General features: G+C 37.2%; 5 protein-coding genes across 5 annotated transcripts; 1 reads left to right on the top strand and 4 right to left on the bottom strand.

Annotated features, from left to right (window-relative positions):
* Positions 1–6,111: 6,111 nt before the first annotated feature.
* LOC311276923 (hydroperoxide isomerase ALOXE3) lies at positions 6,112–16,175 on the bottom strand. Its single transcript, XM_084386946.1, has 15 exons — positions 16,103–16,175; positions 13,862–14,042; positions 12,424–12,637; positions 12,252–12,333; positions 11,030–11,122; positions 10,801–10,916; positions 10,538–10,710; positions 10,303–10,446; positions 9,973–10,176; positions 8,584–8,670; positions 8,302–8,471; positions 8,100–8,221; positions 7,166–7,266; positions 6,896–7,066; positions 6,112–6,788 (listed from the first exon to the last, which is right to left on the bottom strand). The coding sequence occupies exons 2-15, from the start codon at positions 13,997–13,999 to the stop codon at positions 6,609–6,611; spliced, it is 1,995 nt and encodes a 664-aa protein (XP_084243072.1). The 5' UTR covers positions 14,000–14,042; positions 16,103–16,175; the 3' UTR covers positions 6,112–6,608.
* A 4,453-nt stretch (positions 16,176–20,628) lies between these two features.
* tpst1l (tyrosylprotein sulfotransferase 1, like) lies at positions 20,629–27,544 on the bottom strand. Its single transcript, XM_084386570.1, has 3 exons — positions 27,255–27,544; positions 24,147–25,274; positions 20,629–21,707 (listed from the first exon to the last, which is right to left on the bottom strand). The coding sequence occupies exons 2-3, from the start codon at positions 24,980–24,982 to the stop codon at positions 21,485–21,487; spliced, it is 1,059 nt and encodes a 352-aa protein (XP_084242696.1). The 5' UTR covers positions 24,983–25,274; positions 27,255–27,544; the 3' UTR covers positions 20,629–21,484.
* Positions 27,545–27,805: 261 nt separating this feature from the next.
* crcp (calcitonin gene-related peptide-receptor component protein) lies at positions 27,806–33,244 on the bottom strand. The gene is made up of 6 exons (XM_084386571.1): positions 33,154–33,244; positions 31,838–31,874; positions 31,606–31,704; positions 31,392–31,486; positions 31,088–31,145; positions 27,806–28,574 (listed from the first exon to the last, which is right to left on the bottom strand). Exons 1-6 carry the CDS (start codon positions 33,159–33,161, stop codon positions 28,437–28,439), a joined length of 435 nt encoding a protein of 144 aa, XP_084242697.1. The 5' UTR covers positions 33,162–33,244; the 3' UTR covers positions 27,806–28,436.
* Positions 33,245–33,651: 407 nt separating this feature from the next.
* Positions 33,652–42,651, top strand: asl (argininosuccinate lyase). Its single transcript, XM_084386443.1, has 16 exons — positions 33,652–33,889; positions 34,001–34,195; positions 35,719–35,802; positions 35,882–35,938; positions 36,023–36,120; positions 36,217–36,294; positions 36,658–36,735; positions 37,194–37,246; positions 37,445–37,507; positions 37,883–37,997; positions 40,198–40,282; positions 41,297–41,356; positions 41,432–41,515; positions 41,743–41,823; positions 41,915–42,021; positions 42,117–42,651. The coding sequence occupies exons 1-16, from the start codon at positions 33,875–33,877 to the stop codon at positions 42,259–42,261; spliced, it is 1,398 nt and encodes a 465-aa protein (XP_084242569.1). The 5' UTR covers positions 33,652–33,874; the 3' UTR covers positions 42,262–42,651.
* A 458-nt stretch (positions 42,652–43,109) lies between these two features.
* ca4c (carbonic anhydrase IV c) lies at positions 43,110–51,683 on the bottom strand (the record flags this gene model as incomplete). Its single annotated transcript, XM_084388001.1, has 8 exons — positions 51,618–51,683; positions 48,347–48,391; positions 48,062–48,226; positions 46,259–46,404; positions 46,055–46,147; positions 44,684–44,750; positions 44,408–44,568; positions 43,110–43,304 (listed from the first exon to the last, which is right to left on the bottom strand). The coding sequence occupies exons 1-8, from the start codon at positions 51,670–51,672 to the stop codon at positions 43,110–43,112; spliced, it is 927 nt and encodes a 308-aa protein (XP_084244127.1). The 5' UTR covers positions 51,673–51,683.
* Positions 51,684–64,837: the final 13,154 nt, after the last annotated feature.

Raw genomic sequence — 64,837 nt, 5'->3', positions numbered from 1 at the left:
TAGATAATGCCTATGAATAATACTTTTCATTATATTAATGTCCAAATATTGCTTCTCAGATCATTTTCAGGCTGTAAAACTGAAGTAATTTCAAGGGCTGAAAATTAGTGGTGGGGGAAAAAATTGTTTTTGCCTGCCGTGTCTCGCCTTAAAGGGATACTCCACTTTTTTCGGAAATATGCTCATTTTACATCTCCCCCAGAGTTAAACAGTTGAGTTTTACCGTTTTAGAATCCATTCAGCCGAACTCCGGGTCTGACGGTACCACTTTTAGCATAGCTTAGCACAGATCATTGATTCTGATGAGTCCAGTAGCATTTCTTTCAAAATGACCAAAGAGTTTCAATATTTTTCCTATTTAAAACTTGACTCTTCTGTAGTTAAACCGTGTACTAAGATCGACGGAAAATGAAAAGTTGCGATTTTCTAAGCCTATATGACTAGGAACTACTCTCATTCCGGCGTAATAATCAAGGAACTGTGCGGCCGTTCCATGGGTGCAGCAGGCGTAGTGATATGACGCAGCGCCTGAAAATAGGTCTAATAGGTTAGACAAACTTAGTCCCGGTCACGTTGGAAGAAGTTACCGAGCTGGGGACTATTTTCAGGCGCTGCGTCATATCATTACGCCTGCTGCACCCATGGTACGGCCGCACAGTTCCTTGATTATTACGCTGGAATGAGAGTAGTTCCTAGCCATATAGGCTTAGAAAATCGCAACTTTTCATTTTCCGTCGATCTTAGTACACGGTTTAACTACAGAAGAGTCAAGTTTTAAATAGGAAAAATATTGAAACTCTTTGGTCATTTTGAAAGAAATGCTACTGGACTCATCAGAATCAATGATCTGTGCTAAGCTATGCTAAAAGTGGTACCGTCAGACCCGGAGTTCGGCTGAATGGATTCTAAAACGGTAAAACTCATCTGTTTAACTCTGGGGGAGTTGTAAAATGAGCATATTTCCGAAAAAAGTGGAGTATCCCTTTAAGTATATCAATACAATTCTATTAAAATGTGAATACATTTTAATAAAAATTTTCACTAAGATTTTAAAATTAATTTTCTCATTTTCTCTTAAAAAGACTCAACATGTACATATTATTAAATTACATTATGGCAAACGTACAAAAATAAACCTGCCTGTCATATTCAATGCAGGACAGCACTTCACTGCAAGTATTAAAAGATTAATAAAACAACTACTGCCTACACTGTAATTTTGTCACTTTCTTCCAGGGATTTTAATATGGTGTATAAAAAAATAAATAAAAAAACGAATAGGCCCATACCAAATTCATGGCTATCTTTATCATAGAAAGAAAAAGTTTTGGTCTCCCCGTCGGGGAATCGAACCCCGGTCTCCCGCGTGACAGGCGGGGATACTTACCACTATACTAACGAGGAGCTCCATGGTGCCTCATAGCTGAATAAGCCTGAAATACACAGTAATAACACGGTAATAATCATTACAATAGCAGCTGTATTTTGAGAAATATAATACAAGGATGTATCAACTTTATTATTTTATCTGTGCTATTTTAATTAATCCTACTGACCTGGAACTCTCAAAAGAACATGAAAGGCTTCTCTATCTGGCGGAGCTCAGGAGTTCACTGTGTAAATGGAACAAAAACAGCTAAATAAACAGCCATTGCATTTGAGCACATAGGAAATTAATGGGAATTAGTTATTTTATTACTCTCTTCACTGTTTGATAGCTTTAACAAAGGATATACAAATGTGTATAGAGACATTACAGAAACAGACACGTTACATTATTGTGACAGGTATAATCACTTTGTTTTATACATACTTACATTTTTGTGCTGTATATTCCTTAATATCCACTTAATATTGTATATTTTACGCGTACACAGATTTCTGAGGCAATCTGAGTCTGTTTATAAAATTGTATGTATTTGGCCATATTTATTCTGATGTTAGAAAAAGTTGTTTAAAAAGTGCATTGAAAGTCTATGTTGTAGTAATATATTATTATTACAGTATTATTACACGTTAATAATATCATATTAACAAGGTAAAAATCTTTGCATCTCCCCGTCGGGGAATCGAACCCCGGTCTCCCGCGTGACAGGCGGGGATACTTACCACTATACTAACGAGGAGTGGCTTAGTGGTCACATGCTTCAGGCTGTGCAAGAACCATGACATAACTGAATCTGAGTCTTTATGGAGTTAATGGACAATTAGAAGGATAGTAATTACCTGTCCTGCACTGCACAAAGAAACTGAAGAGTAAATGGTGGTCTTCTGATGTCATTTCCTGTACAAAAAACAAACATTTATGAGCTGCAGCCACTGTTTGTCGAATTCTGATAGCCTAACTGACTGTTTCTCAGTTAGAAAAGGTAAAGAAAAGACTAGGAATGAATTGCGTTCAAATATGAGCCATGCCAAGCTGAGTTACAACTAGGCTAGGCCTATATGAGGATATATTACACTGAAAAAGAATAAGCAACCTGGCTCATTAAAGGGTAACTAAACCCTAAACCAACTTTTTTTAGTTAATGATCTGTAAGAATGGGGCTTTATTAGTGCTGTTCATTGATTCGAGTAACTTTTTTGACATTTGGGTATAAAGTGTTTTAATTCTACAATATATGGTGTAAAAACGTCTGAGTGCTGCCCTCTCCAGGTTGAACGGTGGCTACTGCAGTTGAATTTTCCTATTGGATGTTTGCGGTACTACGTGACGTAAGCGGTACTACGTGACTTAAGCAGGTTCCAGCTCACCACGCCCTTGGTATGAGCTAGCGTAGATTTATCTGTATTTAGTACAGTGGTCAAGGGGTACCGTATGTGTAGTGTTGCTGGTTGCAACAGCACTGCTGGACTGCATAGCTTTCCAGCAGACTTGGAAATTAGGCGTCAGTGGTTGCATGCACTTGGCCTGGAAGACCGTGAGTGTGAAACCTGCATTTAAGCGGGATTGCTTAAATGCAGCGGGATTGCTTAAATAATATTGCTTAAACGCAATAGAGGTGGAAATGGGCTTCTCCAAACAGCTCGCGCTGAACAGCAACGCAGTGCCAAACGCTGCTCCTCCTGCATGGACTCCACCACCGCAGCGGCGTCTTGATGTGAGTGATCATATGTATTTTAATCACAATTTATGGTTAAGCTAAAGTTAATCCTCTGGGGTCGACAAACGCTCCGGCGCATTTTGCTGGATTTTTTCACATAACGGCAAAATATGAATATTCCTATAGAGAGCGCGCGCTATTGACATCAACTCGATAAAACTCATCAGATGCATGTACTTTACGTCGTCTTGCGACCCTGTGAGTCACTCTCCATTTTAGAGTCTGACAGCAGGTCTCAGGTGCACGCCCCCCCCCGCTCACGGTTCGTCCCCTCTATCTCCGCTGGGGTCTGCCCACTTTTCTAGCATTTTTCAAATATTGCCAGTGGGTGGAGTCAGGCTCTGACCAGGGGTTTAGTTACCCTTTAAGTCAAAACGTTTCATTAATATGGCACACAACATTTTTTTAAGAAAGCACAGAATTTGTGTTTCCACAAGTACAGACATAAAATAAAACATTATTTGAAAAGTACAAAAAAGTAATACAAAAACAAAAAATGTCCCCGTTTTTTATTCATGGACAAAAAAAGTGAGATTTCAATGATAATTTTGACCTCTGAACTAGAAAATGTCGGCAATTTCCATTTCAGAAATCTGGTCCGCTTAATATATAATATTTTAGACAAAATGGAATTATAATAATAAATGCATTTTGTTCTTGTTTTATACAGTCTTTCTTCACTCTATGGCTTTGTTACATGTTTCTAAAACAATTGTTGGACTAGTGCGCCGCCCAGTGGTCAGTCAGTGCTTTGAAAAAGTGTAACGTTATTTATTTATTTAAACAGTAGTTTTTGATGCATTATAAAATGGCGTTTTATGATTTTAAACAGGGTCTGCTAAGTTTACGGGATGTCATACAGTGTGTCTCACACTCATTAGTGTGATGACAACAATTAACTGTTATAAAGGATAGTTCTAAAGTCGTCTTGAGAGGATGAAATACTTAAAAAGTTACTAAGAAACGTTAGCCCTCGCGCCATCTAAATGTGCGCTACAGGTTTCAAATTTGACAGAAAACAGCTTAACCTTTCATTAAAAATGAAAAGAAAAACATCTTACCTTATTATAGCAGCGATGGCAACAAAATGACTTCATATGACCTGCACACGCTCAAAATGAATTATATTGTGGATTTGAACAAGATTAGCTCTAAATTGGAAACCTGTGCATTTACTACATGCTTAAAAATGTTTCGATGTAAACATGCTAGCTCAAGAATGTCGATTTTTCTTCAAGTTTTAGATGTACGTATGTACAGGTGTCAACAGTTGGATGACCGTTGGAAGCGTGACGCAGGAAAAAGAACGAAGTGATTCAAATAGAAGTGTGTTTTTGCGCCACGCCACTAGTGGCACCAAACGGAACTACACACTGACTGTTTCCACACAGGTCTCCTGAAGACACCCCTTCTGCCACCGCAATATTTATATATATTTCAACTTCTCAAGCCTGTACTATACATCCCAATGAATATGTTTCTTCATTTTCTGACACTATTTTGTACCAGGGGTTGTTTTTCATTAAAATGAACAGATTTGTAGATTATTTTTTTTTTGAGGTCATACCGTATATTAAAAACAAAACAAAAAAACAACAACATAACTTTTCATTTATTTTGTTAATTTTTAAATGCAATTTATGCATAGATTTTATTTGGTCTCATCCCCAGGCGTTTAATCTTAAAAGTACCAGCCTATTCAGTTAAGAACATGTTTGAGATTAAATACAAGACAGACAATGTGTGAAAAAAAAAAAAAAGATAAATCCTACCTGTGAACAGAATACCTTTTTTTATGTGCATCATTTCCAACAATTTTGTAAATTTGTCCAATTAAGGACCAATGTGAAAATATGATTTAATGCTTTAAAAATTATTAAATGAAATATAATTATATTGTAAAAAATACAAAAATTGGAAACTTTATTTTACAGTGTTGCATTTACTTACCATAGCAATAACAGCAAATTATGCATAATTACATGCAACTAACCCTAACTAAATCCTAATCCTACCCTAACCCTATAGTAAGTACAATAGTACATGTAGTTAATTATTATTACTCAGTACTTAAATATATAATAACACTGTAACAATGACACCTTACAATAAACTGTAACTAGGGAAAGTAAAGTGTCCATCATATTCACACTTTAGAATCTCGCCAGAAGAAGTAGGTCATCCGGATAGTTTTTGCCTACTCTTTTATGAGTACTGTGAATTTGGACAAACTTCTTTTGTCACATATTGTTTTGTGCCTACTAGTAGGGAAGTATGTCATTTCGGATGCAGCCGATGTGACTGCAAGCAGATTGAGTTAAGGACCTATCAGCCTGTGCCATCTAGTTTCATGACAGAACTTTTTATTTCCATTAATGCCGGGAGTGATAGCTGCACATTTTGTTTTTAGGGTGTTGTATAACAAATTTATTTAATGTTTAATTTAGGTTCCAACATTAAAAGTTAAGACTTTGATTTTACTAGGGTCAGTTTCTAGCTAGAGACTCCGGCCAGTCCTGTTTTCTCTATTGTGTTTTAAATGAGTCAGATCACTGAGATTCTCACTTTTCGGAGCCCAAATGGCTTTCGGAGCCCCTGGCCCAGACGTTGAATCGTTAGGTTGATTGGATTAGCTGTAGGGGAGACTTTCACCTTTTGTCTTTAATGGCTCTGGGATGGCTCTTGGAACCGGAGTTCCTGGCCATTCAATTGGACTGGTAGCGCTCTTAGAGTAGGGTGTGTTCCTACTTCATTTGCATGCTTGGTTCAGAGTCTCCGCCTCTATGTAATCCCTCCCCCTTGGAATGTATATAACTACAATGCATACTGTATTAGATTTAGACTGTTGGAAGAACTGCAGCAACCGCAAAGCGAAGTTCTCAATAAAGAATAACTTCTGTTTGAATGCGATCCCAACGTCTCCTGGTCTTCGATTCTGAGTTTCCTACAAATGGTAAACTGATTAATTTTAGGTTAATCAATGACAAACAGACTAAAACCTTCTTTTGACATAACCTTACTTTTTATTTGTATTTTCTTTGAAAAATGAATGATGCATATATTCTTCATTGGAACATGTAATAAACACAGCACAGTTGATTCTTAATCAATAGTAGCCTACTGTTGAAAGCAAGCCCAAAATATCAAACATCAAACTTTTAAAGCTGTAAATGTAAGTATAGCTGAAATTAAGACAAAACTTCTACCTGACTTAGTTGCATACATATACCCCCGGTTTCACAGACAAGGCTCAAGTCAGTCCCAGACTAAAATACATATTTGAGCTGTTTTATCTGAAAGAAACTTGCACTAACATAATTTAAAATGTCCACAGTCATTGTTTTGTCTCAAGATGCACACCAGTAATGTTTTTTTTCTAAGGCACATTTATAAAACCCACTTAAAAGTCCTAATTAAACTAAGGCCTAATCCTGGCTTAATCTAAACCCTGTCTGTGAAATCAGGCCATACAAAGCAGACACAATTTTCAGCTGGACAGTGAACTCAAATAGTCACACTGTTCTCAATGTAGTCTGGAGACAGGTAAGGATAGGGCAACACCAGACGGCTGTTTCTGTCTGCGATGTCTTCTGCTATCATCTTCAGCTCTCTCTGGACTTCCTCCACAAGTTTGACGGTTGCACCACTGCGGAAGTACCACTCATTATAATGGCACAATGGTACCTATAGAGGAAGTAAGTGGCTAGATGAATAACACATCTGCATCCTACAATAAATATACAGTATAAAGTTCATGCAGCAATACTCTGGAGGACAGTGTTAACACTCACAAAGTCAATGGCAGGCTGAGACAGTAGAGATAGGACACTAAGGACGTGGCAAGAGGAGTTCATCTCCGGAAGGAAGGAGAAAAGATCTTCCTCAGACACTGAGTTTTTGGTCTGAGAAGGGGGGCGCGACATGGCCGCTGGACTGTTCGGTATCCAAATGTTAAAATCCAACTAAATGTGATGAATGAATTTAGTAAATCTGCATTAGCTAAGTTGACATAATATGCTGTTTCGGAGAACATCTGTTCATTTATTAATAACTGAACATACCTGAGAGAAGTTCACAGCTGCATGAAGTGCTGAGCAGGAGAAGATCACCATGGTTACAAACTTGCACATTTCAGATGCGGTCTGAAATGACTGTGGAACTCCTAGAGATGATATGAAGGCAAAGCAAAGATCATTTTATGCATTTTACATCACTATGAAGAATATATGGAGCAGATGCATAGTAAAACTTTGTCTTCAGTAAACTCCCTGTCAACTTGTTGGACTTCAACTTTGACTCCTGGTCTTCACTGAGCATATTGGTCTCTTTATGTGGTCTAAGGCCCTGTTTACACCTGGTATTAAGATGCGTTTTGGTTGATCGGTTCACAAGTAAACAAGGGAGACACATACCCGTTTATACCTGGTGTTTTAATCCGTCTCTTTGGTCCCCTTTCAACTACTTCTGTCCTGATTTCTTTGAGGGGAGGGTCTATGTATGTGTTTTTTCATATCTTTCGATCTAATGGACAAAATAAGCTTGCGAAAATCACATATGAATGCAACCGGAGACAATGGAAAAACATACGGAGAGCAGCAGCACGGAGAGAACGCTGTGAGTGCGTGTTAGAAAAAGGGAATGGCGAGAGAACATTGTGCTAGGTACATTTTTTGTCATCAAACCAAACTCAGGTCTCCAGCCGACAAAGTTTAAATCCCGTCTGGCTAGTGCACTTCCCGTAATGTTGACGCATTGGGTCAGTAAGCGTCTTTTGTGGCAGTTCGAACACATTCGACCACATGATTTTACACTACAAAAGCAATCCGGTCAAATGCGTTTTCGACTACCCCTGGAAGTGGTCCAAAGTGGACAAGCTCAAAATGTTTTAGACCCTGTTTACACCTGTATTTAGGGTCGTACACTTGTGATCCGATCGACTAAAACGCATCTTAATACCAGGTGTAAACAGGGCCTATCTGTCATTCCCCTACAAACCTATGTGAGTGAGGCCAAGGAATCCCTCTGTGAAGATCTCTCTAATCCAGTTTTGAAGTTCACAGTCATGCTGGACGTCCTCATCATTAGAGTAATACAAACGAATGCAGCCTGCAACAAATCTGAATGGGAAATGCAAATCATGTGCTTACTTCAAACCTAAAGACACAGATTCAGAAAATGCTGGATGCTGATGATGTACCTGTGTAGAGCGTCCCAGACCCTGAGAGCATCTTGAGCGTAATAGCAGATAGGTAGTGCATCCAGTCCTCTCCCTTTTACGTCATCTGGCACACACATTGAGCTGTAGGTGAGGCGTTGTGTTGCTCGAGCCATCAGCAGCGGAATTGCCTCCAGGCCACACGCTATTGACTATAGAGAACAGAAACATAAACTGTATAAAATTAAACTAAATCAGGAGTTAAAATAGATTCTCTCTGTCACTCCCTTCACAGAGTATACAGTAGATAATAAACACACCAACCTTGTCAAAAACACCTTTTGTGGCCAGAAGAGTGGCTCTAGCCTGAATGTTAATCTGAAGTGTGCTGCGGATATGAGGCATCAGGAGCTGAAAAATAAAAGCACAATTTATAGGTTTAGTTAAAGAAATCAAACTTTCACTCTTAAGTCCATTCATGGTGAGGCCCAACTATTTAAAGCATCAAAATGATCAATTAACCACAAAAGCCTGGAACGGCAGGCTAAAACAAAATGGGTAAAATGAATTTTATTTCAGTGCCTAATGAATTGTCTATATCGTACATGTCTGTAAAGAGAAGAAAAGTAAATTATTTTTCTGATTGTTTTTTTATTTTTATGGAAGAATATTCCAAGAATATTCTACCACATAAGAAAGAAATATGATTTGGTAAATCATAATTATGACATAAAAAGTCACAATTATAAGATATTAAGCCATAATTAAGAGATAAAAAGTCAAAATGATGACATAAGTTGAAATGATGGCAAAAAGTCATTATATGGAAGCCCATAAAAAACATGCTTTGAATAACCATAATGAAAAAAATGATGTGTTGAATTTACTTAAAATATTCATGAGCCATTTTTGCCACAATTTTTAAGTAAATCCAACTTGGATCAATTTTATTAAAAATGAACAAGAAAACCTTTGTTATACTTAAATATATGAGTTCACTCATCATACTTTACTTAAAAAATATTGAACAGAATAGAATCTACTAAGTAATTGCAAGTTGTATTAACTCAACATTAAAAAATTTTTTATTAATTGAGTTGATCCAACATAAAAATGAGCTATTGAATAAAACTGTGGAGATACTATGTCAATATTATGACATAGTAAGTCATAATTATGAAATACAAATTTCTAAAGCACAATTATGAGACAAAGTCTAAACTGGCAGGTCTCTAAAAAGTCTAAATCATGATATAAAATATCATAATCATTACATTAAAAAGTCAATGATATAAGTCAACGTTTACTTTTCGTGTCATGACTTTATGAATAATTTTGATTTAATATGTCATAATTATAATTTACCAAAGCATGATATTTGTTTAGTATATAGAGGAAATGGGCTTCCATAAAACTATACAATTAAAAGTTTACAAAATAATACTTTTTTTGTTAAATTATGGCTTTCATCTCATAATTTTGACTTTTTATGCAATAATTATGACTTTTATGTCATAATTACAATTTACCAATGCATTTCCTTCTTATGTGGCAGATATCTGTGTAGAATAACTGAAACACATTTTTCACACAGCATGAAAAATAAATAGGAAATGATTTCACCTTTGCCTTAAGGGCTTCTGTAAATAACTTCTGCAGAGAAGATGAATTAATTTGTTCTGTATTTTTGGCCTGAGCATTGTCTGTTTCTACCTGATGTAGAGGATGAATCTCCGGCAGCTGTCTGAGCGTAGCGGTACAGCACACCTCTCCTAAAAGATGAGTGCGCAAGAAATGGGAAAGTAGTTGATGGACCAGAAAATCTGAATTACGGACCCACATCTTTGCTAACAACCAATCCGGTGCAGCATCGGAGGGCAAGAAAACAGGATTCTGTGGACCAGGAACCTGTTGAAGCTGAAATATAAGTATAGTTTAAGATTTCAGCTTTAATTTGGTCAATAAAACTCATCCAAAAGGAATTTTGTGTAACTAATCACAGATTGCAGACTATTACAATAACAAGTCGTTATAAAACCATACTTGTATGGCAATGGGCTTCAGTTCTCCATGTCTGTTGTAATGCAGCAAACATAAGGGAGCAGACAAGTATGTCTGTTTCTCATTGATAATATTAGCAGGCAGCTGATCAAGCACTTCATAATCCAGAAGATACACATGTCCTCTCTGTGGAAAATATAAGTTGTAAACAATGACAATTATGTTACAAAGTGATGAATACAAATGCCCTAAAAGTCACACTTGCACACAAACACACCTCCATCTCCTGCTCCAATGATGAGTCCTCTGGTAGAAAAGGTCTGACCATCTCTGAAGTGACAGACAGGTTAGGTGGCAGGTTATGGATCTGTCTGATATACAAAGGATTGCAGCCATTTAGGCACTGATATCCAAAGAATGCATCCTCATGCCAGTGATCCTGAACATATCCTACAAGAAAAATGCACAGCAAAAAATCATATATATATATATAGTTGTATTACTGTAATTTGTAAAATGCAATTTATTTGTTTGGCATACTGGCAACGGTGTTCTCTCTTCCATTGAAAAGGAAGAATGTTTCAAGTTCCTGTAGGTTGCTCCAAGATGTTCTTCTTTCAATAAAACCCTTCATGTAGTGCACATTGTTAACTGGGCTGACAGACAAACAAAGTGAAAATATCCCACTTTGAATATCAGGTCAGGTGACATAAGATTGAATTAATATCAAACTAGTTTGAATTGAATCTTTAATACAGTGAAACCATACCGTTGACGGATGTAACTCAAATTTAGTCCTCCTAGAGCTGTCACACTGGGCATGTTTACACAGTGAGGACCACCTTCAACAAATGTGCCCCACCTATAGATAAAAAAACAACTTATTTTTAAACTAATAAAAAAGATGGAAGGACAAGTAGAGCTGAATCTAGATTCAAACACCCACACGTTCACACGATAAATGACAGCTGTTTCCTTTTGTCTGTTAAACCTTTGATAAAATCACACCAGAACATTCAAATTTGCACTGCTGCTGACCCAGAGAGAGCAGTTATCATGTATAGGTATCAAACAGCTTCACAAACAGTCTTTTCAACCACACAGTATTGTTATTTCAGTGTTGCAAATATTCAAATTATCAACAACAAAAAATATATATAAATGAAGAGTTCAGATGCAAAAGCCTCTAAGTGCCATCTGAAATTTTCTTCTAGAATGATCATTTTTATCAAGCTCGTATATTTAAGTTCAATAATTTCACTTAAATGGCAATGCAAATTACCTATTAATTGTCATTTAAGTGAAATGACTTAAATATACAAGCTTTATAAAAATTATAATTCTAGAAGAAAATTTCAGATGGCACTTAGAGGCTTTTGCATCTGAACTCTTCAATATAGTTCGGATATAAACGATGTCTATGGAAGCTATCATAATTGAGCATATCACCTTCTGAAAGTAACGTGGTGCTTCAAATAATAATTGTATCGATTACATTGTTACACCAGTAGGTGGCGATAATGCATTTGCCATTGAATCATTCGGTCAAGAGATTCGTTCAAAATGGTTGAGGCTGAATCCGAAATCACCCCCTAAACCCTCATTCACTATTCCCTACGTTAGTCCACTAATACTGTTCACTTGAAAAAGTGAATTAAAAGGAGTGAGCGAATTCGGAGAGCCGTTGAGCATACACCGGTTGTACACTGGTTATTGCAGTGCGAAACAAGATTCTGGTTATTTCATCCAGTAATGAAACAAGCTAAGTATTTATGAGTGAGTCATTGAATCATTCACTCAACGCGATTTTTTAAAATTATTTATTCATATTAAATAAACATTTTAAATAGACTGCAGCAATTAATTTCTCAGAACCTCTGGTAAATTACATGTTATTTTGTTTAGTTGTCTATTCAGAATTGTGGGAGAATCGTGATTCTCAATTTATCCAGAATCGTGCAGCTCTAATTGATGAGTAAAACATATTTTACCTGATAAACTGTTGTTTATGTTGGAGATCCCTCTCCCTGTGATCGATTAGGATTGCTATTGTTTCCTCCTTTTTCAGACAGGCTAAAGGAATTTTGAGAAAGATTGAGAGAATTTGATATAAAGTAAAGAAAATAATTTAAGAAAGAAAGAAAATAAACAGACACAGCCCACCTTTCTCGTTCCGAAGCTCAACGCAACCATCTGCTGTCCGGATCCATTTATGGCAAGGAAAAACCTCCATCTCAGGATCCTCAGAACTCCGTCTCACCTGCACATCCCGACAGTGCCAGTCCAGGTCCGGAAAGCCAGGCTGAGCCTCAAGACGGAGTTTCAACAGAACCACTACACCAACTTCCTCTTTAGGCTTGATGACAACTGTACAAGCCTGTCTCGAAAAGAAAAACAGCACATTTGTTCATGCTAGATTAATTTACTATGGGATCACAGTATTAAAGACTGCTGCCATAGTGAATGACTCTGTTACTGTAACAGTCATTTGATATATTACATGCTAGGCATATCTAGTTGGGTTTAGTGTGGGTTAAAGTGCCTTAGCAGGTATAAAGTGAACTGGAGCTGTTAGATACTATATTTTTTAGATTATTTATATTTATGCATTTAGCAGTTGCTTTTATCCAAACCGGCTTACAAAAGAGGAACAAAAGCAATTTGTCAAAGAGCCAATAATATTTGTAGTGGAAAGTTTATTAGAGAATTAGATAAGAAAGCAAACCGCAGAAGAGGAGAAATAAAATGAATGTTTTTTTGTGTGTGTGTGTGTGTGTGTGCGCTTGCAAGCGTGTGTAAGCGCATTGGTTTAAGGGTGTTAGGTAGTGAAGTGCTTGCTGAACATTGTTACAAGTTTGGGGTAAGTGCGATTTAAAAAAAGAAAAGAAACTAAAGCTTTTATTTATCAAGTAGCAGTAAAAATGTGATTTCTATTTCAAATGAATGCTGTTCTTTTGAACCATCTATACATCAAAAAATCCTGAAAAATGTCTCAGAGTCTCAGGGTTTATTTCCAGAAAATATTAACTGTTCAATTCAATTCAAATTTTTTTTTTTTTCAATAAGCAAATCAGCATATTAGAATGATTTCTGAAGGATCATGTGACACTGAAGACTGGAGTAATGATGCTGATAATTCAGCTTTGCATCACAGGAATAAATAACATTTAAAAATATTCTAACAGAAAACAGTTAGGCTAATTTAAATTGTAGTAATATTTCACGATTTTGAATTTGTTATCATATTTAAAAATACATATCAAACTTTTCAACAGTACATAATCTAACATAATTATTTAATGTTTATTGTGTTATAATATCTTGTGCATATACAACTACTTATGTATTTGAAATGAATGAGACTTTTAGTTTTTGACATAAATAGGCACAATGTTAACATGGTTCAAAAAGTATATACCTCCATGAAAGTAAAAGCCAAATGATGTCCCTTAATAAAAAAGTTAATTTCTGAAACTGTATGGGCTTATGTTCTTATGGTTTCATTGTATTTGCAAACTGTTAAACCTGTTCTGTTAACTTCCTTAATTTCATCTGTGTTCAGAGCCATGTGATGTCTTCTCAAAAAAGGTGCATGTCTTACTGAGTTTGGCAAGAGACGCTGGTCCACTTTTACCAGAGGGCTCTCGCACAGAGTACCAACCAACGAGATCCAAACGCTGCCGTACGTTCCTGAGAGAGAAGATGCTGAGGTTCGAATGGTCACATGAAAGCCATCCATTTCTCAGCATATAGGCTAGTTCCAAAGAATTAAAAGGTGTGGCCTATGAATGGAAATCATGTGTGAGTCGAAAACAGCCAGACCTTTACAGTACACACACACTCACAAGAGTTCAAGACTGCTGAAATGAATGCATGGACTCCATGAAATCACAAGGACTCAAGATTACTTTGTAGTTCATTTAAAATAAATATTAGAAAGGAAAATAGCAAAATAATGTGCAAATGAAGAAGGAAACACAAACAAATTGGAAGCAGAAGCAGTGGGGTGAATGGAAAAAAAAAAATAGGAAAATGACTTTTGGATGTATAAAGAATATTCAAATGTTATCCAATGATAAGAAGGTAAATTTCCAACTAGCAGCGAGTTTGATATAAGAGATCTGATATTTAATATGTTACATTTACATTTACAGCAGGCAAAAAGGGCATAATTAGCATATATTAACTGGCATGCTACATTATATTAACCCTTTCACACATAAGTTTAAAATATTTTAACTATTTGTAGTTCAGAGAGTCCTATGCTTTCGTTTTTCTGAATTGCTAAAACACCTTTCTTGAAACCATCGCTCACTTTCTCAAAACCTTAAACACAAAACAAAATTTTCAAACCACATTCAGAGAACCTCTGACTCTTCTGGCAAAATCAAACAATTGCCTCAAAACCATTTTATATGTGCTCAAAATCAAACAATGCTTTCAGATCATACACAGAGTGAGTCAATATTTTAGACACTACAGATCATTCATTAGACACTACATCAATGGAGAACACAGAATCCAAAGCACACAGTTACAGAAAAAAAGTATATTGTAACAAAGTAAACAAATTTTGCAATTATGTAAAAAAGTATAGTAATGACAACTTACAGTAGAAATGTGAATAAATTGTATACTGTATGCACTGCAAGTATAGTACTGACTATTGTATGTTGAATGTCTGTATACTTGCACTTGCATACTGTGAAAATACAGTGACCCAACTGCAAAAGCCAAAAAGGTTACAGTAAAATACTCTAAATGGAAAGCATGCTACAGTCACTCAGTAGACTTGTGCAACTGCAGAATCAAGATCAGTGAGAGAGATTGGTTCTGTTTCAGCATCATGTCTTCCTGTTGGATCCGGCCTGAGGACTTTGTCCACATCACAGACAATATCATCTCTGCAGGCAAAGGGAAAAACCCTAAAGCCAGATCCAGCCTTGACAACATTATCCACACCTGCTCTTCCTCGTCCTCTTCCTCCTTGTTCACCACCTCTTTTACACATACTCTTCCTTCTCTCCCTCTTTTATTGTTACCATCCATTATTGGTATCAACATTCAGTGCAACATTTTGAGTCAATTTTGGGACTCTGAATTGACTTGTATTATGTAGGCCTACAGTTAACATCATTAGAAATAAGTGTGAACAATTTTGACTCGTTGTGTGTAAACGATGACAACTGTGTTGCAGTTGTGTTTAACTTTTGCCTGCCTGTGTTTAGCATTTTGAAACATAAGTGCATCACATTGCGAAATGTGTTTTAGTGAGTGAAAATGTGTTTATGCAAAACAGGGTTTTAACTACCTGAACTTGTTTAATGTTTTACAGAAAGAGTATTCGACCAATTGGTTTAGGCTATTGAGAATTTGGTTCAGAGAATGGGGTTTTTAGTGTTTTAGCATTTCAGAAAAACTTGAATATCATCGTGATCTTTAGAAGATGGTAACATTATTATGGTCGTTATTTGCAAATATTTGCATATAACCTTAGATGTGACAAAACGTCATTCCGAATTTGAATTGTAAATGCATTGTTTGCCAAAATAAACAAATATAGGCTATTCCATCTAAAAACTAAAGCCACGTCAAAACGATATAATTAACACGTTTTTACTCTTTTAAAAAGTTGAAACATTATTTTATATAACTTAGCCTACTTAATGAACTCTAAAGCTAAATCTCATTAGATTTTATTAGATTATTACAACGTTTAGGGGTATTCTTCTCATAGGTGCAATATGTTTCAAACTATGCTTTAAACGCGGTCATATGACACGATCAGTACAAAAACAACACGAAAGACAATAAATGCGCAAGTAAAATTGCATGAACTTACCGTGCCAATACTGTAGCTGAAGATCTGAGCCGAGCGCACTGATGGAACTCAGTTTATCACATTATCACACCTCAGCCAATCACGTGCGTGAGGAGGCTTGGCGCGCGCTCTTCCGGGTGTCTCTGGCGTTTATGGTTTCTGAATTCTGAAGAGTTGTGATCGTCTATGGTTGTGACTTGTGAGTTCCAAAGTGGCAAATGAAACGATGTAACTTGTTATGTAGTCTGGATAAGCTTGCTGGCTTTACTTTGACGTTCCATTTACGTGTATTGTAAGTGTAAAGTGGATCAACAAATAATTATGTTCGTTACATTTTTTTTCTGAATTGCTAAATACATTTCTTGAAACCATCACTCACTTTCTCAAAACCTTAAACACAAATCAAAATTTTCAAACCACATTCAGAGAACCTCTGACTCTTCTGGCAAAATAAAACGATTGCCTCAAAACTATTTTATCTGTGCTCAAAATCAAACAATGCTTTCAGATCATACAAACAGCGAGTCAATACTAAACACTAGATCATTCATTAGACACTACAGAGAAAAATGGAAAACACAGATTCCAAAGCACACAGTTACAGGAAAAAAGTATATACAAAGTAAACATATTTAGCAATTACGTAAAAAAGAATAGCAATGACAACTTACGTAAGGTGAAATTTTTTTATATGCAATGCAAGTATAGTATTGTACTGAATATTATATAGTATTGAATGTCTGTATATTGAGCACTTGCATACTGTGAAAATACAGTGACCAAACTGCAAAACCCAAAAAGGTTAGAGTAAAAAAAACTCTAAATGAAAAGCATGTTACAGTCACTCAGAAGAGTTGTGCAACTGAGTTCAAGGTCAGTGAGAGATTCATTCTGCTTCAGCATCATGTCTTCATGTCGGGTCTGGCCTGAGGACTTTGTCCACATCACAGACAATATCATCTTTGCAGGCAAAGGGAAAAAACAGATCCAGCCCTGACAACAATTATTATTACAGTTTTTCTTGATTGCTTAAACACTATAACCAGGCTTTTGAACTAAAATTTCAAAACCATAACGCCATTTATCAAAAAGCACACCCATTTCCCTAAACTATCAACATTATTCCCCTGTTTTGACACATAAGTCAGATTTGTTGAACTGTCAAAACTCTACACACAAATCCCTTAATTTCTCATTGCCTAGACCATGTTGTCATTTAGAAAGCATAGCATTCAATATTGTTCACTCAAGTCAGCACAGCTTCAGCTCAGTTAGCACACAATTACCCAAGTGGAAACACTAAGAGTCAAAATTGATCACACACCAATCAGCACAATATAGCAACATAGATTACCAGATTTGGAAATGTTGTTTTGAATTTATTGCACCAGTGTGTAAGACTATGTTGTAGTGTGTGTGTTTGTGAGGGCTTGTGTGTGATGTCTGAGGGCAAAGTTTGTTTTTTCAGCAAGAGTTGATGGTTTTGAGTGTAGAGCTTCATTTTGACCTGAAAATAGGATGTTTGGAAATGTGTTTAAGCAATCGAGAAAATCTGTAATTGTTAGCTAATTCTCCACACCTGCTCTTCTTCCTCATCATCATCCTCTTCCTCCTTGTTCACCACCTCTTACATTCCTCCTCAGTTTTTCACAATTGCTAAGACACATTTCTTGAAACCTTCACCCATTTTCTCACAACATTAAACACAAATCCAAATTTTCTAACTAAACTCACAAAACGTCTCGGTTACGTATGTAACCCTCGTTCCCTGAAGGAGGGATCAGGGACGTAGTCGAGGTGTCGACTGATTGGAATCACGCTTAGGAAGCCTGTCATCTTCGGGTATTGATAAAATGAGGCAATGCACACATTGGCGTGCGAGCTTTGCATCCACACTCTGCCCCGCAGCGCTTTTTCCGCTGAGGAGCCGAGCGGAGCCCGGAGTCAGCAGTGGTCCAGCAATAGTGGTGACGGGACTACGTCTCCGTTCCCTCCTTCAGGGAACGAAGGTTACATACGTATCCAAGACGTTCCCTTTCAGTCACTCACGTTTTACGTAGTCGACGTGTCGTCGACTGATTGGGATCCCTATTAAAACGCCACTAGTGCTGCCACCTTCCAGTGCCTAGACAAAAGCCTCCTGATCCCTCCGGATTATTGAGGTTGGAGGTAGGACAGGGCTTGGGCCAGGGAAGTCACTGCTGTTCCACAAGACCCACTCAGTCAGACTTATTAACACTGGGAAAGCATGCCCTTTCGTTGGAAAGGAATACGCTGCAGAAGCCACATCCTGCCTGTAGGGAGGTATACATATGTAGGATACACATATGGACTGAGCATTACCGGGCAGTACAACATCTGGGATGTCACTGAGGTGGCTCCAGCCTATAACAGGGGGAAGACACACCCCAGTGACGGCAGAGGGGGCTCTGCCAAGGCAAAGACATGCCGTGGAAGTACCGTGGAAGAATACACATATGGGATCGCCGTAGGGATCACAACATATGGGCCCAGCCTAGCACAGGTTCCACCAGTGCATACGAGTGCTAGGCCTGGTATCGGACGCTCCGCCATGTCCGTTGCCGAAGGGTGTGGAGGAACTCGACAGGAATTGGGCTAAGAGGAACTCTACTGGAGCAAGAATGGCGCACATATCCGGCCCATAGGAGGGGAAAGTCGACACTTCGAACCGGGCTTACAGTGTAACTGGCTTCATTTGAAGGGAGCACACGGGAAGAAACCGGCTCGACGCATAGGCTATTTGTGTTTGGTGTCGCCCAACCCACAGCTCTACAAACATCTGTCAGCGAGGCACCGAGTGCCAACGCCCAGGCAGAAGCTACACTCTCATTTTAGAGGAGTGGGCTCGCAACCCAGGGGGGCATGGTGTGTCTTGGGATTGATACGCCAAGACGAAGGCATCCACTATCTTTTTGTTTTTCTCAGTGGGCCAACCTCTCCTTGGAGACAGCCTTTCCCTTCTGCTGGTCTCCGTAACAGACAAAGAGCTGGACTGAGGTCCTGAGGCTTTGCGTTCTGTCTGTTAACCGCAGGAGTGGACGGGACAGAGAAAAGCCAGGGCTGGGTCTGCCTCCTCCGGGCAGCGCTTGCAGGTTCACCACCTGGTCCCTTTTAAGGGGAGAAGTAGGAACCTTGGGCACATATCCAGGCCGGGGTCTCAGGATAACGTGAGAGTTAGCCGGCCTGAATTCCAGGCACGATTCGTCGACCGAAAATGCGTGCAAGTCCCCTACACTCTTGATAGAGGCCAAGCAAGAAGGAGAACTGTTTTTAAAGACAGGACTTTTAACTCAGCTGCCTGCAGGGCTCAAAGGGAGGTCTCTGCAGTGCGGGAGCACCAGAGATAAGTCCCAAGAGGGTAAGAGCTCCCCTCAGGAACCTGACGATCAAGTCGTGCTTTCCCACAGATTTCCATCCACTGCATCGTGATTATTAATAATAATACTAATAATAATAATATATTTTTATTATATTAATAATTGTTTTTTAATTATTACTACTAATAATATAAAAAATATATAATAAGTATTAATATAATAAAGATATATATGTATAATTGTGTAAAATGTATTATGAAAAATGGCAAGCAATTTCGACAAGCAAATACCAAGAAATAGGTTGCTGCAGTTTGTCTTTCGACCACACAAATCCGCGATGGGATTCTGAACGAACTCGTCTTTGAGATGAACGTGTTCTAACGCATTTTTAGTCAACAAAATGTTAACACAATAGTACATATTTGACCATTAATTTTTTTACATTATAGGGGAATTCGAGCTTATCTTGCAGTCTTAAAGAAATCCCCACTGGTGTATATATAATATTATGGTTGATATGATTAGTGTAAACGTATGAAGAAAAAAACACTGTTCCCTGACCGGGAATCGAACCCGGGCCGCGGCGGTGAGAGCGCCGAATCCTAACCACTAGACCACCAGGGACATGCATATTGTTCATATCACAAGGTCACAAGTTACCGTCTTTAATATTTGGGAAATAGCGTGAGGGTAGATACAAGTTTTATAACTGATAAATGTGCTTTGAGATTGAGAAAATGTTTTCTGATTCCAAGATAGACTTTAATCAAATGATGGCTTGTACTTTGTGGACTGAAAAATTACACAGTAGTCTTCGAAATACTGTGAGGCATTTATGAAATGGCAGCTTGCAAGCTTATCGTCAGTACATTCATTGTGTGGTGCCAAATTACTTTAGACAATTTTTTTAGTATCAGATGTGTACCCCAAAACTTAAACTATAAATCATAGTATGATATAGTATAGTTAATGTAAAGTGAGAAAGTAACCACAAGACCTCGTGGCGCAACGGTAGCGCGTCTGACTCCAGATCAGAAGGTTGCGTGTTCAAATCACGTCGGGGTCAGCCTTTTCTTTTATCTTTCCTCAATGCGATAACAATTAGATTCGCTAATAAAACGCAGTAAAGTATTTTTAAAAGTCCAATAAATGTCCTGTCATTTTCATTACACCACATAACAACAATAATCTCACACACATACACACAGGTTTTCTTTAGAAACCAACATTTAATAAATACATGGTTTTTATGTAACAAAAAGTATGTTACAACACGCATCAAAAAGTGATAAGACAGTCCGTTCAGACCGGTCATGTTACTGGACTTTTATTGTGAAAGAATGTTGAGGACTGAGAGTTCATCCACAGCAGAGATCATGTTCGAAGTCCTTCAACCCTTGCCCTACACCTACACCCATCAAACTAACTGTAAAGAACTTTTGACAAGACTCCTACCTTTCGGCACAACCATTAGGCTACTCTGACCTGCAGATACCCACACTTGCATATTTGGAACACATTTGTCAAGTTGGCAATTCATAAATTCACAATAAAAAGCCTACAACAAAATTAAATTATCTTTAAAAGCTTGTGAAACATGTCTAAACTTCCTTTATAATCCCGCAGTCAGAGAAAAAAAAAAACCCCAAAAAGTGGTAGTTCTGTGCAACTGTTGACTTCCTCTTTCAACAAGCATCGTTTCCTGTGTGATATTCAGACACATTTGGAAAATATTTGCCACGACACGCATGCATTAACACGTACAAAAATAATAAAAAGACATTAACCACAATAGTCATTAGACTGACAACATTAGCAACATCATAGCATCTACAAAACATCTAAATTGAATTTAATTGAAAAATGACTTGCAATACATCATTAAAACTTGGTTTTAGAACATTTTAATCACTTTATGAAACTCTCGCCATTAGAAACAGTGGTGCTTGCGGCTTCGTTCTGTCATCCTACATGTTGTTAATTCAAGTAGAGGCTTTGCATGCTCATAAAATGCACAATGTTTATTGCTTCCAAGTATTCACAGGTTGTATCCACAGAGGACCTTTTAATTTTGGATTAACTTCACAATTGACTTTGTATTGTTCAGAAATAAGAGATCAGGCTTGTTGTAATTTGGCGGGTTGGCCAGGGGGTCATAACCTAACCGACTTAACATCGGGGCAAGGCTGGCCATATCATTCACCACATCAGCAGGGATCTTGCCCACCCATTTAAACAGAGCATCCGTATTCACTGGCTTGACGACTTGATCAGTTGACAGTTCCACTCTGGAAGAGAAACCGGAATAAAAGAGACAATGAACAATCATATAGATTTAGAAATATGGCAGACAAGGCCTAAGTGCTTGCCTAAGACATCATGAAAATAAAATAATCTGCCCTCTAGAGGTTAAGTGCTAAGACTTTGAAAATGTTTGCTGGTCAAACAAAAACCCTATTTACCCCTAATCCATTTGTTTTACATATCGTATTACAATGTAGTGGCATATTTACATAGAGAACACTAAATCTAGCTCTTGACAAGGAAACGTAAACCTGCATGTCTGACCCATTGTCTGGAAAAGCCGTAGATGTAAAAAGAAATGGTGAATTAAAATATTGACGGGTGTCAGACTCAAATAGAACGAATAGAAATAGAACGTTTTTTTCCTTCTTTTACTTAAATTTTTTAAGTATATATATATCAGTATCAAATACAGAGCCCCGCACATGACATGTGGGGGAAAAAAAAAAATTGTGGCCAAGAATTAGTTCCTATGTTTTAGGTAAATTGTGTCTTCATTTTAAGGCTGGAATACACTATTTTTGACCTTTGCCCAGATTTACAGTCAGGAGGAGTCAACAATCTGCCAGCAGATTTTCTAGCTTCAGACTATGATTCTTTCTAGTCGGAGGATATCAAACACGTTTCATATTTTGAGCTGGTTTTAGAACACTTTATTGTTTTAATTTGTCATGCACCTCCTAGCAATGATGAGGGACATGTGTCTGTGTGAGTTTGCGGTGTTCAGAACAACTTGTGTGTGATTCTCAGTTATTTAGTGCATGATGTCCAGATGTTAAAAATCATGTACCCCCAGTTTCACAGACAAGGCTCAAGCTAGTCCCAGACTAAAATGCATGTTTGAGCTGTTTTAACTAAAAGCAACTTGCACTGACATATCTTAAAGGTGCCATAGAATGGAAAACTGTATTTAACTTGGCATAGTTGAATAATAAGAGTTCTGTACATGGAACTGACATACCGTGAGCCTCAAACACTATTGTTTCCCCCTTCATATGCAAATCTCATGTTTGCAAAAGACCACTGAAAAACGGGCATATAACAATTTGCATATAACAGCCCTTGTTCTAGGCCAGGCAGTATTAACATGGACCTGCACAGCCAGAACATCAGAAGTTCTGCAGGTATTGTGAAAAAGCAAACAAGGAACATAGCCAAAATGGCAGATCGTGGATATAAATGTTATGTTCCAGGCTATGCAGGAGATGTGAGCACTTTTCATACTCTTCCCACAGAACAGAACTGTCAACAGGCATGGTTGATGTTTATCTACAACAGGATATCACACCATTTTAATTCAAAGTTGTTAGTTTGCTCTGCCCATTTCACCACTGACAGTTTTTCTAACCTGGGACAATATCAAACAGGCTTTGCTCCGAGTTTGAGACTGAAGAAGGGGGCAATTCCAACTATATTGCCCTTACAACCCCTACCGCAAGCAGTGAGTAACGTTAGTGATTTTATCCACTTCTTGATTGTTGAAGCCATTTCTGTTTAAATCGAAGGTTTCTTAAGGTAAATTATCGTTAATGTTGTTAGCTCACTAAGCTCGAGATCGAACTCAAGATGCTAGTACAGTAACGTTAACCTAAGCTAACTAGCAAGCTCCAAGTAACGAGCATAGATAACTAAATAGTATGAAGACCTATTTACACGGAGGTTAATATTATTTGCGGCCAGTGTTGTCATATAAATCTACAAATACAACTGTAGATACATCTATGTCAATCCCTTTTGTCGGGTAGTATTATAATTTAGCCTATATTTCAACAACACCACATAACTCATGAGCTTACTAGGTTAGTTTGGTTGCTTACAGATAGCTCACTCGCTCCTTCTAGCTAACGTGACCTTCTCCACCACTTAAGTTGAAACGATTGTCATTTGACAATGCATCCAGTCAATTTGTTAAAATATTTTTTTGTGTGAGAACTGAAGTATGATTATTTTGCTCGTTTGTATTTCAGAGTACATCACAGCTCCTGCGTACAAATCTGTGAAACAGCCAATCAGAGCAGAGCTAAACATTATTATTCATGACCCTTCCAAATCAAAAAAGTTCATCAAAGTTGTCCTAAAACAAGAACGGGTATTGTTAAAAATTTGATGAAAGGTTTTGATCCACTTCAAATGTTGACTACTATATATCAGTGCCATTGTTTTATCTCAAGCAAACACCAGTAATGTTTTTTTCGAAGGCACGTTTATAAAAGCTACTTAAATGTCCTAATTAAACTAAGGCCTAATCCTGGCTTAATCTAAGCCCTGTCTGTGAAACCAGTCCATAGTGTTTTACTTTGAATTATTTAGACAAAATATTTTAATACAGGCTATATGTTGTTGTTTATCACCATGCATGTGAATGCAACAAAAATCGCTTAAAAGTGTGACAGCAAATATATCAAAGCACCAAACTCACTCACTTTGACAGTGAAATTCCACCAGCTTTCCCAATAAACTGTTCGTGGTGCAGCACAGCGGTGTCCCACGGCAGATCCAGGAACTGAAGGAGCTTGCGTATCACCCGCTCAGGGTTCAGCACCAGCTGCTCGTAGTGCACGGGCAGACAGTTGCCATCAGCTGCAGCCAGGCACTGGTCATACATCACCTCCACTGCCCGGTTCCACTTCACCAAACAGTCCCGGTAACTCGTCAAGTCAAATCCAGTGATAGTCACCTTGCGGGAAATCATAGAGTGTACAGTGGCCCTGCCATCGCGAAGCATCAGAATAAACTTCGCTTTTGGGAAGAGCTTGGAGAGGTAGGTGAGGGACTTCAGAGCAAACGGGTCCTTATTGCAGAGCCTCGGAGCGGGCTCGCCGTGCCCCACTATGATCTCCAACAGGAAGGCACGGACAGCGGAGTCCAGGACGTCATCGGTGACACCAGCCTCGTTGAGACGGAGCCGCTCACGTGCCGAGTGACTCCAGGTGGCCTGCATGGCTAACAGCCGGGGGATGACCCGGGTCTCCTCTCCGCACCGAACAAGAGAGTGGGCGTCCAAGATAGCACGCATTAGTGTGGTGCCGCTCCGAGGTACTCCACCAATGAAAATGAGAGGGGTTTCCTCATTGTACTCCTCAGGGAGTTGTAACGGATCACTGAGGTTTCTGCCAGCGTGTAGGTTTACTGCCCACCCGTGCGGAGCCACGCGAGAACGGGCATTTGGACAATCTATCGTGCTGAGGCCAAGATAAAATACTGTGATGGAGCTGATGACCCCGCAGATCAGGAGAATGTTGCATGTTTGTTTTCTCATGACTTATAGTTAGGGGAGAATGTGGTTTGTGGTTATAAAAAGCAGAATGAGACCTGCAAAATTGGTAAAACAGAAGGGGGAAAAAGGTCAGGAGGGATCTTGGAAAGACAGAGTGAATGCTTTCCAGAAAGGGTCACGGTGAAAGAATGTAGCTTAGGTAAAAGTTAATGGGGGAGGGAAGGGATGTGCAATTTTGTTTTCCAGCCAGCAGCTCTTCAGGCTCTTGCTTGGGGCTTCAATAAATTTAGACTTGGTAAGTCAAGCCTTATGTTCTCTGTCAGCACCATTGTGCCTGTAGAAAGGAGAAAGAAAAACGCTTTCAAAAACAGATTTTGCCAGGTCTGTTTCAGCATTGGCTACTATTGTGCGTCTCACGTTACATTAAATGTCACATCTAATTCCATTACAGTACAACATTACCGTAATGGTATTAGACAATTAGAGTTAGCCAATTTGTAACTCAAGACCTACGCTTGAAATGCAAGCCTAAACACGACAAAGGAAAATGTAACTAGAAAAACAATAAAAAAATCTGTGAAAAGAATGGTGTATGTATCTTGACAATCTTTTAGGTGCCATGTGTAGTTTAAGATTGTGAAGTTATCCAGGTCAAAGCGGAGTAATCTAGTACAGTGGTTCCCAAACTTTTAGACTCAATATTTTATGATGACAACACTACTTCCTCACTAACAGAAACGACCATCGATAGATCAAAATAAATTTGTTTTAGTTAACAAATTAAAATAAGAAATAATTTGTCAGTTTAGATGTTGTTCATCTTGATTTTTAATGGTTCACCAGAACCAATGAATATGATACTAGAATATCCAGTTTCCCCTTTGCATGCATGAGCAGGTATGGTTTGGTTACACTGCTACCACCATGTGTGTAGGTCACCCTTCCTTCCTTTGTTTTTGAGGTGTCTACAGCACCTTTTATAAATGTGAACATGAAACTTTGGCAAAACATGCACGCTAACACCTATAAACCCCAACACATCCTGTTGTGGGCAGCATCAGTGGTTGCTTTTAGTTGCGATGCATGTTTCCCAAATAACACATATGCACATGAAACTCTTAACACCTGATAGTTGATCTTAAACGGATTCATTATTAACCAAATGAGAGCAAATGCAGTAAACAAAATGTACGTAAATAAGTAAAATACAACTAAATGCCAAACAAATCAATAAAAAAATATTCATGATTCATCAATAACTTAGAAATTCATAGAAAAATTTAGGAACTGAAACCACATGCAAATGGCACATATTCTGGGTGGCCTTTTACGTGATAAGATTAAATTTCATACATAGAAATTTAAATGGAAAATAAAGCCCTGATATAGAGATGTTTGGGGCGTGCTTTATGCAAATTTCTAACCTCAGGCATAGTTGCTTATTACGTCTAATTTAATTAATCCATCATATTAATAATGTGCCTATTAATAATCTACTCAATTATTAGTTAGAATTTTAGACCTAATGACGGTTTTCAAACAGGTTTTCCTTGAACTCTTTTTCCGTCTCTCATTGGTTGAACAAACAGGTAGTCCCGCCCCAGACTCACGCCAATGGTTGATCCGATGACACTCATGTAAAAAAAACAAAAAAAGTTATGATAGTGCCACACGTACGAATAACGTTTGTTCCGGCATATTAAAAAAATAATTTTAACAGGAAAAGGTATTTAAAATCGCTTTAAACAGTGTATTTTCTCGCTACTTTGGTTGTTGTCTTGTGGTATTCATTCAAGAGAGACTGCATGCGTCTGAAAACGCATTCTACCTAGCATATTTAAGCGCATTTTAGGGGTATCACAACAGGATTCGAATTCGCCAAGCGTTGCTGACCGAATATGTTCAGTGATTCAGATCGTTGCCGTGTAGATCAGATCGTTTGAGGGAAACGTGACCGCGCGTACTGCAATAATGCAACAAGTCGACAGAGCTGTTACAATGTGTAGTCGGTTCGTTCGATCATGATTCATGACCGTGTATAGTTGAAGCAAAGCTGAACGTTTTTCACTTGAATAAATGTGCTATGCACACGTTTGCTCATAATTATAGCTGATTTCACTTGGATGTATTAGCTGTGACACGAAGACGTTTAAAATGGTCACAAGGGAAATCGGAGACAATCTACCCGAGATCAAAGTTATTCTTCAGCACGATTGACTGGCGGCCTTCAACAAGGAAACTATGTGTGAAACACTCACGACACGTAAAAAAACAACTCTTAGTTTAAATAGTTCAAGAGGGTGACGCGTCTTACCGTACAGAAAGTGCAACTCCTCGAATCCTACATTCTCCAGAATCACGTCTCTGATGAAATGCAGACGTAAATATCGTGTAAACGGAGCTATTGCTCTGACGTTGAGAGATAGTCTTTCACCTCGAGCACATTTCTCATGAATCTTCTTTCTGTCTATATGTGAGAATTCACTGTCAGACGATTTCAATTCAAGAGAAATCCTGAATTAAGCAGAGGTTTTTTAATCCATACCAGTTACCACAGCGCTATTGAGGAACTCTCAAATTTCATTGGTTACAGCAAACGTCTATGCTTTTCTACCAATCAGATGCTTTTCATTGGCTTTCTCTATGACATGACATTGCTTTGATGAATCAAGTTCCTGTCGAATATACATGTCACTTTTCTCCTCAGAAGAGAAATGTCAATAAGGATGTTTTTAATCAACAAAACCATCAATGTCAGATTTATTAGAAAATAACGACTTGCAACTTCAATGTTTTCATGCTGTTTGTGGAGGGCTGACATGAGAAAACGTCTATTTATAATTAGATTGAGACAAATTACAAAAGTTTCACATTAAACAACTTTATGGATAAAAGTCTTGTTATAAGAGCTCAGTAGAAACTTGCAGTCACATTGACATCTCATATTCACACAGGCCAATGATGCCAGTTTGACAAATGATAAACAGCCAGGTTTGCTTGGTTCAATCACTCTCAGAGCACACCTTTAAATGGCCAATGAAGATAATACAATATAATTAAATACCAAATTGGAGAAGCATTACAGGAAGGATTTTATATAGGAAGTGAGATTGTCTTGACTCCAGAAGATTATACTTCCCCTCTGAACAAAGATCAATGCAACTACAAATGGATCTGAAAAGCTACTAATGCTGACAAAATTATATATGGTATAATGTGCTTGTACAATGTATACATTGGGTTAAATAAATACACACTTTATAGACATAACCTTTTGCTCTAAATGTACCCATCTATGGCTGACATGTTTTCATTAATATAATGTTATAAGAGAATATATTTTATATATACTATTAATGATATGATTAAGATTAACAGTATATACTGAAGCATTAGCACTGTCAACACATCTGAAGTCAGTTTCTTGTGTGTTTGGGATTGAAAGCATGTAAAAAAAGAAAAGAAAAAATAAATCATTGTGTTTCCAGGGTTGATGCTACTGGTCCGTCTCCATCACAGGGTCAGCAGATGCATCGCCTTCTTTCTGGGGGTCACCAGGCAGGATGTCTGTGACTTTCTGTATAAGTTCATCAATCTGTTCTTCTGTTAGTCTTTCCTCACTCTCCTCTACCATCTGTAAGGTTAGGTCATATATAGGTTATACATATAACATCCAGCGCTGGCCATTCATTAAATAGTCTTTTCTCCATACAATCTGTTCTATTAGTTTATTACAGGGGCACAGATAAATCATAGGGCTTCAGGATACCAGATTAATACATTTTTCCTTGTAATAATATTAATAATAATACTCCTAATCAGTGTTGGGTGTAATGCATTACTACGTAATTAATTACTGTAATTTAATTACTTTTCCCTTGAAAAAGTAAAGTAAGGGATAAAACTTAATTGTACTTCTACAGTTAATTCCATATTAAACAAGTGGATTTGACATCAATATTTAACATCTACTGTTAAAACATTTGTTTTTAATGTAACCTTCTCCCTTTAAATACTTTGTCAGTTCAAGAATAATTTATACAATTTTATTTTATTTATTTAAAAGAATTAAAAGAGCAGTGTAATGTCTATCCTTGTATTGTTCAACTGGTTGAGGTTGACCTGGGATTTAGAAAGTTATTAGTCCCCTTATTGTTGTTTATCATTTATTGGTTTTATTTATTTTATTTATTTATTTATTTCTGCTTGTGTGAATTTGTGAATGCCTGACAGTTTTGAACTTTGTACTTCGTTTGCTTTGATTGTTTACATATTGTACGGTTAAAAAAAGAAAGAAAAACAGCTAAGTATGGCTTTATTTTTGTCATCTCTACCTCATTATGTATTTTTCATTGTGCCATATTATAAAAAAAATAAAAAAATTATTAGTAATAAGTAATGCAATACTTTTTAGAGAGAGTAATTAGTACAGTAATCTAATTACACTGTTGAAGTAGTAATTAGTAGATAGTAATGACTTTTTTAGAGCATCTTGCTCAAAACTGCTCATACCATTATATGTAATATTCCACAGAATTTTGTGTCAAGGACGAATAAATTCTGTTTATCTGAAAATACATTTACTACTTCAATTTCATTGTTTTTTGTTTGTTATATTATTGTATGCTTATTTTTTCTTTAAGTTTAACTTCTAATCAACTATGTGAATATTTGCTTATACACTATCGTTCAAAAATGTGGGGTCGATAAGATTCGATTTTTAAAGTCTCATGCTGAACAAGGCTGCATTTATTTGATCAAAAATACAGTAAAACAGTAATATTTTGAAATATTACAATTTGACATGACAGCAGGGGCACGTTCAAGTTCAAAACGGTGCGCAACGTTTTGCTACGGTTTCCGGGTTGAACGTCATGTTTCCTGGAAACGGCGTGCAACGGGGTTTGAGATTTACGTTTTCTCTTGTTTGGTGGGTGTGTCAGAACTGCAGTCCAATCAGCAGCAACATGTATATAAAGCACGCGGTATTAAAGTGAACTCGCACAATGGGTTCAAGGAAAGTCATTTACAAATGTGTTTGATGCAGCTCGGTATACGCAAAAACTGAGGATATTAGAAGACATGTTTGTCGAAAGTTTTATTGTAAAAAATATAGGATATCAACATAATGATGTAGTTGTTTATATTTTTAGCTTCATTGCAAGTGTATTGGTATAGAAATAAACAATGGTAATTAAGTGCTTTTCCTAAAAATGAGAAAGAAAATACAGGGTATTAAAACAGTATGACCTACAAATAAAGTCAGTATGTGAGGCTAAATAGATGTGTTTTAGTCTGAATTAGGTACGATGTGTGCTTCCATTTCAGTTTCCACAAATCCCTTCACTCGATTGGGATGTTCTCTTTTGTTCTGGGCGGCAAGTGCAGTAACTGTAACATCGGGCATATTTTGTAGTATTAAACATATTTATACCGACTTCATCAGGCTCAGAAAATTCTTCACAAAGAACACAAAGAATGGCCTTCTCAGCTGCCATAGTTGCAACTCTCAGATCATCAGAACAGTGTGTTCAACGCATAAACCGTTTCTGTTTAAAAAACGTTGTGCAATGTATTGTCGGGGCTGAATGCAGCCCAGGTAATACTTCAGTCCACAGTGTCACATGGTTCTTTGGTACATAGAAAGTTCAAAGGAACAGCATCTATTTAAAATAGATATTATTTGTTTTGTTACATATTTGTAACAAATATTGTCATTTTTGTTTAAATTAACGTTAAATTTCAGTCCTTGCTGAATAAAAGTATTCCTTTCTTTCAATAAAATAATTAACTGTTCGCAAACGTTTGAATGGCATTGCACATTCTCATTTCTCAATTTCTCAGATTGACATTTTTTATTGATTCTCAATCTTTCCAGAATGCAACACAATAAATCTGTACAGAATCAACTTTTTTTTTTTCTCCTCAGTAACCCCCCACCCCCCACGGTCACAACTACACAAATAAGTACAATTGAGATAACTCCCGGCATACAATGGTGAGGAAAAAAATAAAATAAAAGAATAGTATACATATTCCAACACAAGTTAGGTTTTTGAGTGTGAGCAAATTTATTATATCATTTCTCAATTTCTCAAGAAATTGGAAATGATGTAAAAAAGGAGGAAGATTATGAAAGGGTCTCACCAGCTGAATCTCAACAGCAGTCTGCGGTCTGTGGTTAAGGAGCTGCAGCTTTTCAGCTCTTTAAACAGGAACAGAAAAAGAAACAGTAGTCAACTCTTGGCTAAAAAAAAAGCAGGTTCACTCATTATCAAGTGCAAAAAGGCAACCTAGGCGAATACTGTAGTCTCACACATCACATGACACAAATCAAACTCAGAGTTACAAAGTGGTTGTAATACACTGTATTTAATGTGACAGTCTGCACGTTTTTTTTCCCATACAAAAAATGTCAAGCAATTGTTTAAAAAGAAGAAACAAAACTAACTTAGTAAGCTTGTGAGGCAGCATGGCAGTGAGGAACTCCTTCACAGTCTCTGGTTTCTGATGAACACATGGCGTCTTGGAGAGGTACTTCAGGGTCTGTTGAGGCATATACATCAAATGTTAAAGGGCATGAGCGAGCAACCCGTTCTGAAGATTTTGAAGAAAACAATCTCATAAATATCATCTTTGCTCTAAGTCACATCAAAGACAAGCACCTCATACATGATGGTGTTTAGATTCTGCTGCCCGGTGCTGTGCTTATTTTTAACCATCTCCTTTCTTTTTTCTTTCAGGTCTGTCAGGAGCTGATAGACCTGGTGGAGTAAAGGGCATTTGTACAGCCAGGAACAAAATCTGCATGCATGCATTTTTGATAACACACACCTTTAAATGTACAACACACAAATGGGTCCAAATTGAATCTAAAAGGGTTAAACGCATACTGACCTCGTAATTGCTCAGCATCGCAGCATTGGCATCCCTCCTACAAAACAAAATGTTTAAATTAGGATTAACTTGTGTTAAATTACCTAAAAGTATTTTAACAGCAGCTATAATAGACCTTTATGGAAGCTTGTTTTCGCCACGGAATAATAATAAAAAAAAGTTAACTGCGACTTTTTAACTGACAATTCTGACTCTTTATCTCGCAATTCCGAGTTTATGTCTCACAAATGTGACTTTTTCTAATTGCAATTTCGAGTTTATATCTTGCGATTGCAATTACCTTTAATTTTATTTATTTTATTCCGTGGCAAAAAAACAAGCTTCAACTTTGGAGCACTGGAACAAACACCATTGCATTTTGTGCATTTGAAATTGATGCATGTGTGTGAGCAGTGGGACTGCACTCTCTTTACTATATAAAAAAAATACAGTAAACAAATATTTACACTGGACACTCCTGCCCTAAACACTATTTATTGACAAAGTCGGTCCTGGAGGACCACTGTCCTGCAGAGTTTAGCTCCAACTTGCCTCAACACACTCTGGAAGTTTCTAGTATGTATTAGCTGGTTTGTGTGTTTAATTGGGGTTGGAACTAAACTTTGCAGGACAGTGGCTCAGGCTCTCCAGGAGCAGGATTGGACACCCATGGTTTAGGAAGTTCAGATAATGACAGGAACTGGGCTGGGTTTTTTTTTTTTTTTTGGTGAACTCCATCAAGTGGATCGAGTTTAATAGTATAACTCTGATCGTTAGTAGACAACATTTTGTCACGATAACTGTTTTAACATTCTTTTTATAACGAATTTATAACGAATAACGTACTAAAATTCTTATATTCAGTGTGAGCAACTCTCCAAGTCTTATAATCTTTTTGAGTTTTACTTCACTTGGATTAGTAGTTTGTGTTGATGTCTATGTTGACTATTTGTTGCAAGTTCCCCGAATTTCTCTCGATATTAAAGCCCTATACAATACGGCCATATTCAACACGTAATATGAAGATTATATAGTCATACACCCAAATTATTTTTCATCAATTACTGGTGACTATTGTATTTCAAAAAGATTAGCTAGTTAGAACAGCTCATAATCAAGTTTATCAGAGAGTTATTATGGCTGGAACTACTGTACTGCAGAGTTTACGGCCAACAGAGTGACCACCACGTGAGCCGCATATAATCGACAGTTCATTACAAATTTGGAAAATGTATTTACTCATCAGAGCGCCAGATACTATTGTTTTCAACAAAATACCAACTATTATATGGTTTGAGTTTGACTTCAAACGTGTAGAAGTAAATTAGACCGCTTACACTTCCATCTTGCTTTCCTTGTTGGTTCGACAACTAAAAACGATCCGGTGAGAAAACGAAGCTTTCTGTTAAACGTTCCCACCCAGTTGTCATGTTCACATTTGTTTATAGGCTTAAGTATTCCTGCAACTATTAGCCTAATGTTCAAAAAAAATATTTTTGACGAGATTTTAATTAAAAAAAATTCAAACCCATCAATAAATCACGGATATTGCACGGTTTTGAAATGTAAGAGAAGATGCTGTTTCCTGTTTTTAAAAAAAGTTAAAAAGTTATTAAACATAAAGGAAGATGAACTACAATAGAACACGTGACTTTAATTTATTTATTTTAATATATTTATTTATTATTTTTATAATAAAGTCAGTCTTATCTTCTCGGTTAAATGACATAGGGGCATAGCGCCATCCACCGGTTCTTCAGGCTAAATGACAGCTCCCGAAAAATTACGCTTAATTTTCGTTGGTTCGCGAGCACCTCATTTACATACAATGGGCGGGGCTTTCGACTTCCCAAAATAAATGAGGAAGAAATGTATTTTGCAAGCTGCTGGATGTACAAGCACGCCTCTTACAGTAATTCATTCTAATGAATCGGTGAAAGCATTCGGCGCTGAACTGGTCCTTTAGTCATCCGACATTTCCTCTATCTGTTTTAATAATATGCTTTAGTTTTCCGTTTGTTCATCGCACATAAAGACTGCTTGAGAGAGACTGTTACAATGGCAAGCTCAGAGGTAAAGATCGCTCATCTCTATAAAGTTTAGTGCGTTTCTTGTCTGTCACAGGCTTTCCAAACCTGCCATGTTTTACCGTAATGTTTATGTTCTTTATTTTGTGTTGAACAGGGAAATAAACTATGGGGTGGTCGTTTTGTGGGAAACACCGACCCTATAATGGAAAAGTTCAATGCGTCAATCGCGTACGACCAGCGTATGTGGGAAGCTGATATTAAAGGGAGTAAAGCATATGTCAAAGCCTTACAGAAAGCAGGTTTGGTCACTCAAAACGAGATGGATCAGATTCTTACAGGCCTTGACAAGGTGATTATACCATTTACCACATAAACCTGTCTGCTTGCTTCCAAGTGTGTTCTTTTACAGTCATCTTTTTCATGAAACCTCATGTGTAAACCTCAGTGCACTTCGTAAATATTTACCACGATACTGTACCATAGTCCATTCCCCCTTTGACACCAAAGCTTAATAGATCACAGACAAAAATATGCCCTGACACAGACATCTCCATGTGCACACAACAAAAGCCATGTGACAATGCTGCTGATGATGCCTATTGTAAACTTCACCAAAGCTACAGTCATTCAACGTGGCATTTTGTTCTCACAACATAACAACAAACAGCCAAATGGGACTTGTCACACGTTTCAAAGCGATTGTTCACCCAAAAAAGAAAATGTTGTCATCACCTAACCCATAAGTTGTTCCAAACCTGTATGATTTTCTTTCTTCTGTTGAACACAAAATAAGATATTTTGAAAAATGTTGGTAACCAGACAGTTGATGGCACCCATTGACTTCCATAGTAGGAAAAAAACACTATGGAAGTCAATGGCTGCCGTTAACTGACTGGTTACTAACATTCTTTAAAATATCTTCTTTTGTGTTCAACAGAAGAAAGAAAATCATACAGGTTTGATGACAAAATTTGTCATTTTTGGGTGAACTATCCCTTTAATGCAGTGAATATTTCATTTTTGAATACCAGTTTCTGTATAGGTACATTACATTACAAAAAAGCTATTGTAAATTTCCACTGTTATTGACCAGGAAAAAAGATTCATCATGTGACCATGGTATTTAAATAGTTAACACTATTACAGCACAATTCTGAAAGGTAATGTACAAAAATATTAACCAACAATTACTGTAATTAATGTACTGTAGAAATTTAAAACGCATAATAAGTGACAACTTACCCTCATAAAAATGTAATCTATTATTGTTTAGAGAGTAACCTTTCAGAGGAAATCTATATAGTTCTCGCTATATAATACATTTTATTCAAATTATTTTTCCTCAGAAGTAAGCTATGAATATGAAGGTTCAAGACTTCTGATTCATTAGCCACTCTAAGTAAATAACTAGAAGTACATTATTTACGCTATAAAACTGCGTGTTTATAATAAACTAAAATAATATGATAAAAAATACCAGTTTGCAATATGTAGCAGCACTGTTTTTGTACATCTAAAAAAACGTATAGAGTGAATGACTCCGGAAGCCTCACACATTCAATTAAAAAATGTCCTCACCCTCTATAAAATAAAAAATAAAGTGGATATTTTACCCTTGAAGTTGAAAATATTTGTATTTTAGTTTGGAGGATATTAGAACATATTCTAATTTAATACAGAATTTGAAACCAGGGCACAACAGCTAGATAAATTTAATTGTTTTTTTTTATTCAAAAGCTACTGAGATATAGCACTGTGTTTCCCCTATATGGCTGTAAATATATATTGTAAATGTCAAATCAAAAAGTGTTATCAGACATTATACTTCATTGTCATTGACTGTTCACAGATATTTATGAATGTCTTCATCAGGTTTTTGATGAGTGGTCCAAAGGCGAGTTTAAGATCAAACCAGGAGACGAGGATATTCACACAGCCAATGAACGCAGGCTGAAGGTCTGTATTATGTATTATGAAAAGAACATTTAACTGAATTTTTGTTTCCTATAATATTAATGTCTTTTTCCTTTTAAAGGAATTTATTGGTGATCCAGCTGGAAAGCTTCACACAGGCAGGAGCAGGAATGATCAGGTTTGGCATGGACCGAATTTGGTCACATGATATTTCCTCTATAGGCATGGCTTTGACTGAAGAGTTTTCATTTGTTGGATATAGGTTGCAACAGATATGCGGCTCTGGCTACGGGACGCTATTGCCACTCTGAAAGGACTAGCTTTGCAGCTTATCAACACTATGGTGGAAAGAGCTGCAGCGTAAGAATGCTCAATAATCTAGATACCTGTAGAGATCTGACTTATGTACAATAACCAAACACACACATCATAAACTATCTTCCTTTGTCCAATCAGAGAGATTGAAATCCTATGTCCTGGATACACTCACATGCAGAGAGCCCAGCCAATAAGATGGAGTCACTGGATTCTCAGGTGCGTTTCAAAGAAGAATTCAGTCTTAAAGGGATAGTAGGCCCAAAAACTGAAAATTCTGTCATCATTTACTCACCTTCAAGTTGTTCCAAACGTGTATGAATTTCTTTTTTCTGCTGAACACAAAAGAAGATATTTTGAAGAATATGGGTAATCAGTGGGTAACAGTCAATGGGCCCCATTGACTTCCATAGTATGGGGAAAAACGTGAAGTGGTTTGGAACAACTTGAGGGTGAATAAATTATGCACTATCCCTTTAATTATTTTCTACTCAAGGCAAAGCTACAGTGAAGTGTCAAGACCTTCATCCTGTTGATACATATGTTTGGTCACAATTGTTCAATGTTCATCGTTTCTTGCAGTCACGCAGTGGCGCTAAGCAGGGATGTTGAGCGGCTGGACGACATCAGAAAACGTGTTAATGTGATGCCCCTAGGAAGGTTAGTTTTGGGTATATACACTACTGTAATACTGTACAGTAAGTGTCTTAAGTAAGTATCTTATACTCACCAAGGCTGCATTATTTGATCAAATATGATCAAATATGTGGATTTGGTTCTCAAGAAACATTTCTTATTATTATCAATGTTAAAAAAACAGTTGTGCTGCTTTATATTTTTGTGGAAACTGTGATACATTTTTTTTCAGGATTCTTTGATGAATAGAAAGTTAAAAAGACCAGCATTTATTTGAAATACAAAACTTGTGTAACCTTATAAATGTATTTACTGACATTTTAGTGCATAATTTTTAATGCATCCTTGCTGAGCAAAGGTATTAAGTTCTTTAAAACAAAAACAAAAATCTGCTGAACAGTTGTGTACACACTTCACATTCATTGTCTTAAATATATCTTTTTTAGATACATTGAAATATGATGTGTATATTTGCCTTGCAGTGGAGCAATTGCTGGGAATCCCTTCAACATTGATAGAGAACTTCTTCGTCAAGGTTGACTTAGTTTTATGAATTTGCTTTCCTGTTATTTACTTTCCTTTTTCATATTAAATATTAATGTGAGTTTATTTCGTTTCCCATATATTTAATGATTCGTGAAGTATGTTCCTGTGATGTATGTTTGTGTATACAGGTCAAACTTGTCACCTGATTTATAACCTGATTTCTAAAAACAAATGTATTACTCCCCAGAACTAAATTTTGACATGATCAGCATTAACAGCATGGACGCTACTGGACAAAGGGATTTTGTTGGTATGTATAATCATGCTTCAAAAATCATCTAAGAGTATGATAAGTAACATATATCATTGTAATAAAAGGGATAGTTCACCCAAAAATGAAATTTCTGTCATCATTTACCGACCCTCATGTCGTTCCAAACCTGTAGAACTTTCATTTATCTGTGGAATATAAAAGAAGATATATTTTCAAAATGTTTTTTTTTTGGTCCATATAATTGAAGTCAATGGTCACCAAAACTTTGGTTAGACGCATTCTTCAAAATATCTTTTTATGTTCGACAGAAGAAAGAAAGTCCTACAGATTTAGAACAACATGAGATGCAGAATTTTCATTTTTGGGGCGAACTATCCCTTTAACTGTGTGTATGTGTATGTTTTTGGACAGTGGAGTTTCTCTTCTGGGGATCAATGTGTCTCACACACCTCAGCAAGATGGCGGAGGATCTGATTTTGTACAGTACCAAGGAATTCTCCTTCATCACTCTGACTGATGCATACAGGTGAGGACAGCACATGATCCATAACGGGAAGTGATAGCAGTGGTTAATCTTGAGAATAGAATAAAATAATAATAATTAAAAACTACACTCATCTGGCTGTGCATACGCCCATGACATATAAGAGCTCTTGGCTGACGGTTCGAGTCGGACCTGGGTCATGTTCTAATCCCATTCCGGTCTGTGCTTTTTTTGCAACCTTGGTGAACATAGAATTCTTTCAAAAGCATTAAATAATCTCTCCGTTCAGATCGCAGATTTAAATGTGACTGAATTTGACATACTGAGCTATGAAGTGCAAAGCCTCTTTTTGTGGACCCATGATAACCCATAATGTCACAGCAGACAGAGATCATTCATTTGAAGCCCTTGGGTTAACGGCATTTCTCCTTACATGTTTTGCATTATTTTTACCCCACTTGCCACGTATGCACATTTTCATCATGAAACTCTAGGAGCTGCTGGCTTGTGCTTTAGGCAGAATTGCAAATTAATCGGTCTTGATTCAGGTGACTTTTATGGTGCAGTTGCAAAGAAATGTCAGTGAGTACACATGTGTTCGTGTTCCTGCCATTACACACTTTCCGTTGTTGGAGCAAATCTATTTTCTTCTCATACTATAATTCTTTATGGCCTGTGAAATGTTCGGTCTGTTAACATTAACTGATTTATCTTTATTAACCACAAGCTGGTACTGACCTTAGTTAACAAGTAAATGCTTGCTGAAAAATAATTATTACCTATTTATTAACACCAAAACCATGTTCGGAAAAGCTGACCATCTGCCACGGAATGCAGGTTTCAAACGGGTTGTCTTAATTGATGGATGGCACTCAACACAGTTTAGTTTAGAACTTTAGTTTAAAGCTTTTAAAGCACATTTCTACGACCACAAGTGCAGCCCAAAGAAAACCAAACAAAGACAATACAAACTAATAAGATAAAAGACTAATATTCACTTCTCTCCTGGGTCAGACTCAAAAGCCAAGATGTAAAAGTGCTTCTTCAAAGCAATTTTAAAAGTATTCAAAGTAGGGGCAGAGCGGTAAGGTCCGGCTATCAAAAAGAAACGATCTCCTTTTCGCTTCATTTGGGACCGCGGTACCTGAAACAAAAAAACCTGATCTCAAATTCTTTACTGGCTGGTGTAGAATAACAAGATCTAACAGATAAGAGGGAGCGAGACCAGTTCAAATAAAAAAATATATTAATAGGGCCTTGAAGTCGATCCAGTATCTGATAGGGAACCATTGAAGGGAGCGATATCTGAAAGGTAACCATTGTTAAAATATGAGTGATTCTGTCCCTCTTTCTCATACCGGTCAATATTCTACCAGCAGCATTTTGAACCAGCTGCAATCGATTCATCAATGCCTGGGAGAGTCCTAAATACACAACATTACAAGAGTCCAGTCTGGATGATATAAAAGCATGGATGATCGTCTCCAGATCTCTAGATGAAAGGATAGATTTTATCTTAGCAATTAACCTTAGGTAGTAGAAACTAGTGTTTACCACAGCCTTAATTGTTTTGCAAAATTCAGCTCTGAATTAAAAAATATACCCAGATTTTTTGCAGATTTTTTGTATATGACAGTCACTGTAAAAAATAATTTTCATGATTTATCACAACATTTTTTTGTTTTGTCAAATCAACTTAGATAATTTATGTGGTTCAGATAACATAATATTTTGAGTTTCTGTTGATTAAACCAATCGCCTTCATTGTATCAACTCAATTTTTTAATTTCATTGAACTTAGAATTTTAAGGCAGCCAGGTTACTTTAAACCAATGATAATTTTTTACAGTGTATGATGAAGAGAGCAGGCCTTCGAGTAACAGGTAACCACAGGAAAGGTAGAAGAAGCCCGTGAGTTTACGAAGTGGTCCTCAATAGGGATGCGTCTGCATCAGTCCGTGGTAGAAAAAAAGGAAATCAAGAAGGGCTTGACGATTATAAGTGTAGGGGTGTTTTCTAACACAAACAGCCATATCACCCATAACAATGCATATAAAACAATTGACATAAGGCAGAACCGATGGCAAGCCAGCAAACATCCCGGCGTCAAGTGGCCTTGGGACTCAGATACTGTGAACATGAGCTGGCTGATGTGTACTGAGGGATTCAGCCCACTTCAGCTTTGTATGTGTGTCTAGTGTGTGTTGTTAATCAGAGCTATTGTGTTTATGTTTGTGTGCAGCACTGGGAGCAGTTTAATGCCTCAGAAGAAGAACGCAGACAGCCTGGAGCTCATTCGCAGCAAAGCAGGACGAGTGTTTGGCAGAGTAAGATACAACACTGACTAATGAAGCCAACTGATGCACGAATACTGGCCCACAGAGATAATCATGTCATTAAAATAACTGCCCTTATGATTAAGGTCAATCTTTGGGAAATGTAATAATTAGTACTAGGGCTTTCAATTTAATGTTATTATTAATTGAGGGATGCACGATATGATGGTACCTTACTGGTTTATTGGATAATGGATATGTAATGATAAAATAAGACGCTGTCATCTAACTCTCACTTAATCTTTAAAAACATGAATAATTTAAAAACATTGTTAGATTTTCTTTAGAAAATCTCAAAATGATTTATTAGGTGTCTTTAACTACTATGTAAGAACATAAATTAATAATTTGATACAATGCACTTATTATGTACATACATGTTTTTACATTGTACTTATATTTAAAAAAAATACCTGCATGGAATTACAACTGTAATGATTTTCTGTAATTACATCTAAAATTATACTGTTGAACCTTCCCTTACACCATAACCTACCCTTAAACCTAACCATACCAGTAAACCTGTCCCTAACCATACCCGTATCCCACCTCAATAGCAGCTTAAGTGTTTTGCAATACAATATGAACACAATAAGTAAAACAAAATTCTAAGTACATGGTAGTTATGGACACCTAATATAACTTGTGACCGATTATTAATTTTTCATACTGTACATTATAATGTTGTGATGCCTAAATTCACTTTAAATGGGATCATATTTAATAAAACAGATAAAAACACATTTTAATATTGGCAATTTATCGTTATTGGCCATAACATAAAATTAATTATAACCTTCTTGGCCAGAATTTTCATAACAGTGCATCCCTAGATTAATCTGATGAAAGTAATATTACAATTTTTATAAGATTAAATATATTATAATATTAAAAGTAATATTTAAAATATTATTTAATAAAATGATTAAATATTAACACTCAACGTCAGTCATACATAAACATAAACGTCAGTCTTTATCTAATTTAAATTTCATTGTAAAACAGTTTGCAGGGTTTCTGATGACTCTCAAAGGCTTACCCAGCACATACAACAAAGACCTACAGGTATGTCCATAACAGGCAGAGAATGTGATTATATTGCTTTCGACTGTCCTCTGATTATATGTTTTATCACTGCAGGAGGATAAGGAGGCCATGTTCGACACATACGATACAGTATACGCTGTGCTGCAGGTGGCTACAGGTGTCATCTCAACTCTAAAGGTAAGAGACGGGTTATACTACTAAGTTAATGTGGCTTTGTCATAGTCATTGGCAATCAAGAACAAAACTGTTACGTTGGTTAAATAGCCAGTAGGTGACATGATGAATAAGATGCAAATGTGTTGGGCATGTATCCATTGTCAATCTGCAATTTGAGCAACGTAACGAATTGTTGTTTTATTTCCTGAGTGGTAGATCTTAAGCACTCATACTTTTCCATTCCTCAGGTCAACCAAATAACGATGGAAGCGGCCCTCAGCCCAGATATGCTGGCCACTGATCTTGCCTACCACCTGGTCAGAAAGGGAGTGAGTCCATCAATTCATCTACTTGTAGTTTATAGCTTTTGTGTTTCAATTGAGCTGAATGAAATCTGATATATATACATGTATATTAAAGATGCCTTTCAGAGAGGCCCACAGTTGTGCTGGAAAAGCCGTCTATATTGCAGAGACTAAGAAAGTCAGTCTGTCTGAACTCACTGTAGAGGACCTTCAAACCGTCAGGTCAGCAGGCACATTAAAACAATAATGGCATATAGAAGTATATGAAATGTTTTTATTTTTATTCTTTATTTATTTGTTTCTCTCTTTCTCTCCAGCCCTTTGTTTGACAAAGACGTTTCTTCAGTGTGGGACTACATCAGAAGCGTTGAACAGTACAGCGCACCCGGTGGCACGGCAAGGAGTAGCATCACGGCTCAAATCGAGCACTTTAGAACCTGGTTACAGGCACAAAAACAGTAACCATAGTCTCAAGGTCAGCAGTAGGTGATCTTTCTTCAGTGATGAATTTGGCATGTTATGCCTGCTATTATCTCATGTCATCACAGATTCAGTTGAAGTCAAGGGTTTACCTGTGTGTTACATTTAAGGAAAGTTTCATTGGATTTTACATGACAAAACGTGTACAATGAAATATAGTTACATTTGAATAAATAATTTGTGCAGTCACTTTATTTGAAGTTTTATTAACATCTTTGGAAATGTACATAATGTACAACTTACACTCCACATGCCCTGCATATGCACATTAATTGTTTAATCAGCAAATTATAGCTGTATGAAACACTCAATTTACAGGGTTTTCCAGGAAACATCTGAGAATAAAAAAAAAGAGGCATTTCCAGGCCTGGAAAATGTTGAAATTTACCCAGTGAATTCATCCTAGTGGAGGTTCAGAAAGCTTCAAACGAGCCACATTCACATCCCAAGTGGTTTGGTTTAGTATTTTGAAGACTTTATTTGTACAATGACAACCCAAACCCCCTTAAAAATACTTCAAATGCAGTAATCATGAACAGTCAAGTCATGGAATACAAGTAGGAATCCTGAATTTTATTGAAGTCGGATAAAGCTGCCACGTTTAAAGGAGAATGAGAGTAGACATGAAAAGAGGTACGAGTGAAACAATTAATAGTTGTGAACAAATAATAACAAAATAATAATGTTGTCAGGTTTCACAGCCTTAGCATGGTGGCAATGATCCATTCCAGTAACTTCAGTTCAGTGCTTTAAAGATTGATTTAGCTGTACTTGTTTGTAGAAATTGGATAGAGAACATCCTGTGTTAAAAGTGACGTGTTCTCTACCATTCAGTGGAAACACTTTTGTTGTCCAAAAACACAAAAGAGGCACAGAAACAGGGGGATTAGATTGGGCAGGACACACAGACAGTGAGATTTCACAGATGTGTAAACAACTCGTCCATTCAGATTCTGCACAGGACGGAATATTCCAGTCATTGGTTTTTCTGTTGCGAATAACAGCTGTTTATACACTGACGTCAACTAAAGTAGAAAAAGAAAGATGGCCAAAAGGATCAGTACATATGAATTAAAATCTGCCACTAGTGAACTCAACCTTTCCAATTATACTTCAATTACAGTATATACTTAATTGAGATCTCCTACAGCTGTACTCAAAATTATTCAACCCCCATTGCAAATCATGTTTATTGATAAAATGAGAATTTCAGCTGTTTGCAATGAATAAATCAAACAAAAGTACTTGAAATAGCTCAACATAAAAAAAATGTTTTAAGTGGTTTTCTCAAATTCAGCTGAAAATGCAACTCATCAAGGGCTTCATTGACATGAAATATCTGAACTGGCTAGGTTTGTTGACTGTTACTTTTGACTGCATGTTAGAAATATGACAAAAGAATCAAAAGAATGGCCCAAAAAGTTAAGAGAAGATTTCATTGCCCTTCACAAACAAGGAACAGGATGCAAAAAGATAGCGAAGGCACTAAATGTTCCTAGAGAAACACCATTGGAAGCATAGTTCGCAAGTTCAACGTTATTTTGGATCATTTTTAACCCCAGAAAAGTTACGGACTGCTTTAAAAGAACAGTGGTTACACTGCCTGAAAGGGGCAGAAAAAGGAAGCTATCAAAGGCTGCAACCAGATTTTTGAGAAAGCAGGTTCATAAAAACCCTTGAGTGACTGCAAAGGACCTGTAGCAAAAGGCGGTTGAAACACACAAACCCAAGAATATTACTGAACTGGAGGTCATTGCTCATGAGAAATGGGCTAAGATTCCTCAGAAACAGTGCCAGAAGCTGATGTCTGGTTATACATCTGGTTTGCAACAGGTCATAACAGAAAAAGGGTGTTCTACTAAGTACTAAAGGGTTGAATACTTTTGAGACTGCAGAAGTCATTAAAAGTGGCATTTTCAGTTGAATTTGGGGAAACCACTTGAAACATTTGTTGTGTTGAGCTGTTTCAACTACTTTTGCTTGATTTGTTCATTGCAAACAGCTGAAAGTCTGTCAAATTTGCCAATAAACCTGATTTACAATGGGTGTTGAATCATTTTGATTAAAACTGAAAGTATGACTAACATTTATATCTCAGTCTGGTTTATTCCAAAAAGTCTCTCTGTACCTGATTTTTGCTTATGGGCAGAGTCTGTTGGAAGACCGTCCACACAACAGACTCGTCACAACCTGGTGTGGTCAAGGAACCCGAGTACCGATAGTAGCTCAGTGTATTGGCTTGAGGAACGAAGTCAGCCAGTCTAAAGTCTTCAATTTCACTGCTGTTCCCTTTTGATCAAATTGCATAATGTGGAACCAAAATACAGACAAACAAAACATGTTAAATAGATAAACTAATCAAAAATGGGAAATTCAGTTCCCAAAAAAAGATTATAGTACTCACCTTCATATCTGACTTTTCCTAAAGCCTCTATAATTCTGTCAAGCTTTTTGTTTTTCTCTGAAGACACCTAATGGGGGATGACAAAAGTCTGTGTTTTATTAGTTATTATCGGCATGGTTCATTCAAGGGATATTTCACCCAAAATGGCTGCAAAGTGAATGGTGAGGACTAGGGCTGTCAAGCACAAAATTACAAAAATGCAACATAAAATGTCATGAAAGTAGTCCGTATTGAAGCTATTTGATAACATTGTATGAGGTAAAAGTGAAAATAATTCACATACTTATTCATCACCACTAGCTTTGCTTGGCATGTTCATGTGATGTCTGATTCGTGAACGAACTGAGTCGGATCTTTTAAGCTGATCCAGCACACAAAACCGATTTGAATGATTTGTTCAGGTTTTAAACTGATTTTGTTTTGTTCCTCACACTAAAGCCTTCAAAAGTCTTGTTGTATAGATCACACTTATGATACTTTCTATGACATTTTTTTGTTGTTGCCTTTTTTTCCTTGAAAACTCCAGTCCTCATTCATTAAATGGAAATTCTTTCAAAATTCACCTTTTGAATTTCATGGAAGAATGTCTGTCATTTTGGAACAATACGTTTTTTCGATTTTGGGTGCAGGATTATTATAGTTAGCTAACACTAAAACCATAAAAACGTTTGTTACTTGAAATAAAATAAACTTCAACTGAAATAAAACAAAGTTTTAAATTTAACTTAAAATTTTGTTTAACTTCATGTACTAAAATAACTACGTAACATTATAGTTTAATGTGGGGATGCTTATTAACATGCATATTACTATAGGATATTGGCTGTTTATTAGTACTTATAAAGCACATATTAATGCCTTATTCTGCATGACCATATTCTATATCTCTTAATCCTACCCTAAAACAACTTAAACTTAACAATTTAACAATAATTAGGAGTTTATTGAGGCAAAAGTCGTAGTTTATAGTTATATAGAGTTTATAGAGAATTGGAACCTAATCTAAAGTGTGAACAATAACTAAAGCTGAAAAAAAAGAATAAGAGAATATATATATATATATATATATATATATATATATTTATATATACATTATATATACAATATATATATATATACATTTCTTTTGTCAACTTATAATGAAATAAACAACAAAATTACTAAAACTTTAACTAAAATTAAAACTAACGAATATAAAAATAAAAATGAATTCAAAATATTAACAAAAACTATATAATAGTATTTCAATAATATTAAAATAACACTGGGTGAACTATCCCTTTAAAAGCTTGTGTTCAGATGATTTTCTCACAAATTCTTTTTATTTAATTAGTATAATTATGAGACAAAATATCAGAAAGGCATCAGTACCTCAAAAAAGAAGCCAAGTGCTGCCACCCCCGTAGAGTCACTTAGAGCCACGTTCAAGTTGTTATACTTTTCTTTAATGTGAACAATATGGAGCTGGGAGGCAAAATGCATAATTAATACCCATCATAACTTAACTTAAAATAATAATAGGCTTTGTTTGCATTTAATCCTCCAAATATCCTTGACTGTGACATGGACTCTCACCTCCATGGGATAACGCTCCCCGTCCACAGAGTGCTCTGAGCCCTGGCCGCCGTCCTCTCCCCAGTGCAGGTGGAACTGGACAGCCTTGTATGTGGCTGACAGACCCCCACCACGGAGACGCACCGATTGAGGGAGTGTAAAGTGAGCTGGGAAGAAGTATAGAGCATGTTATCATACTGTACGATTACAATATTTAAAAGTTCTTGTTTTTTTTATGGAATATTGCAGTATTTATCGTGCACATCAGTATTTTTAAAGGCGCTCTAAGCGATGTCACACTTTTTTGTCACATACAACAAACATCTCCTCACTATTCGCTAGGTGCCTGTCCCCGGAACACACTGTAAAAACGCGATCTCTGTAGACAGCCCAGGCTCCACAAACGGCAAGAAAAACAAACTGGCCCAGCCTGGACCACGAAACATATCAAACAGTGGTCCAGCCAATAACCGACAAGAATGATTTGGGGGTGGGGGTTGGGGGGGTTAGTGCGCGTGCACATGAAGGGGGGTGTGGGGAGTGGAGGAGAGAGAAGCATGAAGAGGGAAGTTAGCTAGAGGAGAGATGTCCTAGACAATGACAACGACTAACGTTAAAAATGTATATTCTTGAGAATTTTGATATGACCGACACACGGCCAAAGAGACGACGTTCCGATGAACAAATAACAAAGAAGAGGGAAAAGGAGAAGTAACGCACGAAGTCCCGAATTTACATCAGAAAAGCGTTCAAAAGGTGTCGAGAACTCCGTCGGCAGAAGGGCTTCCAATCCGAAATTCAGGTGGCTCTGTTTTTGATTGGACAGGTGGGTAAATCCAGTTTGTTTTTTCTAAATGGTTCATGACTGTTTCAGGAAGCACGGAAGGGAGGGGGAGGGGACGGGATGAAGAGGAGGGAGGGTCGAGCTAGCCTCCGTTTTGTTTGACAATACTTTGAACGTCAACAAGAAGTGACTTCCCCCAACATCGCTTAGAGCACCTTTAAAATTCATGTGCCCTTGTAAAGCGTCATTTCTTCTCTTCTCTGAAAATGAGGGTGGGACAACCTGTCAGATCAAAATAATAGCAAACCACAACCATCCAATCAATTCCCGATGGACAAAATCAAATCCCGCCCTACATTTTTTCTTGTTCGAGAAGCCATTTTACTCGGATACACGTCACAATAGGCAAGAAAAGACTATATCGTAAGTTCCGTTTCATGTCCACTTTTAAATGATAGATCATTTGCCCTCAGGTTGTTCCGAACCCATAAGACTTTGTTCATCTTTGAAAAAACACTGTAAATAATTATATGATCAATAAGTTATGACAACATGTTTTTACATTGCTTAACTCATCAAAATAAGTTAAGCAATTTTCAACTTTTTTTATAAGTTATACAAGATTCAAATTTTTTTTAAGTCAGTTTAAAGTAATTTAAGTTGAAATGACTTAAACATCCAAGTTGATTGTACTTTCTGTCCCTCCATTCAAATTCCATTCCACAATAAAAAAAGTTTATGAAGACATAATAAAAGTAATCCACATTTTATAAACACTGATAAATGCACATAGATAAGATCTCATAAAATATAGTAAACAGAAGCTCAAACGTACCAATGAGGTTTGTTCAGTCATTTCTTTTACGATCTCTTATACTTTCTGATGCTTTAAAGTTTTGGTTGGGTGGACTTTCAATGGATGGACAAAAGTGATAAAAGATTATAAAAAACATATTCATTTGTGTTTTGAAGACGAAATAAATGAGAACAGAATTTACATTTTTAGGTGAACTATCCCTTTAAAGTTCAGTTCCATCTACCTGATTGTCCATGATTTTCCACACTCATATTGAAAATGTCCTCATGACCATCGAAGATAAAACTGGTCAGTTTTGGGTCATGCTTCACTTTGCGTGTGATGATATTGATGGGCGATTGATTTAGACCTCCACACTTAAGAAAAGATTCTTTCCACTCTGAAGGCCCTGGATGACACAAATGGAAAACACATTTTTCTAACTGTATACGTTCAACTGTTTAAGAACAAGGACTTTGTTTTAGTGATGACAATGCAAAAACTTGAGAGGTTGAGCCCCAGGTCTCACCTTTACATGTGCTGTTACACAGCTGGCTCTCGTAGCACCACTGACCTGGAACAGATAAAAAAAAATAAAAAAAACCTGTTCCATGGACCACTATTGGAAAGTATTTAAATCCGTGACTCGAAGCCAAGGTTCAGAGCGGTCTTAAGAACCAGTTTTGATGGTGGTCATTAACTAAACAATTTGTTTATTTTGTGGCCATATAAAGCCATGCTTTGATTCACAAAGTTGTTCCTGATAATCAGTGAGCTATCTAACAGAGTTCCCCTGATCACCAGGTTTGATCGAGAGCAGAACATGTGCTTGAATGCAAAGGCACCTTAAGTGATCTCATATTACACACTGTGTACTTTCAACCCATTCAACTTGGTTTGCACAAAAAGAAAATTCTCTTATCATTTACTCACCTTAAGGTCGTTGCAAACATGTATGACTTTCTTTCTTCATCAAACACAAAAGAAGGTATTTAAAAAAAAAAATGTTTCAGGTTTTTCGTCCATAATGAAAGTCAATGGAGATCAATGTTGATTTTTGGACCCCAATTCCCTCTTTTTTAATATCCCCTTTTCTCAGTCATACAGGTTTGGAATTACATGAGTAAATAATGACAGAATTTTTATCTTTGGGTGAACTATACCTTTAAAACTGGGTTATTTTAAGCTTAGCATTTGATTTTTTTTGTTTCCAAGGTAACAGTTGTTCTTCATTGCAGTGAACAATGTTGCAAATAAAACTTCTGTTGAATTGAGAATGTGATGTGTTAAGCATGAGAATGACAACAGAAAAAAAAATTATACAAAAGTTGTTCTGAAGCTGACATGGCACCTATAGTGTATGTATTACATCTGCATCTGCCCTGTAAGTACTAGCAAGTGAAATCTTAAGGAGACGGTGAACTTTGAAGAGGTCAGACAATATAAACGATATGCACAACACAAGGTGACCTCTGTTAAAAAATAACCTGTCTGGATTCAGTAACCCAAGATGCACTGCGGTACAGGCTAGATTAACCAGTGACAGAGCAAAATCACTGACATTAAGACTAAATGTGCAGCAATACATTGCAACTTGAACTTGATATGTGCAAGCATCATATTAAAGTCACAATTTTTATTTTATTTTTTATATTATTATCTGGAAGTGAGTTTAGTACGCCTAGTGCCTAGAAATGCACAAATATCCATACCTAAACAAAACACACACTTTATACATTTTGCATCTGGCTCTACTTTTGGATTATAATTATTTTTAAACAGTCCACTTTCCCATACCTTAATAAATTACCCCCACTTTTCAAATAATTCGGACACCCCTGTGTTTTGCAATTTCAGGGCAAGTGCTAATACAACACTTTTGTACCTGATATATTCAAGTTCAAAACAAAGAGAAGACACAAAGAAATTAATTATTTTAGAGTTCAACTGCATTCCACTCAAAGGACAAGGAGCAGGAGAATGAGAGGCTGTGATTCGACTCAATTATTGTTTTGTAACAACAACAATACAAACATTTAGCCTACAACAGTTTTCCCACAGTGGTTAAGCAATCTCAAGTCAACAGCTTTCAGTAAGTGGACAGGACTTGCCACATAACATAATTATGTGTGATAGATAATCATAACTATCTACAGTAGGTTATATGGCTTTGTTTAAAAAAAAAAAAAAAAGTTCTAAAGGCCAATATGTATGCTATTGAAGCCCAAAGGTTATCTTTTATATAGTCCCGAATGTAAATTAGTAAATTAACTTTGACTCTGTTGTTTATGGGCCAAATAGACAAGCCACATGTCATATTTCAAAAGTGTGCATTTATTTGGTGTTATTAATTAGCCACTTCATGCAGGCTGCAGACTTGACTTATTCACGTCATTTTCACGGGATCGCGCCCACTCTGTTCCGCGTGCCCAGCCTTCTAATCTACTACTGGCCGGGTAAGTTTTTCCGAGCAGCTCCCTCTGCCAAACTTCGCCATCCTCTTTCACTTTTGCTGCAAACTGTTTATTCGCTCACGGGGAAAATCTGTTCAGCTGCTAGAAGGCAAAATTGTGAAGGGATGGAAGTTATGTATGTTTGCGCCGTGCAGGTACGAATCGCAACATAAAATGCTCTCCGACTTTTATAGCCATTCACTGACGTGACAGCCTTCAATTTGGATTTTACTCGGTTCCTATAGCGTAGTATTCAGTTTCTAATTTTAATTGATGATCATTATTATGTAGCCTATATATTAGGCCTATATAAAATAAAATAAAACCTTGACAGATGCATAACCGAATAAAAATGGTTGGAATTTGGAACTTGGTTTGAATTATTGACTTTATTATTTATTTAGCCTACTTGTAGGTGGTTTTTGCATTAAAATGGCAGTGATGGGCTAAACTATTTATGTCATTTAGATTAAGCTGATTATGTAATTTGTAATGACAATATGTGACATTTATAATAGGCCTATAAGCCTATGTGTCACGTGTGTTCTAGAAAAACGCTAATAGGCGCATGTTAGTGGTTGGCCATCTGACTTTTGGACTGCATGAAACTGTGTTAAATATCATGAAAATATCATGTTGATGTTTTAGCATGTTGATGACTATTTAAGTTGTGTTGGTTGGTTCCCAAATGTTTTATAGTAGCCTACCATTTTAAAACCACACTTTATTATTAATGTAGGCTATAGTCTACAATAAAACTGTATCTTTATTTACACGTTGTAATTAACAACTCACGATGCTAAAGTGTAGAATCAGTAACGTTCCGGTTCATTTCGAAATTCGAATCGAATATGTGAGGGAGACCGTTGTGTGAACTCCTAACAGCTCACATTCACATCATTGCAGCGCTGGTCATCATTGCAGACAGGTATATCTGATGAAACATAATATGGATGCATTGCACACAAAGTTTTCCAGACTGTCTAGATTTTAAACGTTTTTTGTGCATTTTTATTTTATCATAGTTTGGAGCCCTAAATGAATAATTATATTTCAAATAATTGTATAAAAGCTATAGGCTATAGGCCACAAATGGTACTCAAAATAAAAGTTTGCCTATACCGAATATTGCATTTTTACAATTTATTCTAAAAACTGTATCAAATAAGATTGAACTTTATTTAAAAATATATTATTTCTATTTTGTCAGGCCAAAATTCAGCCTCTTCTGCTTTTTCATAGAGCAGTCATTCACTCAACTGTATTCAGCCATAGAGACAACCAGCCAGCCAAAGACCTGGATAGATGAATAGATAGACAGATAGATAGATAGATGTTCTACCTTACCTGAGCAGAGCTTTAGAGCCAACAGAACAGATGAGAGAGAGAGAATGGACGTCATGACTACAATACCAATACAGTTCTCACTGCCTTGTGTGACAGGAACTATTTATACAGTCAGGGAAGGAAGGAGGAGAGAGGGAGAGAGAGTTTTACAGGTAAGAGGTGAAATGACAGGTGTAGGGCAGCAAACTAGGGCATTCGAGGCCCTTGATGAGGACATTAACTCTACGGCCAGTTGAACCTAGTGAATTTTTCCCTGAACTCTGAAGTGAATTTGCTTTATCTTACAGCCTGCAGAGGGCACTAGTGCCAAACAGAACCTTTTTATCATTCCTGTTTTAGGGCATGTAGTTTTAAGCACACTGTAGAGTTTGTCTTTGAGGACAGGGCACACACATGCTTCAAACCCTCTGCAAAACACATATGAGGAGAAATGAATGCTCGCTTTCTCTGAGCGACATATATCAGAGGAAATCATCCCAGTCCCTCCAGGTGACTCTGAGACTAATTAAGCACGTGGGGTGTCAGGAAATGATTGGACGTTTTGACTCAAGTGACTCTTTTGAGAATGATGAATGATGAGGAACAAGACGGCCTATCTTGTTAACCATGTTTGTTGCTTTGACACTGAAATCAGTTAGCATGACAAAATCGTCTAATTAGAGATAAGGGAAAACAACAATGCTGCTATCATAAATCACCCCAGCCTTTTTCCGACATAATGAACGCACCTCTTCCCTCTCTCGTTCTTTGCCTCTTGCGATACCGTCTTGGTCTTTTAAAGATGGGAAGCATGTGCTGTAAATTAAATTAATGTTAGCCTCCTCTCAATCATTCATCATTCCAATAAAATGACTGGAGCTGTTGTACTGCATCGTTAAAATGGAGAGACCTATTAAAAAGTCATTAAAGTCAACTCAGCATGAAGGTCTGCCCTGTTGAGCTTTAGCCATGCAGCCAAGATGGAATGACTCCATTTTATGGACATCATATAGCACAAATGTGTGATTATGAGTGAATGAAGTGGAAGGTAAACAGTAGGACAGAGAATTAGAGAAAAGGCTTAAATATACTGTAGTGGCCCCCAGTTTTACAATAGCCCACTAGGTATAAGAGTGAAAGATCTGTGATGCCTCATTGACTTGTGACTCATTGTGGAGAATCATTACTAGACATCTAAAGTAAGAGAGATTCACTGTATTTGTTTTTAACATACTGTACCTAAACACACACCTGCTGCTTTCACTTTGTTAGTATTCATAGTTTAGAGAAATTTTCAAAGGAACTATTCGGTTATCCGGACCACACCTATTTGGGTAGGGTTAGGGTTAGGGTTAGGTTAACCGCATAGTACATTTATGTGTGGTGACGTGTGATCCGGATAACCGTATAATACCTTTTCAAATCACAAGGTTGCACAAATAATCCTTATCTGTCAGTTTGACTGTATGAGCTGTAAACATTCCCTTCATGTTCTATTTTCAGACGTCAATGCTTTTAATTAATGTGACATGGTATAACAAGAAGATCTAATTAATTTCATTTACGATATATCCTATAAATACTTAACTGAAATGCACTTAGAATCTCTCGTTTTTTCCCCTAAATCCTCACGTCTCTGTAATTGTCTCCCTATTCCACTACTAATTCCTACTAGCAGTGTTTACTGGAATGTTTCAGAAGCCGGTAAATAAAATATGTATTGTCTGTGTGTCAAAATGACGTAAATCACTTTGAAACATTATCACTCAATGTTCCAGTTATAATGAACGTTTTTGATTAAGGTAACGTATGTTGCTACAAGCTATTTAGGTTATTCATGGTCTGTTGTAATTTGCTATTGCTTTTACACTTTAAAATGTCCTTTTAATGTTTGATGGTAGAATAATGTCATCTGGTTATATCCAGTTTTTGTATCGTTTTGTATCGTTTGTATACGATTGTTTACAGTTTAACGGAAGTCACTCCCATAATTTGGGCAAAAGCATCATGGGGTGTATGCACACAATGGTTTTTGGATGTAATGAAATGTACTATATTTGCTATACACAAACCTCTTGAAATCAGCAGATCTAAAGGGCACCTATTATGCCTCTTTTCACAAGATGTAAAATAAGTCTCTGATGAGTGTGTATGTGAAGTTTTAGCTCAAAATACCCAACAGATCATTTTTTACAGCATGTTTAAATTGTCACTTTTTGGGGCTGAGAAAAATGCGCCTTTTTTGTGTGTATCCCTTTAAATGCAAATGAGCTGTTGCTGCCGGCACAGAGGGCGGAGCCTCACAAGCTCATGCTCAGTCAGGACAATCTCATCTCTCACAGAATGATAATATCAAAACAGAAACTCTCAGTAGCGGTGTTCATTTCGACCCGGAGTCAGACAATAATGCCCACAGAGTCAGAGAATATATGCTGTATGGAAATAGAACAGGTAGGCTATAGTTTAGTTTAATTACGGCTATAACTTATTTGTCATCTGCTTTTATCCACTATTAATACAAGCCTGTTGTAGCGGACCGCGTCCGAATGATGGCCAAAAATATACTGATGAGTTTAATTAAGTTTATTGTACATCACACAAAAGATGAAGCGTCAGTTTTACTCCAGAAAATCACCGTAAGAGCTGAATAAACACAGTATAAGAAGTGCGCGTTAGAGTCTTGTCTATAAATCTCTCTCTTTCATTATCATCAACATACACAGCGAATTACACTTGTTACAACTAACAGTAAACAAATATGCACACCTTTTCAGGGGGTGCTTAATAAACTGGTAAACTTTATATCTGTAAAACAACTCCTATGAACTGTAATAAAGTGCGCGCAATCCCTTTCATTACTGCCGTGACCAGTACTGCACTGGAGACTATAAGTCCATCCTCGAGTTACAACGAGAGTAAATGACAACTGCCGTGTTCATTCTTACATCCAACAACAAAACACCTCAATCACTTTAGAAGACATTCTTGTCTACAGTTGCTCCGGTGTCGAAACAATGGCGGACTGTGTTTAGCTCACTCAGGGCTGGTCTATGCTAAAACTGCAGTGCCCATCAACAGTGGTAGGAGGGGCTTGTGCAAAGTGACGTCACATTGCCCCGAATCTGAGAATGTCTTGTTCTGAGACAGTGCTTATGATTTTTGGGGATTAAAAAAAAAGCACTGGGTGGATTTTTATCATTATATGGTGGTTGTGTACACACACTGCCAACACACATTTATGTTCAAATACCATGTAAAAGTGAATTTAGCATAATAGTTAAAGCAAACCATGATTTGGCCAGTATTTCACTATATTTGTGAGAATGTTTTAATATTATTTGGCCCTCACAACAAGCATAGTCAAACTTATACTTGCACGTACAATTCACACAGCTAATGATTGTAATCAGTCAGTACTGAACAAACTATACACTTTTAGAAAAGAAAGTGCAAAAATGTTAACTACAATTGGTACAACAGCTTGCAACTGAGGCTGTAACCTTAAAGGGACAACTCTGTACCTCATCTACCCCTAAAACATTCATATTAGTATAATTTTAAAGTAGTAATGTTCCCTCAAGGTACTATTGTGAACCGTTTATGGGTACAAGATGTACAAAGTTGTCTAAGGCTCCTGCCCCAGTGACAAGCAGTTGTACTCCTACAGTCAAATTTACTGTTGCTCGCCGAATTTTTGCAGGCGAAAGTCAATAGGAATCCATGCAATCTGGAACTTCACAAAGTTACTTGCAAACCCAGCACCTTTCTGTTGATCACGGATTCGCCGTGTAGACCAACAGAAAGCTGTTTTGTTTCTGTGTGATCTGTGCTTCATACATCGCTACTCTGTTGACAATTAGACAATAGACTGTTTTGCCAGTGAAATGTAACAGAAATTTAGCTAATGTGACCACACCTTAAATGTAGATTTTTTTTGCACATGTTTGTGCCTAATGAGGTTTCTCAAATGTGATGGTAAACTGCCATTTCATTGCAAATGAAATGAAAAAGATCCGTTTGTTATTAGGAAACTCTAGCAGAGGTTACTTTGTATGCACGTTGGCATTTTACAGCATATTTGACAAACATTGTACTTATTTCTGATACACTGTAAACCTACTGCTTTTCTGCCTCACTGCTCAGTCAGTCGATGAACCATCTAAAACGTCCAATGCGCCGTAACTAAAACAAATTCAAGTGAGCTTTAGACAAAATTTTAGACACATTTGGTGATACATATTTCTCAGTAAAAAAATTGTTTAGGATATTTAGGAATTTATTTACTTCTTTCAACCACTTTATCATGCGCACATTTTAATCTTTCAGTATCTAAATGCATGCACAGGATTGTGGCATACCACTATGCCTCCTTCAAACCAACCAGAAATCACTTTAGTAGATAGGATGTTATGCAAACACAGTCAGATGTGCCTCAATGTCTTTCCAGTGAGCAGCATTTTTCAGATTTGTGATGCAACCACTGTATTATTCCAACCTGCATAGTTTAAAATGTTGCACTTATTGTATTTTTGCTACCAAATTTAGAAGATATCAGAAAATATATTTAAAAATATAAACGAAACATTATCAAATATTCTGAGATTTTATTTCTCTCAAGTTTAAGCCTTTAATGATGATCCTAAAAAGTGTTGAACAGTAGAGGGTGCTGTGGCTTTTCTGATAAATAAGAGCGGATCATACAGTAGGATAAGATTTCCTTTTGATGTCCATCTCCTCCTCAAATATGAGTAAAAATGAAATAAATAAAAGTTTGCAGCTTCAGTTTCATAGGAGTGACATCATTCAGATGACATGAGTCAGTGCATTTCCTAATTGGAAAAAAGCTTAAGACCGGTACCAGGTTCATTATGTGATTCCATCTTAAGTCCTTTAATAAACAATTAACTGTGCAATAGAGTGGTTAATTTGATAAGAGGACGATAAACATTTTCATTTGTTTGGGTCGCCATTCATCAGGATCCCACTGGGAGCCGCGGCAGAATGCAGAGTGAGTGATTTTCAAGGATCCCAAGAGGTCAGACATCAATCAGAGGCAAAGCCGAGCTACTCGTTGCAAGCGGCCTAATTGGTATACAGTAAGATCACCTGGAAGTGCTGCTGGCAATTCAAAGTCTTCAGTTTTGAAATAAAAGAGATTTGTATTAATTTCAAGCTCAGCTGCGTCTTGGAAATGGAACAGTTATTGGTTACACTTCGCTGAGAGTCATCGGGCAAATAGGCTTTCTGTTTTGTGTTAGAAGGTCTGATTACCTCCTTAGATGTTTTAATCCACTTTGAATGAGCCGTGAGGAAGAACGAGAACAGCCAGGGTCCTGACAAATCGTAGGTGCCCATGTGCTGTAAGGATCCGAATCCATCTTAATTGAAACAAAAGCATCTTGAGATCATTATCCACATTGAAATATGGCTGCGATTTAAATGAACAATCAACAGCTCCTTAATAGTTATAAGGATCATTAGCATCAATACGCACCTGGCAAATATGATTACCCAGCAAATAAGAAATGTTTTTTTCTCAGTTCTGAGATCAGATTCTGTATACGCAAGGCAGTATCATGTCAGTTCTTGAAAGGACAAAATAGGCTGTACCTGGCTTTTTGTATTACCAGAATGCCATTCCGTCTTGCTCTCTCAGTCCCACACAGTCACCTCTGATAATAGCTCCCTGGAACAAAATAAACAAGCCACCACATGGCCTCTGCCAGGGTCATAAAATCATTTCCAATGGGTAAATGTTTATCATCTCCCTAGTTCTGCTGTGAGGTACTTAAATAAAACATTTCTTTGAAAATATGAATGTTTCATTGCTCCTTCCCCCCCCCCCCTCCAGCGACATCTCTAACCCAAGGTTCAGAAGCTTTCAACTTTATGGAGGGCAAGGACACCTCATGGAGGAAGGCCCATTTTTTACATGCCTGAATTTATTAGTGACCGCCGGTGATTTGGCAAGGCTGAGACAGGGAGAGTGAGAATGTTCATAGTCAAATCCTGTGGAGACTCCTTTAGTTATCAACTTTGCTTACCTTTGAGGAGAGAATCCTGCTTGGGAATATTCTTGCCAGGTTTTTATTTGTTTTTAACTTTTTGCACATGAAGACACACCTTACACCCTTTAAACTGTCAAGATGTACAGATGCATACGGGACCATTTTGTGTTCCTCAAAAAGCGCATCCAATATTCTGCAGAGTGCAACAATCAGGTTTCGGAAGTAAAATTCCTTTCATTTTCTCCATTGGGGAATCGATTTTTTGCGAAAACGTATTAACCATTAAAGACAGACCTACTGTGAGGTTTATATTTATAAATTTTTTTAATCAATGTAATTTAGAGTGCCTCACTGGACTGTTTCCCTCATTGAAGTGTTGAGTACACAGTCTGTACCTTGTAATGTGATTCAACTCATAGCTAGTTGTTTTGGTTCAAAGATTATAACTCTTTAAGAAAGACTTTTTTTCCAATCTCTATGGGAGAAATTAATGAGAAAAATACTTCCGTAAGCAAGGCAAGCAAGCAATGCTATAGGCTACTTTATATTTGTAGCCCCGCCCACTCCTAAAACTTAAGTACCACCCCATAATAATCATCACATATGTACGTGGAGAAACTGGTTTATGAAGTTTAAGTTATTACAAATCCACAAGCAAATCATCAAAGTTCCACATGGAAAATAATAAAAAGTATGGTTCTAAACAGTACCAAATTAGGGTTCTTCGGCTTGTAATCTTTAATTATTATTAATACTACTACTATTATTAATATAATTGTATATATTATTTATTAATACTGTTTTTTAGTCCTCTATCTGCCTGGTCTTATTATATCTTGTTGCCTCTATTTGGGGTTTACATTTAAAAAAAATAAAAACAGCATGTTGTGTCGATGCATGTAGATACATTTCTTTTTTTATTGACATGGCAGATTGTAACAAAAATGACAGTGCTTTAACAATAGTTGTTAGCTGAATACATTAATAAATAACATTGCCATTAAACATGATATAGATGTAATGAAGACCAAGTTCCAGTGAAATATCTTCACAATCCTCTATGATGTCTTTATGTCCTTCACTATGTGTGTATAGTGAGTGGCAGTTTCTCTCTGCAGATAATGAGGTTATGATAGGCTACGTGACAGCATCTGAAATATGTAGTTGAATTTAGAGTTACATTAGTGTCTCTTCCATTTGATTGTGTAAAAAACAATTATGTTCTTGAAGGCCAAAATTAGCACAAATAGACAGTATGAGTCATTTACCGTGTTAAAAGGAAAAAGTGATATAAAGAAAATATATCATGGGATATCTTTAATGTTTTTTGTGACTGGGTATGTTTAGGCAAAAATCAAACAATATGAATAATAAATTCCATTTCTCTTACTTTGTGGAGAAGAGAAGATGAGTATCCTTAACTAAACAGGGCTGCGTTTCCCAAAAGCATCGTAAGCCTAAGTTGATCGTAAAAACGATCGTACGACTGATCTTAAAGGAGTCATAATGTAGAAATTTCACTTTTCCACGAGAATCAATGTATGTTATGATTGCATAATGATTGTACACTGGCCGGGAAGCCGATATTTAAAAGTGAAGCGTTTGTTTACCTCAGGGTATGTAAAAAAGGCCACGTGCACGCGCACGAAAAAACGAGATTTTGATTTCTTCCCCCTCTTGACGTCAAGACGGGGGAGGATATACCAAATATGGACACCGCAAACCTATGCCGCGGGAAGCCCGCCCCTCTCCCCCTCTCCCCCTCAGATTCAGTTTAGTCGACTCGAGAAAGATGGAGAAACCGAGTGCACACCTGAGATGCTCTGTGGTTGACTGCCACAAACAACATGCAAATGTGTTTTATCTACCAAAAACGGACGAAACTATCAGGGAACAGTGGAGGAAATTCATTTTTAATGACGCTGTCCCAACAACTCTTTCAAGTGGCGTATCGTTAGGTGTGTGCGCTAAACATTTTACACCGGAATCATTTACAAATTTGGGGCAATATCAGGCGAACTTGGCCTCGAAGCTCCGTTTGGGAAAAGGTGCCATCCCCACCATCAGGGACTTGCCAGAAATTGAAAAGGTAAGACTGTGTTTTTATTGCTCTACTGTGGTTAACAAATAGCAGCTAACTGCTAATGCGGCTATTGTATGTAACGTTAGCTTCGAGGTAAACACGGGGAATGGACTCTACGAATGCTAGCCACATCTTTCCACTTTGTTTTACACTAGCAGCTACAGTAGTGACGGTACAGGAGTCCATGCTCAGTGGCTAAAACTGTTTAAATGCAAGTATGAAAACAATATACCACTAAACATTATTAGCCAAACTCATGCAAAACATGCAGTTTGAAAATAGCTTTCAGTTAGTGGGGCTTCTGTAAGAATGTATCTGGAAATGGTGTATTTTTTCTACGACCAATCAACGCGCCCCTCATTTGCATTATTATAATGACCGTCCACGACAGCCAAAACATCGCATCAGATCTCGCGAGACAATAATGCCTTTAGAAATAAGGGTCTGAGGGGCTCTGTGTTGATTTTTTTTCCACTTTTCTTTTTTAGAAGTGCCTGAAAGACTATAATAGAGCATTGGGTATCCAAGGTAACACAACATTATGACTCCTTTAATATTATGGTCTGTTTCCCAAAAGCATCGTAGCTTAAGTAGCACTTGAAAATCTTCGTAGATCTACGAGTGCTCTGGAGTAATCGTACATCCCCAAGTGCATCGTAAGAAGACAGATTTATGAGGACACCTGCAGGACAACCGGCAGATTACACCTTTAACTTTATTCAAATGCAATGTGATTATAATATAAGGTTTTGATTGTACTTTATTGTACACTTTATTACTGTTTTTTGTTGTTGGTTAAATTAATGTATAAATTAAATAAAAAAATAAAAAATAAATCTAAGAATTTTAATCAAAATTAAATTAACAAAAAATAAACAAAATAAATCCTTTAAATCTGTTAAAAATTACATCTTTGTTTCGCTCTATCTCCTCTAAAAGGACATTAATTTCATCTTTTTGAAAGGTATCTTTTCTCTCTTTTTTTTTTTTTTTTTTTTTCAGCCATTTTGTCAGTGCCTCCGCCTGTAGGTGCTTAGACTTGTCTTGATTGCTAATCCACAACAGATGACAATTATTAGGTTAAACGTTCAGAATACGATTCCATATAAGGTTATATTTCAGCACTTCGCGAATGGACAGCGACTCTTAAGTAGCACGTAGAGCGCGTTCTCGCGCGTTCTCGCGCGTTCATGTTAAGTGCATTTTTGGGAAACGCTCCTGGAATTGCTGCGAGCGTTCGGAACCTTGCACATAGAAAGTGCTCTTAAGAACTAAGATACATCATTATCGGGAAACCCGGCCCAGAGCTGCTCACACTTACATGTTCAGTTAAACTAAAAAGAAAAAGACATGATTGGTAGGAAACCAGTTACAATTTTTAAAGTTATAATTTATAGACATTTTAAGAAAGAAATAATTTAGCTGTTGATAGTATGTTGACACTCTGTGTAGTTGTATAGCTGAGCTCCAGAAAATCAGTAATGAGGTGGCTTTGACAGTTACAGATTTGAAAAACAAAAAGGTGGGAGTAAAGAACCCTAAACTCCAACACATAGAACCATTTCAGCATATATGTTGTAGGCCTACCCCTGAATAGAGGGGGAGAAGATTAAACACAAAACTCGCTGATGTTTCCCCACTGCGAACTTAATTTGTAGATTTGTATTAGATCATTTGTATTATTGACAATAAACAACTTTTCAAAAACAGCATCATTCACATTCTTTCTGAAACCGTACACACATTTAAAAGTTGGTCACATGTGCTGTTAATAATGTGTACTTCTAATCCATAACACTATTTAAAGTGTACAAAAAATACAATTAAGTATTTTTAAGGCATTATATAATTATCTGATATTAATGCTCAAAATGGAGCTCTGAGCACATGCACCTCTGAACTAATGAGCTTTAAAACATTTAAAACCTTTTTACACACATTCAAAATAGCATGACTATAGTGCTGTCAATGTTTCACAGATTTAGGGATTTATAAAATACATATTTCAATCTGTCACACACTCCCCTACAAAAATCAATGTCGTCTTGACATTACCATTCTCTTTTAACACAAGAGTCTTTCAGACCCTTTTGTGTTCCACACAAGATTTTTGTAGTGCAAGAGTTCTTTTAACTGTTAAGCATTTTAACAGTCCATGGATCATCCCGAACTTAATAGTTCACTTTCAGGAACCACGTTTTTCAGAAAGAACAGTCCAGATGTGTCCCAAAGTGCAAAACTGAAGCGGCACGAAAACAACAGTCCATATTTTCTTTGACTTTCAAGAGTTCAATATCTTCTCAAAACTACAGTCCATACAGCAAACAGTCCATAGTTTTCTCAATTTCAAAGTTCAATGGCCGTTAAAGGCAATGTTCAGCCAAAACAGTCCATCGGTTCTTAAGGTGCCAGACTGTAACAGTTTATCATGCAAAGAATCCTTAGGTTTCAAGTTCACAGTCTCATTGCAAGTTTAACAGTTCATGGTCCACATTTAGTGGACTCCATACACAAAAGGAAACTGGTAATAGTATTGCTGAACAGGTGGAAACCATGTCGACAGACACTGTGAAGACACGTAAGGTAAGTTTTGTTGTGGTGTCTGCAAGATACCATTTAGTTGCCTAACATCATAAGTCGGTGTACCAAGTTCATCATAGTACTCTTGGTGGGTATCTTTTCCTTGTAGGCAGCTGGTAAGTTTGCTATCTTTCACCCTCTTGGCCACTTTCACCAGACGACATGGGAGAAATAACTTGTTCATCAGCAGGTAACTTAAACTCTTGTTCTGCAAACTCTTGTCTGACTCCGCAGGTGGCTCTTGACCATCTTGGTCTCTCTTTCCTGACGACATGGAAGCAGGAACTTGTTCCAGGACCTCATTTGGATGCTTGTCAGACTCTGATGTGGGTAGTGGGTCCAGACTTTCAGGTTCAAAAACATGATTTGGTTGAAAAACTTGTGGTGATACATAACGGCAGTCCAGTTCATCTTCACTCTCCTCATCAGACTCCACATAGTTCATTTGAGGCTTTTTCAGCTCTACTTTCTGTCTGACTTTTGAACGCAGAGTAGTTTCAAGAGGCAGGTGGTCCAAAAGGCATTAATAAGTTGCGATGGAGGACTCTGGATCGTCCCTTTCCTTTTTCTGGCTTAACTTCATAAATTGCTCCCCACCCATCTGCCGCACAACTATATGGATGCTATCTTCCCAGAAATTGCGAAGTTTACCAGGTCCTCCTCGTGGTGTTAGGTTCTTTACCAGGACACGACCACCTGGCTGCAGTGTGGTACTCCTCACCTTGTTGTCAAAGTTCTTTTTGCTCCTGTCAGCAGATTTTTGAGCACACTCTCTTGCTATTTTGTATGCCTCTTCCATTCCATGTTTCCATTTCTGTACATACTCTTTCTGATTACAGAAAGGCATGTCGACAGGCAGCCTTGGAGACCTTCCATATAGCAGGTAAAAAGGAGAAAACCCTGTGACTTCAGAGCGGGTACAATTATAAGCACACAGTAGCTTTTTCAAGGAGTCTTTCCAGTTTGACTTTTGGCTTTCTGTGAGAGTTCTTAACATTTGTAGCAGTGTCCTGTTAAAACGCTCGGCTTGGCCATTGCCTTGCGGATGATACGGTGTCGTTCTGGAGCCTGTGATGACGCAATACTTTTGGAGCTGTTCAAATAACTGATTCTCAAACTCTCCACCTTGATCATGGTGGATGTGCGAAGGGAAGACAAATTTTAAGGCGAAATCATTGAAGATACGATCTGCAGCTGTTTTACCTGATTTGGAAGTAGTGGCGTATGCTTGGGCGAATCGGGTGAAATGGTCTACTACCATCAGTACATACTCAAAACCTCCTTTGCAGCGGTCTAAGTGGAGAAAGTCAGTAGAGATCAATTCAAATGGCTGGGTCGTAATAATGTTTGTCAGTGGGGCTCTTGTCACATAACAGCTTTTCCTGTTTTAGGCATCTGCATATTTTTGTGACATAGTGCTCAATGTCTGCCTGCATATATGGCCAAAAGAAACATTCACGATTGAGTGAGAGAGTGCAATCTGTACCTTGATGGCTCATTTCATCGTGAAGCTCTTGCAAGACTGTTCCTTTATATTTCTCTGGCAGGATCTACTTTGTGGGGCTGGAAGTGGTTCGGCAAAGGATACTATCCTTATTAATGGTAAGTTTTCCCCATTCACGAAACAGGCATTTTGTTTTTATACTGTATGTCTTTAGCTGTTTCACTTGTGGTTTTGTTCCAGACAGCTTGCATTGATATACAGGACTAATATCCAAGTCATTCATTTGAGCTTCTCTGATCTCATTTACAGCTGCTGGACCAGCTTCAATTGATGCACAGTTCGTTGAGACTGACAATGGAATGCTGGGTCCTTCTTGAGCTTCTCCAGCCTGAATTGTTGCACCTATTACATCTGACGACAACTCCTCAGAGCACTCTTTCATTATAGTTCCTATGTCAAGTGGCAATCTGGATAGCGTATCAGCATCAATGTTTTCTCGGCCAGGGCGATATCTGATTGTTAAGTGGAAATCTGCCAATTCAGCCACCCATCTGCAAGCTGTAGCATTCAATTTGGCAGTTGACAGGACATATGTAAGGGGATTGTTGTCACTATATACAGTAAACGTTGGGGCATAATACAAGTAATCACAGAATTTTTCGGTGACTGACCACTTCAAAGCGAGAAATTCAAGCTTGCCTGTGTGTAGGTGGTAGTTTTTCTCAGCAGCAGATAGAGTACGGGATCCATAGGCAAACACACAAAGTTTTCCATTTTGATTCTGGTACAATACTGCACCCAAGCCTTGAGCTGGTGCATCTGTATGCAGGACAAAATGTTGTGAAAAGTCAGGGAAGGCTAATATATGGGGCTGGAGCAAGCAGTCAATTACTTGTTCAAGAGTGCTCTGATGCTGATCAGTCCAGGTAATGGGCTTACTCGATGGAAATCTTTAATGTACTGTCTGTAGTAGCTAAGTAGACCAAGAATTCTTCTCAGCTCACCAATATTCTTTGGTTGTTTGTCTTTCGGGGATCTAACAGCGTCTGTGTCTGCAGGATCAACTTTACTTCCCTTGGCGAAGACTATTCTACCCAGGTAGCGGACTTCAGGTTTGAAAAGCTCA

The sequence above is a fragment of the Rutilus rutilus genome (assembly GCF_951802725.1).
Source record: "Rutilus rutilus genome assembly, chromosome: 18".
Taxonomy (NCBI): Eukaryota; Metazoa; Chordata; class Actinopteri; order Cypriniformes; family Leuciscidae; genus Rutilus; species Rutilus rutilus.
This window is presented reverse-complemented; position numbering and strand designations above follow the sequence as displayed.

Coding starts and splice junctions, on each gene's coding strand:
- LOC311276923 (XM_084386946.1), bottom strand. CDS start 13,999: ATGGATGGCTTTCATGTGACCATTCGAACCTCAGCATCTTCTCTCTCA. Junction 11,123..12,251: donor CATAAACAACAGTTTATCAG/GTAAAATATGTT, acceptor TTTTATCTATAG/GTGGGGCACATTTGTTGAAG. Junction 8,671..9,972: donor AGATTCATCCTCTACATCAG/GTAGAAACAGAC, acceptor TTTATTTTTCAG/CTCCTGATGCCTCATATCCG.
- tpst1l (XM_084386570.1), bottom strand. CDS start 24,982: ATGAGAAAACAAACATGCAACATTCTCCTGATCTGCGGGGTCATCAGC. Junction 21,708..24,146: donor GGTGGAATTTCACTGTCAAA/GTGAGTGAGTTT, acceptor TTTCTCTTCCAG/AGTGGAACTGTCAACTGATC.
- crcp (XM_084386571.1), bottom strand. Junction 31,705..31,837: donor CGATGCTGAGCAATTACGAG/GTCAGTATGCGT, acceptor TTACTCCACCAG/GTCTATCAGCTCCTGACAGA. Junction 28,575..31,087: donor CTGCTGTTGAGATTCAGCTG/GTGAGACCCTTT, acceptor CTAACCTTACAG/ATGGTAGAGGAGAGTGAGGA.
- asl (XM_084386443.1), top strand. Junction 37,247..37,444: donor TAGAGAACTTCTTCGTCAAG/GTTGACTTAGTT, acceptor ATTACTCCCCAG/AACTAAATTTTGACATGATC. Junction 40,283..41,296: donor CAGGACGAGTGTTTGGCAGA/GTAAGATACAAC, acceptor ATTGTAAAACAG/TTTGCAGGGTTTCTGATGAC.